The 71,019-nt window shown below is 43.8% G+C and overlaps 4 protein-coding genes across 4 annotated transcripts; all 4 read left to right on the top strand.

Moving 5' to 3' along the window:
* Positions 1-7,276: 7,276 nt before the first annotated feature.
* Positions 7,277-9,412, top strand: LOC146759715 (myosin-binding protein C, cardiac-type-like). Its single transcript, XM_085509855.1, has 2 exons — positions 7,277-7,523; positions 9,165-9,412. Exons 1-2 carry the CDS (start codon positions 7,364-7,366, stop codon positions 9,410-9,412), a joined length of 408 nt encoding a protein of 135 aa, XP_085365981.1. The 5' UTR covers positions 7,277-7,363.
* Positions 9,413-13,926: 4,514 nt separating this feature from the next.
* Positions 13,927-20,543, top strand: LOC146759714 (obscurin-like protein 1). The gene is made up of 6 exons (XM_085509854.1): positions 13,927-14,201; positions 16,353-16,618; positions 16,942-17,054; positions 18,093-18,135; positions 19,624-19,785; positions 20,407-20,543. Exons 1-6 carry the CDS (start codon positions 14,038-14,040, stop codon positions 20,541-20,543), a joined length of 885 nt encoding a protein of 294 aa, XP_085365980.1. The 5' UTR covers positions 13,927-14,037.
* A 7,238-nt stretch (positions 20,544-27,781) lies between these two features.
* Positions 27,782-32,230, top strand: LOC146759713 (uncharacterized). The gene is made up of 5 exons (XM_085509623.1): positions 27,782-28,045; positions 28,541-28,602; positions 28,832-28,903; positions 30,117-30,312; positions 31,963-32,230. Exons 1-5 carry the CDS (start codon positions 27,853-27,855, stop codon positions 32,151-32,153), a joined length of 714 nt encoding a protein of 237 aa, XP_085365749.1. The 5' UTR covers positions 27,782-27,852; the 3' UTR covers positions 32,154-32,230.
* A 2,380-nt stretch (positions 32,231-34,610) lies between these two features.
* LOC146759712 (kinesin-like protein KIF20B) lies at positions 34,611-39,031 on the top strand. The gene is made up of 5 exons (XM_085509853.1): positions 34,611-34,643; positions 35,295-35,456; positions 36,394-36,564; positions 37,197-37,316; positions 38,825-39,031. Exons 1-5 carry the CDS (start codon positions 34,611-34,613, stop codon positions 39,029-39,031), a joined length of 693 nt encoding a protein of 230 aa, XP_085365979.1.
* The last annotated feature ends 31,988 nt before the right edge of the window (positions 39,032-71,019 follow it).

Here is a 71,019-nt window from a genome sequence, read left to right as displayed (position 1 = left end):
GAAATGTTCCATCGAGATTCTTTTGCAGAATTAGAAGGAGGATTTCATCAGAAGATTTCATCACTAAAGTCTAAATAAGATTGCTTTGCAAGTTCCAAACTATGGCTAACAGCTAATGGAAGTCCACAGGCCAGCAGCAACAACTTTTATATTATGTTCTTAATATTCTAATTGTTGATATGACGTTCATATCAAGAGCAGAAGGGAAATTACTCTTAGAGCTCAAGTCATCTTTCACAGCCTGTGTCAACAAGAGCAGCACCTCATAGCCTTTGGTTTCAAGACCCGGACCACAAGCTAGCTAATGATTTTACACAGAATTCCAGAGTTCAAGTCACTGTTTACATTAGGGCTGAAATTGTACTGAAAGCCTTCAAGTTCATCACACTTAATTATCACTGGCACCACACATAACTCCACGTTACATATGTGATCACACGCAACCTGGCAACTTCAGACAATTCCCAAAGCACTCCACTTGCACTTGGCTACTAAAGTACAGAAAAAGGAATTAACATCAGAAATAGCTGCAGTCAAAACCATCTAAGAATCCAAGTCTCCAGGAAACAAGGAAAGCAAATCCTCTCCAGGACTGTGTTCTAAAAGGAAACAGATCAGAAAGGTGAGTTCTTCCCCCCTTTGACCACCCACTCATGTAACGTCCATGTCATTTCTAAGTATGCTGCCCAGACCAAGACTGAGGATGCTTCAGAAGACCTTCCCTGCTAAGCCAAACAGAACAAGTAAGGTACCAAAATATGTAGATCCAAACGAGGAAAGGTGCTCTAAGAAGGTAAGCATCACAAGAGACCAACAGGAATACTTACACAATCCAAACAATGCACAGTTTCTGTTCCACAAGCTGCCAAGAGGAATGTGTGCAGTACTCACAGCGCACCATGTACACTGCTTACTGCAGTCATACTGCTTCGTAGTACCAGCCCAACTTACTAAAACATTTTAATGAGCAGTCCGAACTGTCTGGATCAGCACGGTTCACTTGGAAGGGACCTTCACAGATAAACCTGAAGAGGTGAGGCGACTGCACTATCTAAACCTTAAAGCATATAGGACCTTAAAGCATAAGCTTAAAGCACAGAAGCATGACCAGCAGGTCGAGGGAGGTGGTGCTGCCCCTCCACACTCCTCTCATTGAAACCCCATCTGGAGCACTGCACGCAGTTCTGGAGCCCTAACACAAGAAGGACTTGGAGATGTTCAGGCAGGTCCAGAGGAGGGCCATGAAGGTGATCAGAGAGGGCTGAAAGCACCTCTACTATGTGCACAGGCTGAGAGAGATGGGGCTCTTCAGCCTGGAGGAGACTCCAAGGAGACCTTAGAGTGGCCTTCCAGTATCTGAAGAGGGCCTATAGGGAAGGCTGGGGAGGGACTTTTCATAAGGGCAGGTAGTAACAGAATGAGGGGAAATGGCTTTACATGGGAAGAAGGTAGATTAGGATTGGATATTAGAAAGAAATGCTTTACTGTGGATGTGGTGAGACACTGGAGCAGGTTGCCCAGCAAGGCTCCAATATGATTGCTTTGCAAGTTCCAAACTATGGCTAACAGCTAATGGAAGTCCTCAGTCCAGCAGCACAAACTTTTATATTATCTTCTTAATATTCTAATTGTGGATTTGACGTTCCTATCAAGAGCAGAAGGGAAATTACTCTTAGAGCTCAAGTCATCTTTCACAGCCTGTGTCAACAAGAGCAGCACCTCACAGCCTTTGGTTTGAAGACCTGGACCACAAGCTAGCTAATGATTTTACACAGAATTCCAGAGTTCAAGTCATTGTTTATGTTAGGGCTGCAATTCTACTGAAAGCCTTCAAGTTCATCACACTTCATTATCAATGGCACCACAGATACCTCACAAAGAAGCATTATGACATCACAAAGGGGCATTATGACGTCAGAAAGGGCATTATGACATCACAAAGGGCATTATGAATCACAAAGGAGCATTATGACATCACAAAGGAGCATTGTGACGTCTCAAAGGGCGTTATGACGTCACAAAGGGTGTTATGATGTCACAAAGGGCGTTATGACATCACAAAGTAGCATTATGACATCACAAAGAAGCATTATGACATCACAAAGGGGAATTATGACATCAAAAAGGGTCATTATGACGTCAGAAAGGGGCATTATGACGTCACAAATGGGTGTTATGACATCACAAAGGGGCATCATGATGTCACAAAGGGGCATTATGACGGCACAAAGGGGTATTGTGACATCACAGAAGAGCATTAAGACATCACAAAGGGGCATTAAGACGTCACAAAGGGCATTATGACGTCACAAAGAGGAATTATCACGTCACAAAGGGGCATTATGACATCACAAAGGAGCCTTATGACGTCTCAAATGGCATTATGACATCACAAATGGCATTATGACGTCACAAAGGGGCATTAAGACATCACAATGGGTCATTATGACGTCAGAAAGGGGCATTATGACATCAGAAAGGTGCATTATGATATCACAAAGGGGTGTTATGATGTCACAAAGGGGCATTATGACGTCACAAAGGGGCACTGGGAAAGGATCTCTGTGTGGAGATTGCTTCTACTAGAGGTAGTTCTATAAGACTGTTATATAGAGCTGTGCAGGGGCTGTAAATCTGTCTGCAGAGGGTGATGATCAGTTCCAAGTGTCTGCAGTCAATGCTCATGGACAGAGCCCATCCAACCTGGCCTTGAATGCCTGCAGGCCTTGAATGGGGCATCCACAACCTCCTTGGGCAACCTGTTCCAGTGCGTCACCACCCTCTGAGCAAAAAACATCTACCTAAGATCCAACCTATACCTCCCCAGTCTCAGTTTTAAACCATTCCCCCTTGTCCTATCATTATCCACCCTCATAAACAGCCATTCCCCCTCCGGTTTATATGCTCCCTTCAAGTACTCAAAGGCCACAATGAGGTCTCCCCACAGCCTTCCATTCTCCAGGCTAAACAAGCCCAGATCCCTCCACCTTTCCTCATAGGAGAGCTGCTCCAGCCCTTTGATCATCACAGTGGCCCTCCTCTGGACCCCCCCCAACAGCTCCACATCCTTCCCAGGCCTGGACACAGTGCTGCAAATATGGCCTCACAAGAGCTGAGCAGGAGGGGACAATCACCTCCCTCTCCTGCTGGCCACCCCTTTTTCAGTGCAGCCCAGAACACACATGGATCTATCTTTTCCATACGGATATTCCCATCTGTGTACATATATATACCACACCTACACCCCCACAATCTGCTACAACTCCATAGAATTTTTAAGGTTGGAAAAGACCTGGATGATCTTATGATCTTATGATCTCAGATCTTATGATCTGGATGATCTTATGATCATCCAGTCCAACCATCACCAATACTTCCCAGTTAAATCACATCCCTCAACACAACACCCAAACTTTTTGTGAACTTCCCAGGGTTGGTGACTCTACATGAGAGAAAAGGGCACTCAGATAAGGGATTCTGCATTTGCTATTAGCAGAGGTGGGATGAGACCGAGCACTGCCCCAGCTCCTGGGATAACGCAGAAGGGCTGAGACCTTCCAGCTGCTTCCACCCAGGGTCACACAGCAAAGCCGACCCTGCAGGAGTCTGCATCATTCTTTGCATGGCATTGCTAAGAGGAAGATCCCCCCCCTACCCTTGGCTCTACACTCCAGCTGCTGTCTGCCATCTGTAAAGCCACCACAGCTCTCCTACTGGAGTTCCCATCTGCACAGTGACAGCTTGGTTTCTTCTTACTGTCAAAGCAGCCACAGCCTCAGTGCTTCTCAAATCTCCCCTTTTCAGCTGATTTCCTCTTTCTAGTGGCTGGGCAATTCCTCCCTCTCACAGTCATCCCTCTGCCCCACTCTGTGCCCACAGACCCACAGAGGGCACACAGAGCCAGCCCTGTCCCAGCTGCTGCTGCTTCACATCTGACAGTCTCAGGAGCTGAGATCCAGGCCGAGACAGCAATGCCCAGACATGGTTTGTAGGACGTTTGTGATAGGAAATAGGGAGGCTTGTGATTAAACCTGCCCCCTAAGGAGGAAGGCAATGCTGCCTGCAGCCCCAGCAGGCATTACAAAACATCCCCATTTACAGGAGGGTTTTAAATAGCACAATTCAGGAACTACAACTGCACAAATTCCCGCATGCCCTGGAATAAGTTTGGGAATGGACAAGGTTCTACCACCTGTGCAATGCCATAGAAATAACAACCATCCACCTGTAAACCTCCATCCTCTCCCCTGCTGCACAAAGGGAAGCTCAACAGCAGTGCACAAATGTCCCAGCAATGTCTGAGCACTGCTCTGTGCATCCCAACCTGCTCATCCCATCCACTCCTGGCTGGGCAGCAGGATTGGGGTGGCACATTGCAATGGGCACAGAGGAACGTGGAAGCCCCACACATGTGAGGAAGGGGCTGGCTGTGCTCCACACTCACGTTATCAGACGTGATTTGCCCTTCTGTGGGGAGCCTCTGCTCTTTCCCAGCTCATCCTCCAGCGTCTGGGACTCCAGGATCTCATTCAGGCTGTTGTTGGCTGCGGGGCAGCTCCATGAAGAGCCGCCCCTCCACCGACCGGCACACAACAGCCGCTCCCGCGCACTGCGGCTCAGCCAATCGGAGCCGGCGGAGCTGCCGCTGCCCGATGGGACCCCCCCCCCCACATATTGACCCCCCAGACGAGGAAGAGGAGGAGGAGAGCGACGAGGAGCTGCCGCAGGAGCTGACGTTGGGGCGGGGGGGCAACGCGGGGGGGGGGTCGGCAGTGGGGGGTGGGGGAGGGGGTGGGGCAGCATTACCCCCGGACCCCGTGGACCCCCCCCCCCCAGCCAAAGTGCTGCTCTCCGACCCCCGCGGGCTCTTTGTGCAGCCGCTGCCCTCCAGTTATAGGACCCCCCCCCCCCCCTATATTGCGCTTTGCTCACCCCCAGCCCCCAACTCCGGAACCCCCCCCCCACTCACCACATCGCCCCCTCCCCCCCCGGGTGGGGTTATGGGGGGTGGGGGTGGGGTCGACGATGTGCCGTAAGCCGCGCCGGGATCGTGTGACAAACCCCCCCCCCCCCATCAAGATGAATCGGGAGCTGTCGGGGGGGGGCTCAGCCGTGGGGATAAAGCGGGGGGGTTAATGACGGGGGGGGGCGGTGCTATAGGGAACGCAACTAATCTAAGCCCCCCCCCCCCACATTAACACCCCATTGTCTGTGGGGGTGGTGGGGGTGGAGCACACAATAACCCCCACAAAGGCCAAACAGCCCCAACTCCCCCCTCAAAGCTGCTGCCTTACGCTGTGCTCCCCCTGCATGAAGGGGCCCCCCCATCGATTGAGCCCCCCCCAATCCCATCTATAGTTGAGAGCTGTGCTTTTTGTAAACCCCCCCTTTTAAAGCCCCCCCCCCCCAATGTTGTGCACGTTGTGCTGCCCCCCATGAGCCCCTGACCCCCCCCTTAAAAGATGGGGTGTGGGGGGGTGGTCTCGGACCCCCCCTCCTTTAAACGATGGGGTGGGGGGGAGATTGTCACTGCCCCCCCCCCACCAAAATGGACACCCCCCTTTTAAGGGATGGGGGGGGGGTGAAGGTGGTCTCGGCCCCCTTCCATTAAAACGGACCCCCCACCCCTTTAAAGGATGGGTGGGGATCGGTTACGGGCCCCCCCCGGCGCTGTGTGTGTATGTGCCCCCCTTGTTTTGCTCCCCCCCGTGTCGGAGTGTGCTGGAAAAGGATCTCTGTGTGGAGATTGCTTCTACTAGAGGTAGTTCTATAAGACTGTTATATAGAGCTGTGCAGGGGCTGTAAATCTGTCTGCAGAGGCTGACGATCAGTTCCAAGTGTCTGCAGTCAATGCGCATGGACAGAGCCCGTCTCTGGAATTCCCAGGGAGCGTGCACCTTGGTAAGCACAAAAACCCCATGAGCAGCTGTGTTAGTTCCCTAAAGATGTTTCCTTTGACTTTAAGGATAGTAGTGCATTAACACACCAAAGGCTTTCCTTTATTCCTAGTTCTCCTATCTCCTATCAACTTCCAGCTACCACTGAAGTGATACAAGTTCTGTTTCTGTGACAGAGACATGAATATCCTTATCTTTTGATATCTCACATGTGCAAGAGGCAGAACTTTCTGTAACAGATCTTAAGCACAGAAGTGCTTCTTCCGGCACTCATTCAAAGGGAGAAGTAGAAATGTACCTATGATTTAATCTTCCATTTCTAATTGAGATACCAGACTTGCATCTAAAGAGCATTAAGACATACATGTTGTTCTTCCTCAGACCCAGTCCTGGCTGTGAAATCCCCCCTAACAACTGGTGAAGCTGTAACTGGAGGGGATGCCATGTTTACTATTGACCTTACAACAATGTGTTGCAGCACTTGGTACCTCAGTGGTAAAGTCTTACAGGAAAGCGAGACCTGCATCATCAAGAGAACCCAAACTACTCCCAGCCTAATCATAAAGAACGTCACCAAGAACGATGATGGAGCAGAAGTGAAATTTGTTGCCCAAATGTTGATGTCAGCAGCAAGATGGGAGTGAGAGGTATTTGCTTTGATCCTTCTCCTTTCCTCTTACAGTCAAAGCATAGTTGCTGTGATCTGATGATTAGAACTGGGGCTGCAGGCATTCACTGACTGTACCAAATACCTGAAATTGCATCCCATGGACTGACGTGAGTCCTGCTAATGACCTAAACATGATAGCACTGAGTGTAGGGTAAGCCAATCTACCCAGCTGCTTGGTATCTGAAACAGATTGCTTCATGCCCATGCCAGCTGATGAATGTCTGCAGTTCACAGCTATTGGCCAGTGCATTCAGTCAGCAGGTTTACCACTGCATCACCATAGAGCAGTACTTTCAGCTCCAGGTTCAGACAGCCTTTCTGATTGCACTGGAATAGTTTAGAAGTAGGGGAGCAATCATTCCAATAATATCTCTATCAATCAGCTTTGCATGACAAAATATTACAAATAAACATTCATTATGGGAGGACTTGTTTGTCATTGGGTGGAAACCTCTGCAGAAGCATGTTTAGAGCATTATTAATCAGTAGAAGGAGATGTTTGGTTGATTTTTACTTAGTAAATCCAGCAAGAAGACCAAATGAAATATCTTGAATTGCTCAGCACTGACACAATGATGAGTGCAGGAACAGAAGGTGATACTTTTTCAGAGATCTTGCAGCAAACATTGACCACGTTAGCCTGATATCAATTGAAATAACGAGGCCTTTGCTCCTGACAGGTGCTGCAGTGAGATTTACCAAGAAGAGCAAAGATGTAGAAAAGATCTCCGCTCGGCTGTGTGAGGAAGCCAAACTGCAGGCTGAGCTTTCAGACACAGGTGCTACTGTGGAGTGGATGAAGGATGGGAAGGAGCTCAAGGCCAGTGAAAAATATGAACTGCAAATTGTGGGGAAGAAACACACCCTGAAAATTCACAACGACTCAATGGATGATGCTGCAAGTTATCAGTGCATCTGTGAGGGGGATAAAATGCTCTATCAGCTTTCACTGAAAGGTATGTGACAGTCTGGGCTGTCCTCTTCCTGCCCAGGGCCAGCAGACTGCATTCACCTGACTCCCCGACAGTCCAGCTGTTGTCAGACAGCATCTGAGGTGTTTTCAATGGCTGTTTTGACTTGAACTGGCCAATCTGCTTTGTAGAGCCATTTGATTTCTGTGTTCTGTGCTGTGATTCGTCCCTAAGATATAGAGGAAATGAAGGGAAAGATAGGAAAAAGAGCATCCCAGCCTTCCTGCTGTTCTGTCAGGGTGGCCACAAGAGATGATGTCAACAGCTCTTTTTGTAGCAGTGATCCCAAATGTAGAAGAGACCCGTGAAGAGTCACAGGGACTAAATTGATGGAGAGCAGAACTTCCTGCCAAGGCTTGTCAGCTAGTCTTAATTTTGCTTTTCTTCTCTCTCTTTGTCATGTTAGCATATTTCATACTGGCAGGTCTGCCCACAGAATTAACTGGCACAGGCTGCCCAGGGAGGTGGTGGGATCCCTGGAGGTGTTCAGGAGCTGTCGAGATGTGGCCCTGATGGACGTTATAAGGGGGCATGGTGGGGTGGGTTGGGGTTGGAATCAAAGGAGGACCCCCATGTATTTCATCAGGAAGCACTACTGGTAATAAGACCTTTGGAGCAAATCCTGGTAGGGCCACGCTCAGCTGGTCCAGTCCGGAGGCTGTTTCTCCTTACTGCAGTATCTGCAGTGAAAACCAGCAGCTGCTTTTGTGTGGCTGGGCTCACATCCAGCAGTGGTGACGGGACTACAATGATAAGAGACAGTTCCTGAAAAAATGAATGAAATTTGACTGTATGATAGGATGGAGTTAAATGTATTGACAGGATCTCAGTCATCCCAGTGTCCATCAGCTGGCTCTCGAGCTCCTAAATACAGGCATTCTGTAGAACGTTGTTGAATTTGTATTATACATGCATGTTCTTGGAACTGCAGAACAAATGCATGCATAATCCAGACTTTGATTTTAGCAGCTCTGACTGCGCTGTCTCAACAGACCCAACTCAGTTGTGTGCGCTGTTTTGAAATGATATGTTAACAAGAAGTTGGAAAACAAGCTCAATTACCCTCAGTAAAATAGGACCGTGGACTTAGGCTTAAACTTTTGGCTAAGACAGTGGTGAGATTTTGAATCTTTGACGTCAATTATTCCACTGTGTGTTAATAGGGGCCAGTTTTATCATCTAACTTTTGCACTCCAATTAATTTCCATAAAGGAATTCTGTTTTTCTTTTCAGTCCTAAGTGATATCTCTATCTTTTAGGCTCGATTTGTTTGCCAGGGGGTTACAGTGCAGTAATAGATACCCCCTCCATTGATTTCCTTCTAGTTTGCTTGTTCCAATTCTTTCCTCAGTTTTCCTATTTTAGACATTTTCTTGAAGCCTTGGGCTTCTTCCTTTGGCTCTGTCCCCTGTACAGTGTATGTCCTTCAACTTGTGGAGATAAGGTAATCTGGTACGTGGTTTATAAAAGCTGCCAATTTGCCAGCTTCTGAATTAGAATCTAGCAATTAGAACTAGGATTAAACGTGCACGTTTGATCTTATGATAAATGAATGCCTCATGGTCACCAATGTCCCCGCAGTTCTTTACCATCATATGTATTTTTTGTCTTCATATTTTGTTTCAGCACTGGCAAACTTCGTAATCAAAGAGACAACTGGAGGAGTAATCAGGGCCGTTGCTGGAAAACAAGCTGAATTTGTTTCTGAGACCTCTGAAGCCAATGTCATGGTGAAGTGGTACAAAAATGGCAAAGAAATCACGACCAGTAAGAAATTCACAATGGAAGATAAAGGGAAACTGCATAAGTTTGTGGCTTCAGCTGTAACGAAAGAAGACGAGGGAACATTTGCAAAACTGGAGATGACACTCTGATTTTTGATTGGAAAGTCTCAGGTAAGTTTGTGAGGCAAACATGGGATCACAATCCATGTAAAGCACTTCAGACTTAATTCATTTTATTTGTCCAGCCCTGTGGGTTTCCAGTATTTAGGACAAAGATTGCATAGCTCTATTGAAGCAATTCTGACCTTACTGTTGTCCCTATGCAAATCCACAGGATGAGCAAATAATGTAACTTTGTTGTGATGAATTCAGGACAGCCTTAGCTCCAACTGACGCTGGAGTCATGACTTGAGCCCTCACATCTGGGCTTCATTCTTCTAGTTCATGAATTGCCTCAGCGCTTACATCATCTTTAAACCACTGACTGAAATGATCCTAAGTTCTTATCATTGGAATCCTGTATCCTCTTTGGACAAATTAAACCCCATATTTGGAGAGTTCAGTGTCTCCTGCTGTACCCGAAGGATGTTGTGATCTCTGAGGTGTCTCCCTGAGGTGCTGTAAGCACAGCCATTAGCTCATAGTACAAGTAAAGCACTGTCAGGTCAAGCCTGGAGGAGTAATGCTTGTCACTGACATGTTCCTGTTCAGGGTGGAGCTGGAGGGTAAAATAACACAAGAAATTGTCATTGAAATTCAATATCTGTGAAATTCAGCTGGCTGCATTCACAGAACCTGGCGTTAAGATCTGTTTTCTGGTTTCTATCTTGAGCCTATTTTCCATAACCCAGTCCTCATTTATGAACTGAAGCTCTACTGAAAGCCTTTCGCTGTGTATGCTCATGCTGCAGTGCAGCGCTTGTGACCTTTAACAGCACATTCACGTTCCTCTGATCACAGGATCCTTAAGGTTGATTAAGACCCTCTAGTCTGACTGCTCACCCATCACCACCGTGATGCTCACCATCAGCTTAGCTAAAAACTCAGCAGAGATGATAGATCAAGCACAACACTGGATTTGGAATGGCTAGAGATTCCTAAGATATTGAAGGATTCTTGCAGGTGGTGTTGGCTCAGGTATTCACCCTGCATCCCACCTCCTGTTCTGTTTGGTTGAGAATCATGCATTCTGCAATTTCACTTTGTAATTCAAAGACCCTGGCTTTATCTGTTGAAAAACTGATCTAAAACAAGCCAAGAAGACTCCTTTGGAACTGGTTGATGCAGAACAAAGGCATCCCCAAAGGACAAATTGCACTGTTTGATGAACATTATTGGATGAGAGCTAAGCTAAGATTTAAAAAGTTCTGGGACTGTCTCTGAGCATCAAATACAGAGGAAGCCTGCATGATTCCCTGAGAATGGATACCTCCTACTTTGGTGTAGGGTTAAGGGAACAGTAGCAGTAACTCCTATCACAAAATGTCACATGGCTCAGACAAAATGCCATCAAGAGGGCTTAATTAGGAGCACCAAATGGTCACAAGATGGTCTTAGGGCAGGGAAGTAATCTATGTATGTGATATTGGTTGGTGCTATTAGTTCTTAACAGCTTGACTCTAGAGGGACTGTTGTTCTTTGGTCACCTAGTTTTAAAAGAATAGATGTCTCCTGTCTATTACAATTTTTAAGGCATTATTTGTTCACTGATGCCATAAATGTGCCTGGCATAGCAATTGGCCTTGTTATATTCAGTGACTGAAAGCAACAGTTGTTGCTCTAAGAACTGCAATACTAAGCTAGGTCTGCCTGTAGCTGACAGCCATCAGCTTGCTCCTCAGGCAGGTTCTGTCTGGATGGAATGAAGGGCATGAAATACTGATGTGCTCATCAAACGCTGCTTGTTAGCTTAGAGACAAGGTGTTGAATAGGTTTGTTCATGTTTTACAAACACGTTACTTAGCTGCCTTCATTTTAGCTTCAGAAGAACATGTGCAGAATACAGAATTGATTAAAAGAAATAAGAACTGTCTGCATAGAACTTACTCTTTCCTTACACAGGAGAATCAAACAGGCATTTGTATGTGTACCTCCAGAGGTGAAACTCGATCACCCAAATGTAATGAGCAGAGACATTACAATCAGTTCTAACTGTATCTTAATGCTGTGCTGAATAAGCCTGAGTCAGGATGTAAACCACTTTCTCTTTTTTTCTTCAGATGAAGCCATTAATTTTGTCAACAAGCCCAAAACAACTCCAGAAATATCAGTCAGTCCTTCTGAAGGCCTGGAGCTGGTGTATGAGGTGTCAGCTGCAAGCGGAGCTGTCGTATGGAAGAAAGATCAAACAGAGGTGAAGCAGGACCAGAGGACAACCATCATCTCCCTGGGGACGCACCTCAAGCTCATGGTCAAATATGTGACCCTGAAAGACCAAGGGAGCTACAGCTGTGAAACAAAAGATGACAAAGCAACATTCCAAGTGAGAGTCAGAGGTGAGAAAATGCTTGGAATCCCAGAGATAAAGGAATGCTTCATTTGGTGTGTCTTGCATTTGGACGATCAACTGACAGCCTCTCTGGTGCAAAACACTTTGGCTTTAGGACTTTCTTTGTCATCTATTGTCATAGCTACACTTTTCTACATGTGCTTTTCCATCCAGGAATGAATTACTGCAACAAACCATAGGCAAGGAGGGTAACTTGTGCACCTCTTGTAGTCAGCTGGTGTCTGCAGGGTTACAGTGCAAGAGAACACCAGGCATGCAAAGAGTGAGAAAAGGGGAGGTGCTGGAAGGGAACTGGTTACAAAATTTGAATGACACAATTAGGTGGAAAATGCCACTAATCAGACTCATAAATGGCCTGGGTTGCAAAGGCCCACAGTGCTCATCCAGTTCCAACCCCCTTCTTCCTATGTGCAGGGTTGCCAAGCAGCAGCCCAGGCTGCCCAGAACCACATCCAGCCTGGCCTTGAATGCCTGCAGGGATGGAGCATCCACAGTCTCCTTGGGCAACCTGTTCTAGAGGGCCGTTCCCTTCTGATTTACTGGAAATGTAGAGAGACATGAGAAGAAAAAAAGAGAAGGGAGGAGGTTCAGCAGTGCATGCAGGTGTTCTAAATCTCATGTCCAAATCTGCTATCAGACTGCGAAATATTTAGCTTTGTGATATGATGTGATATGATATGATATGATATGATATGATATGATATGATATGATATGAAATGATACGCGTATCATTTCCCAAGGCAAAATAGAAGGGAAAGAATTTTCCTGTCTTAATGAGGCATCACAATGCTCCCTGTGAAGGGCAAGTTTAGTGAAAACGGGGAACTGGAGTAAGGTCTGCAGCAGACTACGGCAAAACGGTGTGACTGTTGTGATGTCCCTGCAGAGAAAGAAGATGTGTTTACAAACAAGGACAAGGTACAAAAGGAGGTGAAGGCTGTATTGACTCAAAATGCCAAGCTGAGCTGCGAGGTGGCCCAGGAGAAGATGGAGGTGAAGTGGTACAAGGAGGGGAAACTGATCACCTGGAGCAAGAAGTTCAAGGTGGAGTCAGAGGGCAAACAGCGTCGGCTGGTGGTGAGCCAGGTGGAGAAGAAAGATGCAGGGGAGTACAGCTGCGAGGCTGCTGGCCAGAAACTCACCTTCAAGATTCATGTCACAGGTAAGACAGGTGTTGTCTGAAATACAGCAGAGAACAGTAAAGTAAAATCTAGTTTCTATTATACAGTGATCCAGTTGCAGTAGTCTGTGCTGAGGTTTTTTCCCTAGACTTGATTGCCTGGGTTTGTAGAAAGTATTTGGTTTTAGTATGGCACAAAGACCTGTTTCAGTCTGTCTGTAGAATAATAACTACTGATATATGTACAGTGGAAGAAATATTCAAGATATTATTCAAATCTCTCCTGTGCCTGAGATCCCAAACTGTAATTCTTGTTCACCGAAACATTTGACTAAGATAAGTATGTGCAGTGAGGCTGGAGTGCATGTTCTACGTGCAGCCTTTCATGGCAGGAGAAGCAGGAACTTCTCCTAGTTGTACACTGCCTTTTTACTATGCCTTTATGTTGGAGGCTGCATCTGGATAGGTGAGTCTGCTACTCACAGTAAGAGACCTGGTAGAGATGACTATTCCCAGAGCTCAAAGTAAGATAGATATCTGCAAATCACACACAAAGAACAAAGGACTGCGTTGGTGAGCATATTTCCTTTGTGCCTTTGACAGTCACAGTTGTGGCAGTGGTAGAGGCCATGAGGAGTCTGTTCAGGAAGCCAGGAGTACTGTTCTGGGTCATGAAAAGGCAGCCAGTGGTTTGACTATCACATGTTTATGTGTTTTGATGTTTCACAGTGGGTCTTAAGTAAAAGGAACTCAGGTTTTGGTTGCCTGCAGGTCAGATGTTCTTTTGGGTTCAATATGTTTGCATAGTGACTTGCAACCATGGGACTGGTGTTCAAGGACCCTCTTGGTTCCTTCAGTTCCTAGGTTCTTTCTTGCCTAGATTTGACACTTTGTTTCAACAGAAGAGCTGATATTCTCTAGTGAAGGCTATTAGTTTGGGCACAAGTGGTAACCTAAACCTGTTCCAACCTGTACATACAAACCTGCAAGTTGGTCTCATTTCAGTCCTTCTGTTTTTCTTTTTTTCCCTCAGAGCCAAAACCTGTGTTTATAAACCAGGAGAAGGTGCAGAAAGAGGTGAGTGCTGCCCTGGCAGCAAGTGCCTCCCTCAGCTGTGAAGTAGCACAGGATCCAACCGGAGTAAAATGGTTCAAGGATGGAAGACTGCTTGCCTCCTCCAGAAAGTTCAGAATGGAATCTGTGGGCAAAACACGGCGTCTGGTTGTGGAGCAGCTGGAGAAGAAAGATGCTGGAGAATACATCTGCGAGGCTGCTGGCCAGAAGATGACCTTCAAGTTGGAAACAACTGGTGAGCATTCGCTTTGGGAGCACTAAGCAGCTGTTTATGTGGCTTAGAGGAAGACTGGCTGTCTTCTACCCTGTGGGCACGGAACAGCCACAATTCCCCCTGGAACAACATCAATGACCCACACCACAAGTTGAATTCTCCTTTTTAATGTAGTGGTAGCGACGTGAAAATCTGGCTGTGGAATACTTTTGACTAAGGAAATTCTACCTTAATTTCTAGATGCACTGAATTACCCTCTAGAGTGTCTTTCTGAATACATAAGCAACCACAGCTGACTATGATCCTGATTTATATCTAGATTCAGGCTGACTGTTTCAGTTAGGTTAGATGAATAGCTCCAGAGAAGATAGGGAAATACAGCAGTTCACTGATACCACGTGTCGGAAGAATGCAGCTCAGTGCTGTGCAGTTTGCTGCTTCATTCCCTCTTAAAAGTTGCACCCAAGGCTAGAAAAGACCACTGAGATAGCTGAGTCCAACCCCTGCCCACCCTCACTGGACTTACTAACCACGTCCCCAGTGCCACATACCCGTGGCTCTTGAGCACCTCCAGTGACTGCGGTATATCAGCGTGGTTGCTTCAGTTGTGTGAGTTTTCAGCCACTGGCTGTTGTTCTAGCGAGGCAAAAAACCCAAAATGATGGAACAGTGTCTATACAGGAAGCAACTGGCTGTCCTGATGGCTGCCAACAGTTTTGCACAAGGTGTGTCATGCAAGCTTGCACGAGTCTGGTTTAAAAACTTGCTGTTCTGATGGAAAGAGAGGATGTTGGTACAGGATAACTGCGGGATTTGTGCTCTCCCGACATCCAGTTGCAATCCCAGCTTATTGTTGCTATAGAAAACACCTTCTCTGTAGACAAACTGAGTTAGTTCCATTAAGTGGCTGAAGCCCTAAGTGATCCAAGGTGAAGCATGATCCAAACTGGAATTTAACTAATTGTAGTAGGGAATCCAAGCCTTAATGAGATGAGTTATTTAAAATATGAGTCCTCCATCTAAAACAGCATTGAACTCTTACCCTGGTTTCTGATAGAAGTGAGAGTTTAACTGCAGAAGTCTGAAGTTATGCTCCATATTTCTCATCACTCAAGAGAATATTTGAATATATGAATTCCTTTGGCTATGTTAGAGCTCACAATGAGGTCAGCTGATGTTCTTTAAATGCTCGGAGTCTAGCAATGTGGGCAAGTGGACTGCTATTTGCTGTTGAGCTTTAGGCTAAGAAGCCTGATTTTAGAGGACCGTGGACTTCCCCTTTCCCTTCCCCTCTCCTCCCCTTCTCCCTGGACTGATCCCGCATGGTTTGAGAATGATTTCAGAGCAAGGTAAATGAGGAATAGCCATGTGAAAACCTGTTGTTTTAGTGCACTATAAAAGACACTTTGTCAAAAGACAAGTGTGTGTTCCAAGCTTAAGATTGCAGGAGATCCTAGAAACAACTCAGCTGTTCAAACCTGTAGTCTGGCTGAATATTTTATTGTCAGTTATGGTCAGGAGGAGATGCTTGAGTAAGACAAATAAAAGGTCATGGGTAAGTTGGTCCTTCTTGTGATATACTTCTAGGCTTTCATCAGGGAAAAGCTTAATTAGTCCAAATAATTATAGCAGAAACACCACACCAAGAACATGAGAGTGAAATTTCAAATTTCTTGATGTGATGGTAAACTTTACCTGGTTCTGCCATTCCCCAAATGTTTGTTTCATTATGACAAGAAGAACTTTGCAAAAGTAATTTATTTTTTTTTTTTTCAGTCTTGTGTGCAACACAAAAAGGGGTAAAATCTAGGAGGCCACCTGAAATGTTTTTTCTATCTGGAAGGATCCATTTAAGAGCACCCATGGACCTGGTTATGAACAAGTTTTCTTCTTTTCAAAGGCTGTTGCTTAATTAGCAGCTACTGTATTTGCGAGAGGAAGAGGGAAGTAACTTCTTTTGGAAGTCCTGATGCTATTCAAGCATTCAAGGCCAGGCTGGATGGGGCTTTGTGCCCCTTGTGTAGAGGGAAGCATCCCTGCCTACAGCAGGGGGGTTTGGAACTGGGTGATCTCAAAGGTCCCTTCCAACCTAAACCTTTCTCTGATTCCTTTGATGATTCTATTTCTCAGCTGCTGGTGTGAGATCTCCAACCTGTCCCCGTTGTCTTTCAGTGCGCAGATGAAGCTGGTGAAAGGTCTGCAGCCCCTGGAATTCCCTGAGAAGGGAACTGTCACCTTTTCGGTGGAGGTGTCCCATGAGGATGTGGAAGGGACTTGGCAGAAGGACGGCGTGCGGCTGAAGCCTGCACCAAATATCACGATAGGTGTCCAGGGGAAGAAACATTCCTTGACACTTTCTTCTGTGACCCTTGAAGATGCAGGACTCATTTCCTTTAAAGCAGAAGGCATGAATTCATCGGGGAGGCTCACTGTGACAGGTATTGGTTGGTGCAAGGTGTGATTATCTGCTCCTGTCCCAGATTACTTGAACAGCAGAACCAGCTTTCCTTCCAGTTACAAAGAATGTTTTGCACTGGGCCATGACCACCAGAGTATCCCTCAAATATCAAGAGGATTGCTGGAACGTTATTGTCCCTAGCACAAGTAATGATAATGTGCTCAAAACAATAGTTTTTTTTGTTGTTAATTACAAGTTCTAGTAAGCATGGAGAGTAGGCCCTGCCTTTCATTATTCATTATGCCAGATGCTCCTAGAGACCTCATTCCCAACTAAATCCACATCCTTCTTTCTCCTTCTCAGAATTGCCTGTGAAAATCAGCAAACCATTGGCAGACATTAGCATCACTCAGAAGGACAAGGTCACATTTGAGTGTGAGCTGTCCAGGCCCAACATGGACGTCAAGTGGTTCAAGGTATGGCATGTAATGGTATTTTCCTTTCTGACTTCTCTGGAAATGAATGAGAGCCTTTAATTTCACTTCCAAGGGATGCGAGTCTGAGCTTTTGCTTGATAGCTTTTGCATTGCTCTCTTTTCTTTGTGCTCTTTTACTTGCCCAGATCAGCACTCTTTGTTATTATGTCCTGAGTTCATTTATCAAGTTGAAATGGAAGTTTGTTTTGGGTTTCTTGTGAACTCCTGCGGTCTTGCTGCACAAAATATTGTTGGTTGGAGTACAGTCTTGAGCTTCAACTCTAACACAGAAATTCTCAGACAGGATTTTGTAGCCTTGTTGTGAACTGGGTTTTAGGGTGAAATCTGAGTTTTCTTTGCACCTGACAGTGTGAGAATTTGCTCTGGCACTTTGTGTACCTCCCCGGTGCTCAGCTGTTCCTTCCCTTACTTGGGGATAACGTCATTTATTCAAGGTGATGTCCAAACGAGCTTGTTAACAGTCCTCCGCAGTGCTTTAAGCTGTCATAGGTCAGCCAGAATTTATGCAAGTTCTATAGCCATTCCTACATGTTGAAAACACTGCACTGTGCTTAAGCTTCAGCATATGTGCCAGTAAGCACAGTTCCATTAATTCTAGGGGAGTGGGTGAATTAAGCATAGATCTGAAGGCTCCCTTTGCTCAGTGCAGAGATGGAAGGACTCATGGAGATCTGACTTGATATTTTCCCTTCTAGGATTGGAAGGAGCTCCGTCAAAGTAAAAGAAGTGGGCATTACTTCCCAGGGAAATAAGGGAAGTCTTATTATTCACTAGTGAGAATATGAAAATCAGGGAACATGCACATGCCAAGCAGATGAAGACAAGACATCAGCTACCCTAAAGGTTCATGGTATGTTTAACTGAAAGAGCAAATAAATCCTATTGTGGTATTTTGCACCACAGGAAGAAATGCTTCATGGGCAGTTTGGGCACTTCTTGGTTAGTCCTTTTGGATACCTTTCTCTTTCTTCTTTATGCTCAAGACAGATTTTCCCTCCATGTGTTGCATTGGTTAAGCCCCAGTTTGTAGCTTATCAGCGGGCTCTGAAGCATCAGAATGGTTACTGAACACACAGGTCTGCTGTGCCCTGGTAGATGCCACCTTCCCAAGGGACATCTGAAAGGATGCTTTTTTCTGATTTCCTACTAGCTGCTGTCCTCATGTGGCCACTTGGGTTCAGTGTTAGCATGAACATGAACATGTGTCCTGTCCCATGACTTTGGTGAACTCTCATTTTCTCTCTCAGTCTGCAACCAGGTTGGGTTGCTGTTTCAGTACTGGCTGTTTTATGCAGGAACTCTGCTCCTGAGGTTAATCTAAGTTGTATCCAGGCCCTTCAGAAGGAAAGGGAAATAGCAGCACAGAAATATGGTCTGATTCTGACATAAATAAGTGCAGACCTAGAGAGTTAAAAGGGATTGTGTGATGTTCAAGAGACTTTGAAGCAAAGATGTCCCCTAGGTAAGATTTGTGGCTGACATTCCCCATACATTGTGGGCACACAAGCTAAGGAGAGACTAGTGACGAGCATGCAGAGAAGCCAATGATTCAGACAGGTTTGTAGTGACATGACATTGTAGAGTTCTGTCTATTTCTCCTTGGCATAGTTTGGAAAATAAAGATGAGGTGATGGTGGTAACCAATATGGCTTCCTCAAAGTCAAGCCATGCCTGACAAACTTGGTGGCCTTTCATGATGGAGTAACAGCATCAGTGGATAATGGGAGAGCAACTGACATCATCTACATGGACCTGTGCAGAGCATTTGATCCCATCCTGCATGCCATCCTGGTCACCAAACTGGAGAATAATGGTTTTGATGGATGGACCAGTTGCAAGATAAGGAACTGTCTGGATGGTCACACTCAGAGAGCTGCAGTCAATAGCTCAGTGTCCAGGTGGAGGGTGGTGTTGGGACCAGTGTTATTTAACATTTTTGTAGGCAACATGGCCAGTGGAATCAAATGCAGCCTCAGCAAGTTTGCAGATGACACCAAGCTGAGCAGTGCTGTTGATGTGCTAGAGGGAAGGGATGCTACCCAGAGGAACCTGGACAGGCTGGAGAGGTGGGCCCTTGGCAGCCTCATGAACTTGAGTGTGGCCAAGTACAAGGCCCTGCACCTGGGTCAGGGCAATCCCAAGCACAGGCACAGGCTTAGAGGAGAATGATTTGAGAGAAGCCTTGACCCTGAGGAGAAGAGATGGTCTGGAGGGAGGTGTCCCTGCCTATAGCAGGGGGATTGGAACTAAATGACCTTAAAGATTCAGTCAGTTCTATTGTTTTTCTACCCTTAATTTTGCTTGAAAGGTTTTAGAATAAATGAGATTCTGGTTTCCATGAAAACTGTTTGCAGGGAGCTCCATTGTAGCTAGTAAGTCTATCTTTAAGTTCAAGGGCAATAATGCATTGACTGTTGAAGAGAGAAATGACTCAGGAATGGATAATGGTTTAGAATAAAACATAATCCTACTTATTTTCTATGCAAATATGTGTAAGGAAAAGATGCTGCACTCAGTTCTGGAAATATATATCTCTACTGTTTCACAGCTCGAGATATCAAGATTGTTAAAGCACTGGAAGATGTGGAAGTGAATGAATATGGGAGTGCATCTTTTGTCTGTGAGATTTCACACGATGAGATTCAGAGCCAGTGGTACAAAGATGACATCAAGCTGAAGGCTGATGACAACATTAGAATGCGGCAAGATGGTAGGTTGTAAGCGGGGGATCTTTCTCCTGAGTGGGGGGTGGGTTGGAGATCAAGCATATAAGACATCTGAAATGAAGTAAAGAAGGTTCAGAAGGGAGTTCCCCTTTTGTTTTGGGACTGAGGTTAGGGTGGAACAAGTGACATGGTGGGATGCTTAGTGTGGGAAGTGTGATGCTATCCCACCATCCCACACTGCCGGGAGCAGGTAGGAAATGAGTGCAGTTATTTCCAAAGTGGGGGTGAACAGGGCAGTCAGTTCACCTCTCCAAAGAGGTTTTGTCTGACAGTGAGTGTGATCCTTCTGTATCAGGTACTTTGAAGGTGACGGCGGCCACATTTGGTCAGTCCTTGTAGAAGCCATGTTTAGATTACACTTTGGTAGGGATGTGGATGTGGGGGAATGGGTGGTTTCATTGACATGAGAGAACAGGCAGTGATGCTGTGAAACCAGATGGATGATGCTCAGCCTGGCCATGTGCCTCAGAGCTCTTTGCTCAAGGAAGCCAAGTGTAGTTGTAGGTTTGCTCTCAAGAGCACAGTTTGGTAGGGATGAGTTGGTGGTTGGACTAGATGACCTTAGTCTTTTCCAGCCTTAGTGACTCTGTGGTTCTCTGCTTCAGGAAAGAGCTACTCGCTGACTTACACACGTGTCGAAGTCAAGGATGCAGCAGAAATAAAATCTGTAGCAGAAAAGGCAGAGTCTCGTGCCCATCTTACAGTTAAAGGTAATTATGCTTCTGATGATGATTTTGATTAAATTATCTTATGTTATAAACGAGCTAACATCCTTTACTTTAATGTCAAGGAAGTTAAACACCACCAGGACCTTTCACAGAAATAAAAACTCCTACCTACCTACCTTTCTGCCCACAAAATATCCAGCTTCTCTTTTGGAATTTACTTTTGCTAAGTAAAACAGATTATTTTCTTAGGAGGTTGATTTTCTACGTTTAGACTTCAGATTTGTGTTTGAACGTTGAGGGATAAAAAACATAGCTTGACTTTTTATTCATTTTCTCTTGCTGTTTGAAAAGAACACAGGGTTTGGTTTTTTTTTTTAATATATACAATGTTAAGGTATATATATGATGTTAAGTGTGATAAAGAAAAGGGAGACATTTGAGTTAGCACACTACTCAAGAGCTCAGTCCCCAGCTTTGCCACTGTTACCATTATAAGGGCAAGAACTTCCTGGAAAATGAATTTCTCTTAAGTAGAGTCATTACATTTGAGCTTATAATTTTATTTCTGAACTAGACAAGTTTAAGTTTGGTAGCACCTAAATTTGATGCAGTTTGTCATTGATTTCATCTGAAAGAAACTTGCAGGCTTTTTATCTGCTGTTGTCCCCAGCCTAAGAGTCTCCATTCACATCCTAAAGTACTTGTTATATTTTCAACTCACTCTTATTTGAATAAAAGCCTCAACAAATGGGAGCAATTTACTTAGCACAGAACAAGAGCTGGACCTTGCATTTGGTAGATAATATACAGTATTACTTTATAGAAATGTAGTCAATGGCATTCCCTATAGACAATCGTTTGTTTTATCTTTAGAGTGGTTCAAAGAACCATTGTGAACATGACATTAATTGGAATGGAATAGACGCAAGAGACTTTCCTCTTCTTCCAATTGTCCTCATCCTTTCTTCTCTTCCACCCCTGCTTTGCAGATTACCATATAGAAATCACCAGGAAGTTGGAGGACAAGACAGCTTTGGAACATCATTCTGTCATCCTGTCCTGTGACTTCAGGCCTTCTCCAAAGGTTGTGAAATGGTTCAAAGGCCACACACTCATCAAGCCCTCTGAGAAGTACAAGATCAAGAGGGATAAGCATTCAGCAGAGCTCAAGATTCTGAAGCTGAAGCCCGATGATGCTGGTGTGTACAAGTGCAAGGCAGGAATTGCAGAGACTGAGGCCACGCTGACAGCTGAAGGTATGAGCAGGGAGGGTGGCCTCTTCCATGTCCTATTTCACCTCAGATTTCTCTTCTTGGGGTTGATTTCTGCCGTTCTCTCCTGCTAACTTTATAAATGTATAGTCTTCACTGAGAAGATTACACAAAGATCATCTAGTCCAACCATTCTACCACATCCCAGTATGATTTATAGTAACAGTGGTAACAGTTCACCTTGTTTCCTCACAGCCCGCAATGTAGAAGTAACGAAGCACCTGCAGGATGTAGAAATTGAAGAAGAGAGCTCTGCTGTCTTCTCCTGCGAGCTGTCCCATGATGACGAGGACGTGGAATGGTTCCTGAATGGTTCCTTTACACCAACACTTACAATGACATCAAGAACATTGGCAATTGCTGCACACTGACAATGAAGCAGGTTAAGCCTGAGGATGCTGGCACAGTGACAGTGAAGTCAGACAAGGTATCAGAAAGCGCACCTGAAGGTGATAGGTGGGTCTGATCACACCCCTCCTGGATGTAAGAGATGCTAAGGAGCTCCAGTTCATTGTATTGTGCAGCAGTCCTGCTTCTAAAGCTCACCTCTCTGGGGCTCAGATAGCCACCAAAGTCATGATGGGCTTTCTTCCAGTGATTTATGAAATTAAGGATTTATGACTGCAGGGAGAGATCATTCAGTGTGTGTTTTGCCTCTGGGATGACTAATGACCAGGCTGTGAGCAACCTGATCTAGCTGTGAATGTCCCTTTTTATTGCAGGGGAGCTGGGCTAGATGGCCTTAAGGGTCTCTTCCAATTCTAAGGATACTGTGATTCTAATCTGCTCTCCCCAGCAATTAAGCTCTTTTACTCTATGCGCTCAGAGTTTGAAGGATTTCCTCTTTCTCCTTTCTTTTGCATTTGGTGGAAGTTTTTTCCCCAGTATAAACATCTGATGTGTGAAATAGAAGACAGATAAGAGGAGTCAATAATACAGGAAAATCAAAAGTGTTCCTCTTAATCCTGTGGCCTGCTGTATGAGCTCTGCTCCATGTGAGGGCAATGCCAGCTCTCCAGCTTTAGAAGAGCTGCATCCCAATTACTTCATATGATATCAGTCCCACCCAAGGCAATGCAGGCTGTCCCTCCTGTTCCCTGTATTCTCCTACTGATTAGTTCAGAATTTCATAAAGCGTATTCAGTCAACAGACATGAAACCGCTTTAGGTTCTATATTGGTGTCATCAGTGCTGGTGAAGATTTATTTATCCCTCTTTAAAAATCTGAAAGCAACTGGAAATGTCTGATCTTCTGTATCACGTTGTTCTGTTTTGCCTGTTTAATTGCAGAGAAGCCTGCTGTCTTCATGAAGTCCTTGGATGATGTTTTTGTTGAGGAGCGGGGTGTGATTAAATTGGAATGCGAAGTCTCTATAAAGAGAAGGTCAAACCAGTGTGGAAAAAGGACGGTGTTGTGCTCCCTTCTGGCAACAAGTATGAGCTGGTACAGTCTGGGAAGACCCTATGTCCCCTTATCCATGACCTCGAGATGTCAGATGCAGGTTTCTATACCTGTGATATTGGCACTGATGTTGCCAAGTCAAAGGTCCGCGTTCAGGGTAAGTACTGTGGAAAGTAAAGGAGTGCTGAAAGCACATTCAGTGTGGTCACTATGTCTTACACCTATTCCCCCACGAGCCTTAATAGTTTCTACAATAGAAGTGTATTACTACAATTTAGCACAGTGATGTCTGGAAAATTCCCATTGCTTTTGATGTAAATGTATCTCATTTTGCCATGAAAATCACCAAAGACGTCAAGAATGTCCTGGAAATGTTTCCTTTCAAACCATCCCTAAAATGGAGAAATGGTTTGAACACCAATAGGGGTAGGATGGTAACAAATTAGCTAATAGAAACAGTTAATTTCTTGTCATAGGCAAAATCCTTTTTCTCATGCAGCATCCTAGAGTTGTCCTCTCTGTTAGGTTTTTCCCTCTGTAGCTCATTGAATCTTCATTCTGCTCCATGGACTGAGCTGCTCTAATTGTAGTTCTTCCAGAGCAAAGACAAGAGATTCACGTCTCTTTTTTTTTATAGCTTTCTGGTAATTCTGAGTGGAGAATGTCTTAGAGAATACATCAGTAAGGAATGCAGCCATGTTCTGCAAATCCTGAGTTAAAACACCAGTACTGCTACTCATGTCAGTCACAAATGCCTTTTCTCCATATAAACCTCATACTAACCTATCTCTTATCTTCCAGAGCTGAATAGTGGCATTACCAAACGGCTGAAAAACACTGAAATCCAGGAGGGAGAAGATTGTACTTTTGAATGCATTCCGTCCCATGAAAGCATTGATGAGTTCAACTGGACACTGACTGGAAGCAGAGTGGAAAGTGGTGGGCGATTTAAAGCTTCTAACGTGAGTCGGAAATATACTCTCATTATCAAAAGTGTGACTCCTACTGACGCTGGGGAAGTCGTTTTTACTGCCCGTGGTCTAACCTCCAAAGCCTCTCTGTCTGTGAAAGGTAATGAGATGGGAGAGATTCTGGGGTCTGATTCCTTCAACTGTCTTCTGATAAGATTGTCGTGAGAGCTAACTCATAATATGGTTAAAGTGAATAGCAACCTTCTACTTGAACCTCGAAGCACTGAGAATTTCTCTTAAAAATAAGTAAAAGGAGGAAACATTTTACACAAATGTGAGAACTACCCAAAGCACTGGGGTAGTGTTGGCAATGGTCATCTCACTACAGCTTGTTCCATTAAAAGTAAATCAGGAATGATCTGTTGAGGGAACTGTGGGAGCAAATGTCCTCTAAGTATAAGCTGAAGGGATGGCCTTCACATCATCTAGCTGTACAACAAATTCCTATCTAGAACATGTGCATCTGAGAGCATCATCCGAGGCTCCCAGTGTGATGAGTGGAGAGAAGAAAGAGGCAGTTTTCAGACATGGTTCATCATCCTCAATTGGGTAGATTTAAGAGAGAATAAATGCTGCCTGGAATTCTATTGTCTGTACTTTGCAGATTACTGCTGGCTGTAGGATGGCATCTGTTGCAAGTGCCTCTCTAACTTATCTCCAGCATGTAGATGCATGTATTTTGAGAGAGGCATCCTACCCTAAGTGTATGTTACTCAAAAAGCATGTTTTCTTTCAGAAAAACCTACTGAGGTAACAAAACAGCTGGAGGATAAGACAGCAGCAGCAGGGCAGGACATCAGCCTGAGCCGTGAGCTGTCGAAACCAGATGTGAACATCAGGTGGTACAAGGATGGCAAAGCAATCAGAAAAAGCCAGAAGTACAACTTGCAGCAGGAGGGAACTGGGGCCATTCTGGTCATCCATGACTCTACTGCCAAGGACAGTGGGGAGTACCCCTGTGAGTCAGAGGACTCCATAACAAAAGCCAGGGTCACTGTGCAAGGTGAGTTGAAAAGCACACTGGGGATGGCATGTAGAGAAGTCGAGGTAAATATCTGCAGCCTGTGGGTGATGTTTTTCTCTTCTGTTTCTTTGAGCAGGATCAATTCTTAGTTTTCAGAAAATATGATGGATTAAAATCTTTTCCTTAAAATAATCTGGAAACTGAATGATTCTCCAGTGTGATGTGGATCTGGGCAGCCTGGTCTGGTGGTTGGTGACCCCTTGGAGGGGGTTTGAAACTAGATGATCTTTGAGGTCCTTTTCTACTCAGGCCACTCTATGATTCTGTGATCATTCTATGATTCTATGATCTTGGGTGTTAGTGAGCCAAGAAAAGATGGCAATCTGAATTAGTCTATATTGAATATGTGTAATCCAAACTATATGCGGTTTATCAGATGAGATCCTACCAGCGCATGTATAATGGTATTGAACTTTCCAGATATCTACTGGAATTATCAAACCTATGTAAATGGGTGGACTCTGTGGTCTTCTTAGACTCTTTGCATCTCTATGTGATATTCTGAAATGAGGGCAAAGGAGATTCAGGACACCTCTGTATGCTTGGGACTTGTTGGGGTAACAAATCCCTTTGTCCTACACCCTCATCCTTTTTTTTTTCCTTCCAGAAAAACCTAATTACTTTATCAAGGAACTTTCAGATGTGAAAATTGAAGAAAGTGGAAGTGCACTTTTTACATGTCAGAGCGAGAAAGCCGCATCCTTCGTCATATGGAGGAAAGGCATTGCTGAGCTCAGGCCTGGCAGGAAATACAAGAGGGCACAGAAAGGACGAGACCTGCAGCTGTGCATAAAAAATCTGGAGAAAAGTGACAGTGACGTGTACACCTGTGACATTGGTGATGCCCAGTCCAGAGCCAAGCTGGTTGTACAAGGTATGTGTGAGAGCCATATGACTGCGCATCCTGTTTCTCCACTACCAAGACATTATCCTGGTAGAATTTGTACATTTATGGCAGGTCTTTGGGGCTGCAGCTGTCTGGCCTGAATAGCGGTTCACAAGCCATGCACAGAGCAAGCTGCACAGAAAGGGAAAGAGCTACCGACTAGAGCAGAGCCATTGAGAACTTTATGTATCATTTAAAAACCAAAAATGCTGATGTACGGTGAGGCTGGTGACCCAGAAATCAGTGTGAACTTTCTATCTCTGACCTTTCTGAGTTACAAATAGTCCTCCAGAGTTCTAGGCAAAAATTCCCTGATGCTGCATTCTGGGTAGTTGTCACGGTTTAAACAAAAATCTACCTGTGTCCGTGACAGGGGAGCCACAGGCAAGCGAGGTGCTAGAAGGAGCTGAACCTCTGTCCCAACTACTTCAGAAGCAGCTCAAACCCCCTCGTACATGGCTAAGATCTCCTTCTCAGTTGGAGTGTAGCACTCCTCAGACCCTTTATATGCTCGACTCCAAAGTCCCGGGGGTTGGCCTTGGGTTTCTCCTAAAGCTCTTTGCCACAAACTCCAAGTGGGACCTTTCTCTCCAGCAGCAGTGTAGAGGATGTTCTTTACATCCTGTCCTGTCCGTACTGGCCCCAAGGCCACGGCACGGGCTATCTCTTGTTTTCTCTGCTCAAAAGCCTGCTGCTGCTCAGGACCCCATGAGAAATTATTCTTCTTCCGTGTTACCTGATAGAGGGGGCTCACTATGTGGCTGTAGTTTGGGACATGCATTCTCCAAAAGCCCACTACTCCCAGAAAAGATTGGGTCTCTGTCTTGTTGGTGGGAGGAGACATAGCAGTGATTTTTTCAATCACATCTGCTGGGATGTGTCGATGCCCATCTTGCCATTTTACACCTAAGAACTGGATTTCCTGGGCAGACCCCTTCACCTTGCTGCGCTTAATGGCAAAACCAGCTTGCAAAAGAATTTGGATTATCTGTTTTCTTTTCTTGAAAATCTCTGCTGCTGTATGGCCCCACACGACAATATCATCAATATACTGCAAGTGTTCGGGAGCAGTAAAATTATTCATGCTTTATATGATGTTATGATGTGGAATACTGATAGCAAAATTACAAAATTATTAAACCATGACACCCTGGTATTTTTCTTTTTTTTTTCTTAAATATTTTCCTTTTTTTTTTCTTAAATATTTTTTTTTTTACTATTTAAATGTTATGGGCACATCTTATAGAAACACAAGGCTGTTTTCAAAGAAGTGCATGCTGTGTTGCTGTATGATGAGCAAGATACATGTATTCTTCATCTAGCAGGAATAGTTGCTGAGCCTTAAGAACAGTTTCAGAGAGCTTTGGGAATTTGGGCATTTTCCTTGTTTCTGCAACACAAAATGAAAATTTACGCTGTATACAAAGAAAAGGGGAGTCCGAACTTGTATGTTAAATTTGAAGGAGATCAATCTGGGGTAATATTTAAAAAAAAAAAAAAAAAAAAAAAAAAAAAGGGAGTGTGGTCATCAAATACTATAAAATATATTAGCTGTTACTAGAATGCCACTTATCTTCCCCCCATATGAATCACTGTCATGTTGTATGTGAATTTGTGAGGTGGGTTTTGAAGCTGAAATTAAAAACTTCTTGTATAGCTGTCTTCATAGTGGCTATCCAGACTATGTGTAGAAATAACAGCTATTATGTAGTCAGCTATTCACCAGTTTTAACTGATTATAAATTACGTTTCAGGGTGGAGAACATAGCATAGTGCCTGACACCTGTGTTGATCCTGAGGGCATTCTTGATTCTGTGCATTATGATGTCATGGATATTAAAGAGCAAACTGAGGCAGCACATAGTTCCATTGTATCCCTGGGGGACCTGAAGGAAGATACTGGCTGGTTTGAAAAGCAGCTGGAGAAAACTAACTTTGAACTGATGGAGACCAAAGAAGAGCTACCAGAGAAAAACACCAAACTACTTAAAACTGAAGAAGAGCTGATGCAGAAGAACAAAGGTGAGTTATGCGATGTGAAAGGTAGAAGACAGAAGTAGTTCATTAATCTAAAAGAGAAATAACCAGTTTGAGTAGGAATTAGAGGAGATGTTCTACCTTTGGAACCATAGCCTGTAGATAAGTGATAGTTTGTTCCTTGTGTATATTCAGGTTCAGCAATTCCACGGTTTTTGGTTATTTCTTTTCTTTTTTCCCCCCTCTCCTTTAAACTGCAACTAGCAGTTTTACGCTTTCGTAAGTATGGGGTTAAATGTCTATATCTTGATTTTTACTTTTATATTGTAATCTCTACTCCTCTTTATGTCTTGTTGATGCAATGTTTTCGTTCCAAGAAATATAGAAAACTTTTGAATCACTCCCAATAAGTGAAGACCAAATGCAAATTAATTAATCTGTTCAAAAGCTACCTAAACGTTAGAATATCTGGAAACATTGATTACTTAATAAACTATCTATTGGCTACTTATGTAATACAACCTTTTCTGTGTGTTACAGACTTTGAAATGCAGGTGATTAAATTGGATGAGTCTGTTGAGCAACTTAAAGAAGCAACTGAGGTAACTTTATCAAGAAGATGTTGTGTAAAATTGTTTTAATTAATTAATTAATTAATACCAACTTGTGGTAGCTTAAAATGCTATTCCAGTAGGCTCAATTAATAGATTTCTTACTGAGCTTAGCTTAACTGAATTTGCCTTTAATGCATTGTGTAATTCAGCTACTTAACACTACATTAGAAACTGATGACTGAATTTTTTTTATTTTTTATTTTCAATCTCAATCGAGGTGCAGAAAGATGACATTATTACAGAGCTACAAGACTTAAAATCTCATTTAGAGGAAAAAGTAAAAGATTATGTGAGTTTTACACATCTCCGTATCCTTATACAAAAAAAGAAAAACACTAATTCTATGCTTGTAATCAATACATTTTTGGAAAACTGATTTTCTGTATGTAGCTGGTACTCGCTTAAAATTGTAAACAATTCAAATTTATCTGAAGGTAGTTAACACAAACAACAAAAATATCAGTGTGTTCCACTAACTCCTGCCTCACACTCCTACATCAGAGGAAGAGCAACAGTAAAAGTATGTTGAGTAGAGTTGGAAGTACGAGTATGAATGGTCAGGATATCTCCACGTTCTATGCAGTCCATAAAACTTTATCCTGACTAATGTACTGCGAGCTACTGAATATGTGAAGACTAGCTTGATTAAGTATGTGTGCATACCACTTCTGGTGGTTTTTGTTCATTTTTTGATGTTTGGTAGCCTGAAGTAGCTCTGAAAACATTTATAGTTAATTCTGTCACTCAGATCTCTAACCTTGTAAGCTTAGCAACTTGACCCTTCTTAATCTTTGACTGTCTGCATCACTGCAACTTAGTATTTCCATGGTATTAAAGCTGACTGTGATGAGTAGTCATGTCCTCACCTATTACTTCTTCCAAGAACAAGGCTCCAACTCTATCTGTGAGATTGTGTGGCCTGAACACTTCTGAGGCTTTTCTTTTCATAAGTTACTAAAGATGAATAATCAGTCCTTGGCAGTGCCAGCATGGCTTAACAATCGTCATCTTGTAAGTAAGGAAGCTTCACTTGTGGTCAAGGACACAATCTAAAATATGCGTGACAGAGCTGACTAAGCTTTAAGGTTGGATTATATCTGTCACGATGAAAGTGATTTTAGCAGCTTAGCTGAAGTGTGATGTGATGAACTTGTATGAGAGCTGACCATTTGCTCTTTGACCATGTTTGTAATTTTGTTGACTTCTTGGAAACAGGAAATTCTTTGATAAACCGGTAAACTCTTGATTGTGTGCAAGTCTTTTACTCTGTAACCTGCTAGGCTCTTGCTTTCCCTTGTATACTCTACCGAGTATTGTACTTGTCATTATCTGAAGGTGTACTTGTTCTGTCTGCTATTGAGATTTGTAACTGATGTCTGTAGAGTCACCGGGTAAATATTTTAGCTGTATGGCTTTGTGTAAATATTTGCCTACAGAAGATTACTGAGACTTAAGTGCTCCTTTTGTTAAGCTTCAATGTAACTGATCTTATATCAATACAGGAAAAGACTACCTACCATTTAACTACCATTAAAGCAGAACCGGCAGAAGAGAACACTAATAAAGGAACTGAAAGCAGCCAATTTTCAGTGCTTTCAGTTAAAGCACTGAAACAAGAGAAAACTGAGTTGGAAGTGGGAAGAAAGCACAGTACTGACGAGGATAAGCCTACTGTGGAAGAGCCACCTCCAAAGAAAGGTACAGTTTCTTCCATCGTTGAACAGGGTGTCTTCCAAAACAATAAATTGCTTCCTATTCCGGATAGGAAGCAAAAGGCTGTGAAGCGCGTACCTTATGGTATAAGGAGAAAAGCCACTGTGTTCAACTGTAAATAGAAGTAACTGTTTTCTTCTATTTGTGAGTATTAATAGCATCCAATTTCAAAAACTGCTTAATATATATTCTTTAGCTATGTTAAATATACACAGTAGAACAATGAGCACAGGTATGTTGTGCTGGTTCTTTTGTAGAATTAGTTATATAAGTAGCACGAGCAAAAGTGTTTTAGGAGATGCTAGGTTATCTCAGCTTCAAGTTCAGGGTATTTACACCATTCTCTGAGCTTTTAGGTCTTGTTTCCTATGCTCTGTAATAATGCTTTTTCCCTACTTCCTGTGTAAGGAGCTTCTAGACTGAACATTACACATCTTCTCCCTAGTCTTATTTATCTTGCTTTAGTGCTTGCTTGTTGTTTTCAGCATAAAGTGTTTAGATTACTTATAAATCATATTCCCCTCACTAGCGTTGCTGGGAGCAGCAGTCAAAACCCAAAACCTGGTTTGGGGTGGAATATGCCACTGCTGTTTCTTCAGTATGACTTTTAAATCAGTTGAGGGCTGTATATAAAACTCCTTAGATGAGTTAAGACGCTGTTTCCATGCAGTACATGTGAATCTGTATGTAATGCAGGCTGCACGTGGGTGCTATAAAATTCTGCATTGTAGTAATAAAAGGACTGTACAAGAATCACCATTGAATATATTGTTGTGGTGACCCAATGCCTAGTAAGTCTTGACTTATATTTATTTTTTTTAATACTTAAAGTATGCATATTATGGAATGGACATAACTGGATTCTAAAGCAATGATGAAATACAGCAGAAGTCGCTTTTGATAGAAAGAAAATGCATGTGATTTTAGCTAATTGCTCACCAGTTAAAGAAAAAAACAGCCCCAAGCTAATGGAATATTTATGGAAACTTGAATCTGCAAATTTGTACAACTTTATGAGTGAACTTTATATGCAAAAGAGTAAGTGTGGACAGAAGTAGGAATCCTCATATTTTGTTTAGAGATCAACTGAATAAGAGAGACAGATATCAACACTTAAGTGATCAACTTGTCCAGGGTTTTATCTTTCTTTTGAAAGTAAGAGGACTGTGAGTTGGAATGAAATTTCTTAGAAAACTGTTTATCTACCATTTAGATGTAGATGGAGTGATTCCTGGCTGCCTTATAGGGATTGCTGAAGCACGGAAGATAGAAAGAATATAGCTGTGAATTATCTATCTCGTTCCCATGTTTCTTAAATCTAATTAGATTTTCTACTGGTGTGGAGTGGAAGGTTTGAGTAGTGCCATGGTAAAAGTGTTCTTCCAGACTGAAAACCTTTTGCTGTTAATTCTGTATAGAAATCTGAGGCACCTGATTACGTGTCCAGAGGACTTTAATTCCTTCACTAGTATCAAATACTATGTGATGTGAGGGCATGGCTTGCATATTATGACAGTTTTTCACTTAGAAGTTGCTACTTGGTGTTGTGAACTGCTATGTAATAATGATTTTAATCAATCTGAGCTACATTCCTTTTCCCTTTTTTGTTTGTTTGTTTGTTTGTTTGTTTTACAGTAGTTGTAAATGAGAGAAAGAAAAAGAACACTGTAGAGCAAAAGAAAATTGAACACATGAAACAAAAGTGCTCCACGTACCGAAAGGAAGTACTAGCACTGAGGGAAAGAACTGAAATCTTGGAACGTCATTTAACTGTGCTTGAAGAACAATGCGGAAGAGAAAAAAAGAAGATTTCAGTAAGCAGGTAACAAGCCTGCGTATTGAGCTTTCTTTTTCTGAAGAAACAGCTGATGTCCTCCGTGAACAAATTCTGCAGGGTCAAGCTGACTATCGGGAAATTGCTTCTGAACTGGATGAACAGAAATCTATAAATATGACACTAGAAGACAAAAATGCACAACTAACTAACAACATAGAAGTTGCCAAAGAATGTATAATTGACCAAGTGTCACAAGTAAAAGAAATGCGGACCAAATTAGATGAATTATACAAATGTCACTTAGAGTTTCACGTCATCAGTACTGACTTTGTCAGTGTAAAGGATTCCTCAGACTCTGAAAAAGATGAGCCAGGGACATCTCAAATTAGTTCTGCATGCATTCAGTCACAGACTTCTTCCATCTCAGATCTTGTGCAGGACCTCTCCTTTTACTATAGTCTTGAAAGGATTTGGGAAGTATGCAGAAGTATTGTTGATGTTTCCTCACAAAAAAGTCAGCACATCAAAGCACTGCTTCAAGACAATGAAAACCTAAAGGCGGGACTGAATAATGCTGAAAATCATAATCGTCAACTTGTAATGAAGCTATGTGAGATTACAACTCACACTAGTCAGGAAGATGATCTTGTGAATCAGTTACATGAGCAAATAGAAAAGAAAACTCAGGACTTTGAAGAAAAGACTGCAGAAGATCAGAGAGTGATTGCACAATTTCAGGAGGAAGTTGCCAACTGTGAGGTAAAAATAAGAGAGCTCGAGTATCTCCTGGAGGCTTCCAAGACAATGGAAGACAATGTGTCAAAACTCAATGAATTACTTAAAGAAAAAGAATCTATTATTGTTAATCTAGAGACAGTTACAGCAACTCTGCAGGAGAAGTCTGCAAATGCAGACAAAAAGGTTGAAGAGTTAAGTAGCAAAGAAGCAAATCTGATTCAAGAAGTTATGCAGCTGAAAAACAGCTTGGAGCAGGTGAAACATTCTCTTCGGGAAAAGGAAAAGAGTGAAATGGAGAAAGTGCAACATATAGAATCGTAAGTAACCACTGAGTTAACTTAGAGCCCTTTGAGAATGAACTAGAGTTAAAAATAGTTAATGGGAACATCCCTTCTACTTAATGCATTTGCATGCTTATCAATGGCCAAACTACTACTTTAGGATGCTTTGGTATGCTACTTGAGTTCCAAGGGAAAACAGGAGTGTGCAAGGAAATAAAGAATAATATGGGAATTTCCGGTGGTTTTGTTGTACATCCCTCAGACTAGCATCTGAATAATTTATTGCTTCAGAATCTGATTATGAGAAGCAAGCTGAAATTCAAAAGTAATTGTTTAAATCTTGTCACTGGTCTGGATAGATTTAAGAGTCTATTTACAAATAGAAACCAACAGGCAGGGCATGGATTAAGCTGTAATTGCTGTTTCCATGAGATGTGTAACAGTAATGTTCTTTGTCTCTTTATTTTTAACATAAGGCTAGAAAATATTCTTTCTGAGAGTTCTGCCCTTGTACTGAATTTGAAAAAAGATTTGCAGAGGAAAGAAGAAGAGTATGCAGATCTAAAAGACAAACATTCTGATGCCGAGAAACAAATTCAGGAAGTACAAAGCGAGGTTTGTAGTCAACTGAGCTATTTTTTTCTGTAAGATTATGCTTGGCTTTCTGCTGTTAAAACTTCTCAAACTTTAACTATGAAGCTGGAAATTTCACTCTAGTGTGGCTAGCAGCAAGTCTTAGGTAAAGTTGCCATTGAAGCTCTAGAGGGGACCAGAAGTTAAAACATGGTTTCACATAGATAATGAACAGAGGAAAGTAAAGTTGGTTGGTAGTCTGGAATAAGGTTTGTGAAGAGAATAGCTGATCTGCCTCTGGAGGGGACTTGTTATTATCTCTACGTTACTGGTGACTTGCCATTGGTATCCGTGGTAACTCCAAAGCCTAAAACCTAAGTCTTGTGAAAAAACGCTGATAACTGGGAAGAAGAATGCTATTTACTTGAAGAGAAATAGACTAATTTACAGAGGCTCTTTAATATAAGTATGTATATTTTTTTTTCTTCAGTTTCAGCTTCAGTGATGTTAATAGTTAAAATTTAATTATTAAACAAGAAGATATCTTAAAACCCATTTTGCAGGATCTTAGTCTGGAAGTTTATTGGGTGCGCTTGGGGTGGAAAATTGAAGCTTAAAAATAATTCATGTCTTCCTTGGTAACCTTGCACTTGCTGTCATTTTCCTACTCAGCACTTGTTTGTGAATTCCTCTTTATTTAACAAAGAAGTATTTGGCCAGGTTGGATTACAGAAGTCTTTTAATTACTAGCGCAACGACACATCATCAGTAGGGTAAAACTAACCTGTCTCACGACGGTCTAATCCCAGCTCACGTTCCCTATTAGTGGGTGAACAATCCAACGCTTGGTGAATTCTGCTTCACAATGATAGGAAGAGCCGACATCGAAGGATCAAAAAGCGACGTCGCTATGAATGCTTGGCTGCCACAAGCCAGTTATCCCTGTGGTAACTTTTCTGACACCTCCCGCTTCAAACCCGGAAAGTCGGAAGGATCGTGAGGCCCCGCTTTCACGGTCTGTATTCGTACTGAAAATCAAGATCAAGTGAGCTGTTAAGCGAGCTGTGCTTACATTACAGGTGTCCACGATGCGTTCTGTGGAGGAATCCCTCAGGAACAAGATGGATGAACTTGAAAGGATTAATAACCAGTTTAAGGATGAGCTGGATTTTAAAGACTCTACTATCCAACAACTGAAACGGGTATTTTACTTGCTCTTAATTTTTATTAAATGAATGATGCAGGTTTTCCAAGCAACAGGAAAAAGGTCAAAAAAAAAAAAAATTGGAGCAAAATGAAAGTGGCCAACTGAAATTAGTGGTAGACCATGAAAGATATTCAAATAATTAGTCACTACAGAGCACTGGCAGATTGCTTTAAATACAATAAACTGCATAGTAAATACATATATAATACATGCATATAACCTGATCTTGTTGAGTGACATCACGATATGTTAATTGAAATGTCTTACCATAAACTCTTTTTATCAGCTTGAGTCCTTATTTATGCTATATGAAAAACTTATTAATTCTAGGCTGTCTTAAAGATTCTGCTTGTTTCTACTGTGTATGCTTTTCTTTCAACATGAAATATAGGAGCTGGAAGAAAAGGACCATAATATTCAAAAGTGGCGTGAGGAGAGAGATCAGTTAGTAGAAGCTTTGGAAGAACAGCTCAAAACTTTGGCTCCTAATGCCATACAAAAAGAGACAGAAATAGCAGAACTGAGACAATCTGCCTTAAAGGATTCAAGCAAGGTCAGCTCTCCTTTCCTCCTACCTGCTTAGCTACCCATAAATTCTGTAAAACTCCTGTACCTGCTCTTTTTATTCTGGGTGTGGTTCTGTTCTTGAACACTGTCGTATTGACATCATGTGCAACTAACCAAAAAAAGCACCAGATTTTATTTTTGTTCTTCAGAAACAGAATTTCTGTTAATTACTAAAATTTCAAATTTTTCAGTAGTTCAGATAAACAGATGTCAGTTTGATGCTTATGATCCTACAATCAGACTGGACATCTGTAGCTTTTTCCGATAATTCACAGCATTTCCGGATCCCAAGCTAGGCTCAATACTCAGATAGTAGTTCTGTCTCAGGTTTCTTACTTTCTTTGCTTTCTCTGAGGTAGTATCTACAATGGCATGAAAAGACAGAAGGGGACGTGGAGAGAAATTAAGGGAAGCATCAAAAAGCAGAGGGGGGATGATCTCTGGAAGTTGCATTTCTTATTTCAACATCCAGCTTTTAATCAGGATAGCCAATCTAAGCCGTAGCATAGAATTTCAGAAGCTAAACAGAAGACTAATGAGTTGTGCTCTTTTGAGAATGTTTGGATTCACTTTCTCTGAGAAGAAAGATGTTCTCATAGCAAAACTTCCCCTACAACTGCTGACTTTCTCACAGTACCGAGGATTTGGGAACAAATAAAAGCTCGGGTTATTATATCTTAAGGGAGATGAAGGCTGAAGCACATAAGTAAAATAGAAGAATCAAAATATATTGTATTACAACTTCCCAGGCAATTCTGTGACTACTGCACTTGTAACAGTGACCATACAAATCCGTGAAATGTTACTGTTCTTGAATAGTTACGTGTTCTAAAAACTGATGCTACTAAGTAATTGCAATACTGCTTGTGTGTGTTAATTCCTTTTGCCAATCCCACAACTCAGCAGTTTTTACTGTTTATTAGGATAATGCAACTGTGATAGAAGAGTTAAGAAAAGAACTGGCTGACAAAGATGACTTTATAAAGGAATTAAAACAACGCATTAACCACAGTAGCCCTCAGTCTTTACCAAAAATACCTTTACTTGAAGAAAGACAAAGTAGAAGGAATGACTCTAGTAGAAGGAATGAAAAGGTATGATTATATTTATAGAAAGTAAGTACTTAACATCTTGTTAACCCCTTTTTTTCTTCTGTTTTCCTAGGAGATACTGGAGCTGGAATCATTTTTCTTAGCATATAGTCCTTTAACTACATATTCAGTGATGAGTACTTGTTGGTTCTTTTTGTCTTCCACTCAAACATGAGCTCTCATCTTCTCAAAAATATTTTATTTACTAGAACACCATCTCTCTGTGTACATTATGGAACTTTTCCATGCAGTTTTCCATGTATTCGTATGTGGATGTGAAGATTAGGCAGAGGTTTAGCCTTTGGTGTTCTAACATAGCAGCTGTGAGCGTGCAGAGTATGGGGGGAATGGATGACAAAACGACCAGCGTTACAGATTTTGTCCCTAAATAATGACTTGCTTTCTCTCTTTTGGAGGCAGAATACTGCCTGAGACTGTTAGTGAGACCCAGTAGGGTGTATCTGAAGATCACACAATGAATAGATGTTACTACCTTCCCACACTTGTGCTGTGTTTCAGCTTACGTGTTCATGTGGCGTCTGAGCTTGAGGTTTTACACTGTAACTTTAGAAAACTCGAGATATTTTGGAGGTCTAATGCATAGCCTAATCTTTACTCCTTTTAAATATTTACAGCCTAGGAAACAACAAAGCAAAACTAAAACTGGAGAAAGTATTCCATTAAGATGCAAAGCTGAAGACAATTATTTGTCATGTCGATGTACTAGGAGCCTCACTTCATTAAATGAATCTGAGGTTAGTATGAAACTTCAGATCTGAAAATGTTGTGATTGTATTGCTTTTGATAAGGAATGAGTAGGAAAAGATCTCATGTTCTCTAAACAATTCCCAAGTTTTAATTTATTTATCCCTTTCAAGGTGATCAGATCACCTGTTTTTATAGCCTTTGATAGGAATAAAAGCTGTTGAAACAATTGTGTGATGAATTTTTGTCAGGTGCTGTTGAAAACTCTCCTCATGTTAATGCTTATGAAGTGGCTCATGATTCGATAAGTTACTTGGAAAAAATTCATGGAGCCACTGAAACGGGCACAGCAAATTGAACTTATTTTCTTCCTCTACAGGATTTCTGGACATTGTTTTGTTAGCAGATGATGTTAATCATTCCTATATAAGTTTTTAATTGCTAACTTTCATAAAATGGCAGTTACATATATTTTAAAAACAAAGTATTTATTAACCAGCTTAATTCTTGGAAATACAGTGGGTGGTGATACTCCATTCAGATTCTTAGCAGAGCCTGATAAAGTGGCTCTGACTACTTTTTGTCTTTCTACAATCTTTGGTAACTTTTTGAGAGGAAGAAGACTCCCCTCAGGGGGTTGGAACAGTGTAAGTAGTAAAAGCTGCTAGTCTGTGTTTGGGACACTGGAGTTTGCTAGTTACTAGCAGCAGTAGAAGCAGCCATCTACCATTTTCTGATGCCCCCAGCAGCCTGTCTTCCATGTGTTCAACCAGCATCTGAACTCATTTTTGATATGCTAGCTGAATTCCTGCCATAGAGAAGGAGGAGTCCAGGTGATCTCAGTTCTGACTTTGTTGTTCCTGTTGAGAAAAACAGGATTGGGTGGATTGTGGACAGTAAGTGCTGCTGGGGAAATGCATACTGACATTTCCCTGTCACTTAGCTGTGCATTTGCTGCCATTTGACCATGAGCAGGTACATGATAGCCTTCAGCTTAAGTACGGTGTCATTGCTTGAATGTCTGTATTCTCTCCAGGGAAAAGATAGCAATGGAGTTCTTTAATGACTTGTACTGGGCTTGCACCTTGCCAGCTGGACCTTACTTATGTAAATAACATCTCTAGTGTAGAAGAGGAAGGGCAAATTCTATAAGATTAAGCTGGAAGTTAATCGAACACTTGAATCAAATGCTCCTGTTCCTGCCCAGTTCTGACGCAGCAGAGTTGAGATGAAGAAAATCGTGTCAGTTCTACCACCATTCTCTATTAAAAAAAACTGTAGTTGTCTGTGCCCTTGAGAAAAAATGACTTGTAAAGTATCAGGCTCAGTTTAACATGGGGAACTTTTTTTGTGATCATAGATTGGAAATAATTTTAAATGTAACAAGTTCTAGGAAAGAAGGGTAAAACTCTGCTGTAACTGAAATAGACTCCTTCTGTTACAAGTGTTCTTACAGCAGGAAAATTGAATGCTTACATATCCTTTTCCAGATGCTTTATAGCTTTTTAATCTCATGGCTACCTTAACACTTGCACTTAAAATTCTTCTGTGCTATCAGGAGCATTTGGAAACTGTCCTCGACTCTTCTGGAGTGTCCACAGAAAATGGCAAAACTAGTCGGTTCCCAAAACCGGAGCTGGAAATCCCACTGACACCTCTGCAACCTGATAAGATGGAGATAAAGCAGCACGGCAGCATGATACCTTTAGGAGTGAAAATGCCTAAGGCAAAAAAGATAAGAAGTGATGACATGGATGAGGTATGACCTAGACCCAACAGAAAACAAAATATCTGATGCCTTTTTACCATTCTCATTTAAGCATTAAAAAAATGCTATTTCTACCTCAGTAAAGTAGTTGAAGAATTTAATCAATGAACTGCTTTAATGAACAAAACTAATAGCCAAGCTCAGTGATAATGGTTTAAGAGAAGGGAATTTCTCTTAACTCCATTGTGTATTTTCTTTGAAACCTGTAGACATAAATCAGCTTTTTAGACATCATGAGATGTCTAATACTGATATCTTAATGTCCTGTTTTTATAATTGAATGCTTATTTATTATTTGATTTACAGTGGAATAGTTACCACTAGCAGATACTTCCCTACTATTAGCAAAAGTGTTTAAAGTGTTCACTTTTGTGACATCAATTGTTCTTTCCAAAAGAATCATGGCTGAAACGTGTCTTATTTTCCCAGGATTTGGTGAAAAGTGAGAACACGAAAAATACAAAATCTGTCATGGCTTTTAATTCCCCCTTTTGCAAGTGACGAGAAAATGGTTGGTTTTTGTTCTAGTTTTGAAGCTAGCTTGGGACTTCCTGTAATTGTTAATTAATTATTAATTAATTGATCCTGTAACACGAAAGAAGCAGTGTCTTATCCTTATGTGTATACCTGAATGGGAATCTTACATGCTTATGAGCTCTTCCTATTAAATTCCATAAGCTAACCAAAGGGCAAGTCAGTCTGTCCCCAGAGCGTGTAATGGCTGTACTGTGTAATGATTTGGAGGGAAGGATATTGCACACTGAATAGTTGGGAAGAGAAGCTTTAGTGTATTATCGTGTGCTTTTGTAAGTGAAGCCCTTGTATTAAACTAAGGTTCATATCATTAATATGCATGGCAGTTATTAAAAACAGATGTTCACATGTGATAGCAGTATCCTTGGCATGGTCAGAGTATGAGTAGTAGATTTTTCCCATCTGTTGTCTTCTGTTTTGTATGTTTGTTTATTTTATGTAATTAGAACAGCTTATGTAAGAAACAACTCCACCGCTTGGGAGCTACTTTTAAAGAAACTACTGCCTTATTAAGAAACTTTAAGAAACGTATGCCTTGAAATAGCTGAGATTTTGACAACTCCCTAAAGGGTATAAAATTGTCTACATTACTTGCCGTTGTGGTATCATCAGCATAATGAACAGAGGTGTCAGTAGTAAAGCTCAAAATGTCAACTTAAAATAACGTTGAACTAAAATGAAGTTTAAACAATGCTCTTGTTTCACATGTTCACATCTCTGTTGAACAGAAATACGGAAAAGACTACTTCCTGAGAAAGCGAGTACATGCTTCAAGACTGACTAAAAAGAAGGATGAAACACTGCAAAAAGTTGGAGATTTTATTCAAAGCTCTCCTTCTATTATACACCATAAAGGTTGGTGTAGAATAAGTTTTATTCCATGTTTTCTAGACATTGTAGAATGGCTTGTTTCTGCTGTAGGCTATTAATGTATGTGTTCTTAGAGAACTTGTCTGCCATGTTAAGTTGTCCTTTGATTTATGAAGTAAATGCATTTATTCGTCTCTTCAGAGATTCATTATTACATTTGTGAAAACCTACAAGTATACAGAGAAAGTTGGTTCTGTCTTGTGCTTCTGTCAGCACGAAAGTTAGGCCTGTTGTTTAACTCCTGCTGAAGTTTCTGACTTCCAGCGACTTCTGAGCCATGATTGTCTTTCATGCTCCATTTTAATGTGTGCTTTAAGCTGCCGTACCTGAACCTATAAACAGTTTCAGCTATAGAAGCAATAAAGAACCTCGATGAACAAATACAATTTATGAGTATTTTCACTTAAATTTTAGGTGTCATTTATAAACCAAGTTTGTTACGAAGCTTTTTTTGCATTCAGTGATTTAAAGACTCACAAAACCAGTAAGTTGACTGGTTTATGTATCAAAACAAATTTCTTCTAGCCAAGAAGCTGATGTCAGCAGTAAGTTCTCCTAAATCAAACGAACCTGAAAGTCTCGAAGAAGGAGAGACCAAGCCAAAACGATCCAAAAGGAAGCTGTATTCCACTGCCGTTTCTGGCCCTCTAGATATACCTGCTTCTTCGGTAAGCGATTATAATGTAGTCTTGGCTTAAAATAAACTACTAAGGAGTCCAAACAGACTGGAGGTTTCATCTATTTGCAGGGGGAGGTTGAAAGTACTGAGGTATTTCTTTATTCTACCAAGTCATTCTTGTTGGTCTTCCTGCTGTTCTGTTTTATTTTGTCCTCAAAGATCTCTGTGTTTGGCTGGCTTACAGTTTACTAAGTAGGTGATGTAGCAATCACGGAGATGTCTTCTAATTTGGAATCATAGATAATTTCAGTGTGTTGGAGTGGAATTATTCTACTACACGCTTTTCTAGAGCACAACTTAGACAGCTTTTTAGGTATGCTTAAACTATGATCTCCTGTCTAAGCCAACTTGCAAAGGATCTGATGTGCCAGTTTCATGACTCTGTCGGCAGCTATTGTGCTAAAAACATTCTTGCTCTGTTGGAACTGCATCTTTTAATTATATTAGAGTCCTTTTTCTGTTCAGCATAGTGATCATTTGCCCATACTGTAATATCCGTCTGAATTTTTTGATGATTTGACGAATGATAGGGGCAGAAACCAAAATGTTATATTTTTTTTGTTAGAGGATGAAGAAGATGAGAATTTCTTCTCTCACTGTAGTTCTGAGAACATGGAACTGAACCGAGAACTGAAATTCTGGTCAAGTCATAGCTACAGGGATTGAGGCTAAAAATGTTTTCTGAACGCTTCATGTTTCACAAAACAAGTATTATAATACTCTTTTGAAAACAAGTATTTCAAAATGAAAGCTGCCTTCAGGCTTTCCTCAGATGTGTGTGCTTTTTTAAGATAAACAGGATTTTGTACATTCTCCATATTTGTTCCTTGTGATTAAGCTGCATTAAAATGATCTCGGTATCCCATAGTTTTCTGAATAAAATATAATAAGCAAATTCCATTCTGAAATCCATTTAGGGGAAGAAATATGTTTGCGTGGGTCAAGAAGAGCTTGTCAGTCTTGTGTGAAAAGATGAGTAACTTTTGAAATGTTTTCTTCAGGAATCTTAGGAACAAAAGAAGGAAAGTGATCATCTGATCATCAAGCGACGGCTGAGATCCAGAACAGCTAAAAAACCTTGAAGAAGCGTGTTTGTTCCCCTTTCTCAGGACATACTTTCATCGTATTATTAAAACTGGTTGTTAATAAACAGTAACAGTTACTCCGTTGTGTTCTTAAATTTGTATATAGGTGTTTGTTGCAGAACGGCGGGAGAAAAGCAGACGACCACACCTGTCATTGACATATGATCAGTGAATCTCATTTATTCCTTGGCTGCGTGTACCTTTATAATACGGATAATTAGCTCATACATATTGCAAAAGTGGAGCTCATCATTGGTTCCCAATTACATACCATCCCCGAGTATCTTAACAGCTTGTTGTTATCATCCTGAAAGATACTCCCTTGCTGAGTTCCCAGAACCATGGCTAGTTTCTCACCATCACAGGGCATCCTGATGTTCTCACTGTCCTTGCAGGTGTTATGGCTGCTTGATTAACCGCACCGTGTTTACGACCCTTCTCAGCTAACTAGCTGTAAAAAACACTCTCTACAGGACCCCACAGATTACCTTCAGAATTCAACAGTTAGTTCTGTTTCCTTTCTGAGTGCATAACAACCTGAGCAAATGAATTGAATGACATGGCTTGTTAGTCTGGTACAAACTCTGCTGTACACTGGAACTTGGTCCATTTGTAAGCAGGACTTCGTCCATCTCTGCAGGACAGCAGAAAACCCTTTGTGCTAATCATGATGCCAAGAAGCAGAATGCAGCAAATGGCAGATGATTCAACTGCTTCAGGTGTTCATTTCCTTAAAACTGCGAATAGTTTTGGACTGAGAGTTTGTAAGCAGAACGGAGCTCTTAAAGCTGTCAGAGATTATTTCTGCACTGTTCAATTCTATCTGCATAACATACACAGGATCTCAGAACTGCGTTGCTTAAACTGGTGGAACGTGTTGAAGTGAACTGGGATGAGCAAGTTTTAGAACTTAGTCAGAGTGCTATAAAAAATGGATAATCTCATGAGTATTAAGGTACAGGCTTGCTATTTCTGCACTGAATTTGTTTTTATTTTACATGGCTGTGATCTGAAAGTTGCTTGAAACGCAGGCACCTAGGCACTGTTGTGTAACTGAATTTCACACATGATAGGTCCTGAAATATCCTGGAATCTAAAACTCTGACTTGTTTTAAGTCTGCTGCTTGAGTCTAATCAGGGTCATAGTGTCTGTGTGCAGTGTTTCTTTCCCTGTAATGCTCCACATCATTTCATTTTGGGAATATTGAAGGAAATGGACTATGTGCCATAACTGTTGTTAGAACAAAGTATGTCTGGTGTGATCTTATGCATAGGTTCTGTAACTGCTCTTCACAGCTCAGGTGTTTGACCTTCCTTTTGGTGAAGTGATGAAATACCGCTGGTTTCTATTTGTGCTTCTAGGCACATTGAAGCTCTTAGGAATACAACAATTGTCTCCAGTTCTTTTCAATGATATCAGTAACAGCTCGAGTGCTGCTGCCCACTAGGTAGACCCAAAGAAGCGAGCTACAGTGAAACAACACACGAGCTGGACCTGCACGAGGATCACATTCAAGACAGTGGCTCTGTTGCTTGAAGCCTATTTGCTTCTTCCTGCCGCCACTCTATTACCAAGTATCAACAACCTCTTTCATGATTCAACTTGCAAAACGTTTGACACTAACCCTTGTGTTTCTATGCCTTCCTAGGTGATTCGAGCCCTTGTCAACCCCAAAGATCCAAACCAAGTAGTGATGTGCAGTGTGTTTCCATCAATGGAGAGTTCTTATTAAGCATGAATCGCTGCAATTTGGATGACAGCCTTCCACATGGTAACAGTGATGGACACAAGGGGCTCATCCACGTTCATGCTCTCATATCTCCTGGCTCTGCTGAAGATGCTGACCTGAGCCTGCCAGACACAGCAGTCACCTGCCTGGATTGTGACCCAGCGCCTTTGCAGTGCTGCCCATCCCAAGCACAGCCCGAGTGCCCCAGCAGCAGCACCACCATGCAGGAGCAGGTCAGCATCAGTGAGGTGAAGCTGAGCATCTTAGATGGGGACTTAGAGTCAGGCTGCCAGTCCCAGGCACCAGGCAGCAGCACCAGCTCTGAGCCACTCTCATCTTGACAAGAGGAGTCCCATCTTCACCCTTGACCTCTCAAGCCCTCCTGTCTTTTATTGAATAAAGTCACTCTCATGCTCAGTCATCACCTTGACTGCATTCCGAGTCTTCATTCACAGGGATTGGGATGAATGCAACAAACAGCAAGGCAGCTCAGCTTGCAACACTCTGGCTGTGGGGTTCGTGCAGGCAGAGCTCTGGGTTCCCATTTTGCCTGGCTTTGGGATGTCTGCAGCAAGATCTCTACCATTTTGTATGGGAGCAAATAATCTCTAGCATCCAGGTTGCTGCTCATGGTAATCCCAGTCTTCCTGGCTGTCGCTCTGTGATACCTTTCAAAGCCTTTTGATACTCTTTGATGCCTTGGCTGCTCCCTAACACCTCTGTCCTCCTGCCATGTTGACTCACGTCTCCCACTTTTAAGCTGGCTTTGCAGATCATCTCCAGCCCTGTCATCATCACGCTGCAGCAGGAGGTGCTCACCTGGCCCAGTGTCTGGCAGTACTGCTTGTTCTGCAGATGAGCAGCTGCCTCCTCATCTCTTCAGCTACAGTAGTTTTTCTCAGGGCAGTTAGATGCAGTCATGCTCCTCTGGATTTGGTGTGTTAAATCCATGCTGCATGGCAGCAGTCAGTGCAATACAAAGGTGTTCTGTGTGCCACAGCATTTCTCCAGGGGCTGCCAAAGGTAGAAGCACAACACAGCACCATCCTTCTGACAGTAATGTCTGTGAGTGTTAGACATGTGAGCACTGCATCATCCCCAGCGTGTCAGTGCTTTTCCACACCAACCTGACTCTCACACTCTGCACTGAATGTAACTCTGCTCTTGTGGAGACAAATGCTTTCTGTCACATCCTCCATCCCTGCAACCATTTGCCGGTAGGCAGCTCTTGCAGAAGAATCAAGCAGCAGAACCTTTTGCTCACCCTACAGCATGCAAATGCTATGAAAGCAGAAATAACCTGGCATGCTCTGGGTCTGCAAGGCTGCACAGATGGGAGAGGTAGATTGTGTTTTTGCAGTGGAAGTTTCCAGTATTTTCAGTACATAGTGTAGGCCCTAACTGAATGTATAACCCTCTTGTAAAACAGCTGTATAAGTAGTTTTTGCACCAAGAAAGTTGCTGAACAGAGTTAAGTTCAGACTGGGGGCATTCTGACATGGGTAGAATTGAGACAAGCACAAGATAAATACACAGGGTGGGTAGAGCCCAGCACAGGACGGAATGAATGTACTGACTGTTGGAAACATTGCCCTTCTCTGTCCGCAGAAAAGTACAAGGCAAACCTAAAAACAAGAGGTTGGTAATTGACCTTATATGGAAATGAATCCTAGCAACAGTCTCGAGGAGTCTGTGAGCCTGAGATGCTCAACCAATGAGAGCCATGAGAGCATCACCTGCATTGGGTTTAGGACATAGAACAGAATTGATTTCACTGACTGGTGTGCAGTTTCTCCCTTTCCAACAGGGGATGTGCGCGCAGTATTGCAATAATGAATAAGCACTGCTGCTATCGCTGCCATCTTTGCCTAACTAGAAATCTTTGACTTTGAGAGTTTCTCACACAAGGGGAGAGGGTAAGAAAGTAAAGAGGCACAGAAAACTAAGGAAAACTGCTATTCTTTATCTTATCTATAAAAATTGATACAATTGATGCTGTCGTGCATTTTTTTAAAATTTATTTATTTTTAATTTTTTGCCAATGTCAGTTAGATTGTTTTAAAATATCTACACACCAAAATCTGACTACCAAGCAAATGTAATGGAAATGAAATGAAGGTGAGTTAGCGGAAAGCACAAGGTCATATTATATTAGGCTCTAGCAAATTTACAGGCAGTCACTGCATGAAGAGGTAGATCTGAGTTGCACATTATATGATTCCCACAAAGATTAATGAAATCTGAAGCTTTCAATTTTTTTTTTTTTATTATTCTTTTTTCATTTCATTTTTAAACAACTGAACCAGACCCCAACCCTCACAGGAGCTGTAAAGATAACAGCATTAACCTGCAATGTAACTCTAATCCTAACCCTTACCCTGATTCTAAAATCGTCTCTAACTCCAAATGTAACAACAAAAATGATGCTAGAAGTTTGTAGCAAAAGGAACCTTAACCCTGATCATAATCCAAAAAAAAAAAAATCATTATGGTAACAATAATCTTTACCTTAAGAGTAATATTAATCAGAGCCCAGATGATGCCTGCATCCAATCAGAAGCATGCTTTGTATTATTTAAGAGTTGTATTTTTTCCAATGAACTCTCTCTATTATCACGTTTATAAAGTAACAGAGTCTGTTCTTTTTCTCCTGACACTGTGCCTTACTCCTGACATCCCCTGAAGATGACCCAGATAGGGCACCATCAAGGTAATGCTAATAGTAATGACAACCCTAAGGGTATCTCTAGCCTCAGTGTTAATGGGACGCTAACAACAATCCCAACAGCCTTAAACATTCTGGTGGTGTGAAAGAGGTGCTGCCTTGCACATGCTGGGCAGTCCCATTGTCTGTTAAATGCAGGCGGCAGCGTAGAAACATGATGCCCGTGGTCAGAATGCCCTGTGGCAGATCCTGGCACCGGAGAACTGACCGGAGAACCATGAGAGAACTGACAACAAATCACTCGACATCAGAACCGACCCAGTGGTTATTTACAAGCCTTGGGTGACCCAGACAGGATCTCAGAGTGGTGAATGTAGGTACAGAAGTTGTTACTACTCTGTTTTCTTCTAAAAGCTGCTCAGCTGCTTTGCGTTTCAGACCATCCCTGGCTTCACTGTGTGCATCTGTCCAATTGATACCAGGTGTTTTTTCATCTCAGAAGTTGGGGGGGGCGGGGGAGAGGGGAAACAGACATCAATTCAATTACTCATTTATTTATTGACAGAGATTCATGTTTGCTACGTTTGGAGAAGATTTATTTGTTTGCTGTGGTTTGATTTTTTCTTTTTTTCTTTTCCCACTCCTCCTCCCCTCCCCCCCCCCCTTTTTTTTTTAATCCATCTTTGTGTTCTTCCCCTATAATCAAAAGAGAACGGATCCCCAGGGTCTGTCCCGCAGACGTTTTTTCTGTGGTCTCTGCTGCCACCTGCTGGCCAATACACGGAACTGCCACTCTTGGGCGTTTGGTGCCGCAGGAAGCACAACGCAGATCTGAGTTCTGACCGGTCTACGCAGCAAATCCGCCAATCTTTATTGTGATAAGCCCTCCACATGGCATTGCGCACGCACTCGAACACGCAGCAGGCATAGATTTCTCCTAACTCCTTGAGGAGCAGGCAAGCAGAACAACTGAGCGCACCACTGCTTGTGATTGGGCCACCCCCATCATAGAGATGTGTGTTAGATCTTTTACCCACCCCTGGACTGGCCTAGTTGTTTAACGATAACCTCTGAAATCTGAATTACTGGATCTACCACCTGTAGTGTATAATAGGTAGCCAATAAATGCTTTTCAACTGTGATGTATCTTTATTCTGCTCCATGCCAAACCTGTGACCAAAACCTCATAGGGGTTCACAAAGAACTCTGGCTCTGCCAGAGCCCCCATCCAGACCCTTCTTGAGTTACATTCACATCTAGTTTAGCTGAAAAGGTTGGACTATAAATACTCAGTTCTTGGGCCTGTTTAACAGATATTTTTTCCTGATTATGCTGTCCATTGATCTTTTTAAACTGAACTCCTGCTCTAATCTGGTCTTTAAACATTTGTTGTCTCAAGACCCTAATGGGTCCAGACTGGATTACCTTAGGGGCTGGACGCCTAAGTCATGGCAGCAGATGGTTCTCTGACCTTTCCACCACCATTCAGAGCCTGCATCTGGCCATAGGCACTCTTGTCTCCCCATCAATTGGGCAGCCTGTTGTATTACAGCACCTGAGGGCCACTGAGGGGTTCAGTATGGATAACATAGACCCATCCTGATGTAAAGGTGATGGCTGTAGGATGAGATCCCTCGTTCCTGATGAAAAATTTATTGACTGGGCTCTCAAAATCATCTTCATAGATTGCCTCTTTCATGCCTAATTCTCTAATATAATTTTGTTAGTCCTCCATAGAGGACCACAGGCTGATATTTAATGGTATGTCATTCTTATTTGGCAATGTTATATGACACACAGCCATAAATCATTCACTGTTCAAATGGCTATCCTCATTATGTTGGACAGAGCATACAGTCTTTGCCTGAGGGCAGGGTGAGTAGTAATGAATGTCAGTTTTGAAATTTCCAGTCCATACACCACAGCGCTTTCTGCCTCCATGTCCCATAACCAGAGCAGCTATGCTGGCATGCTCTCTTGGTTTCTGTCTAAACCACTGTACTATATCCAACAGTTCAGCTGCTGTATTATGGGCAGCAGGGTTTGGGGGGTTGGACACTGGTCAGGGCACTCCCACCAGCCTATCCTGCATTTTTTTTTTTCATTTTTGGGTTACAATCAGTCAGATCTCAAATAGATGTAGTCCAAATGGAACCTCAAAATCTGACCTTTTAGTGCCTTCATTTACAGAGTCCATTTTATACAGATTCCCTTGTACAGGGTCCCCATGGTCTTCCAGAGAGATGTTTCTGATCTTCCATAGGAGAATGATTGAATTAGGTTTTTTCCCCATCAAAACTGCCACCTGTCTTTCCAGTTTTTCAACACTATCATTCAATAGCTGATTTGCATCAGCCTGAGCCTCTTCAGTTATGTTCAGACAGTTCAAGGCCATTAAAAGTGGCCATGCCACCATGAACACAGCTAACTGTCATTATCAAGTTGTAAGTATGTCTTTGCTAAGACCATGGAAATACTCAGTCAGGTGGGCCAGGGACTCATGGACCCTCCCTCCGTCCCACACAGGGCCCCATTTTTCAGTGACAGAAGCAATGCTGCATTTTGAGGATCCTAGGAATCCCAGGACATGCCCTGACAAAAGGTCATTCAAAGGGGTAGTCTTTCCCATCCAAACAACTCCATGATATTCACAGAATCACAGAATTGTAGGGGTTGGAAGGGACCTCCAGAGACCACTGAGTCCAGCCCCCTGCCAAAGCAGGTTCCCTACACCACGTCGCACAGCTCGGCATCCAGGCAGGTCTTGAATATCTCCAGAGAAGGAGATTCCACAACCACCCTGGGCAGCCTGATCCAGTGCTCTGTCGCTCTCACCGTAAAGAAGGTATTGCACACATTAGTGCAGAACTTACTATGGTGCAGTTTCTGTCTGTTTCCCCTTGTCCCGTCTCCACACATTGCTGAAAAGAGTCTGGCCTCAACACTTTGCCCCCCACACCTCAAATATTTATAGACCTGGATCCTGTCCCCTCTCAGCCTTCTTTTCTCAAGGCTAAACAGACCCAGTTCCCTCAGTTTCTCCTTATTGGGGAGATGCTCCAGGCCCTTCACCATCTTTGTGGCCCTCTGCTGGACTCTTTCTAAGAGATCCCTGTCTTTTTTTTACTGGGGAGCCCAGAACTGGACACAATATTCCAGATGAGGCCTCACCAGGGCAGAGTAGAGGGGGAGGATCACCTCCTTCGACCTGCTGGACACGCTCTTTTTAATACACCCCAGGATGCCATTGGCTTTTTTGGCTACAAGGGCACACTGCTGGCCCAGGTCCCTCTCAGCAGAGCTCCTCTCCAGCAGCTCATCCCCCAGCCTGTACTGGTGCATGCAATTATTTCTACCCAGGTGCAAGACTCTACACTTGCTTTTGTTAAACCTCATCCGGTTTCTTACTGCCCGGCTCTCCAGCCTGTCCAGGTCTCGCTGAATGGCAGCACAGCCTTCAGGTGTGTCAGCCAATCCTCCCAACTTCGTGTCATCAGCAAACTTGCTGAGGGTGGTCGTTGATGAAGATGTTGAACAAGACCGGACCCAGCACAGACCCCTGGGGGACGCCGCTAGTTACAGGCCCTCAGCCAGACACTGCACCGCCAACGACAACCCTCTGCACTCTGCCAGTCAGCCAATTCTCGACCCACTTCACTGTCCACTCACCTATCCCATACTTCCTCAACTTTGGTATAAGTATGTCATGGGAGACTGTATCAGTTATAGAGGTTATAGAGTTCAATTCCTGTAGTCAATTTGGCGGCCCAGGTGGGACCAGCTCTGTTCGCTGCAGGACCAGCTGAGAGGGAGACACTTTTGGCGCACCCTGAGATTTCTCTGAAGGACTCCCTTCCTCACCTGATCACTGCAGGGACAGACAAGGACCACCCATAGGTGGACCAGGTATGTGTATGGTAAGTGGAGCCCATATGTCTTGAGGAGACATCCTACACAGTTTACAGCCATACGTGCTGCTCCCAGGGAGGTGAGCTCATGGCTTTGGTTGCCAGCTGGGTAGGAAGACTCCCTGGGTGAGTTCCTATGAAAGGGAACTGTATGTCATATGAATGGAAACAAGAACAAATACTCTCTCCCAGGTGGTTGGCAATAGGAGGGACCTAGGTTGGTCTCTCCTATGGGTATGGGATATAGTGGATAGCCTGTCAAATGGTAGCCTGGGTTCTCCAAGTTGTAATCATGGGGCTTATAGGTTGTATGTTCAATATTATCATCTGCTTTAAGTGTTTGGTACCGTGTGTCAAGCTGACTCTGGGAAAAACATTAACGTTTGCAACTGGTCGACCAGAGTATGAGTGTTATTAAGATTCCAGCTAGAAAACGTTGTCAGCGTTGTGTAGTATGAATAAACCATGGTTTTTGATCTAAATGTCAGAGTGAGTGTGGTGTGAGTGAGACACAGAACAGCTGCAGGGTGAGTGCCGAGTCCCGACCCGTGTTTCCTTCCTCGTGTGAGGGAAATGGCCAGACACGGACAAAGTGAAAGACTGTGTTGTCTATCCACTCATAAGTACTTTCTGCTTGTATGTAAGAAGATGGGAGTTTGTGCTCTGTAGATTAGTAAGATTGTCCTGAGGAGAGGTGTACATTCCACCCGACCAATGAGATTCAACCCATTTATGTAATACTATGTACTGCTTGTGAGGAAGTGTGTGAGGGAGGTGGTTCAGTCAGTGCTGTTTCTGTGGCACAGTGTTTATAACTGAAGAATACAGACTGTATTAAGGGAGTTTATGTGAACTGAAGAACAGTATTGTTTGACAAACTGTTTTGATGGTACAAGAAAGTGTAATTGTTAATGATATATGGAAGTGTACTTGAGGGAATGTGGAAGTGTATGTGAGCATAGAAATAGAGGAAGCATTTACAGAGGAAAAAGGATTAAAGTGAGTTTACCTGCATTGACATGAGAGCAACACCCTGCACCGCTGCCCTGTGAGCTGAGCAGAGCAGAGTGGAGACACAGTCCCCGTGTATCAGGTAGTGTTATTCTGCTTACCAAAAGAATGAGTTCACTACAGAAGAGGCAAATCTTCCCCTCTGCTCCATCTGTGGCATACTCTGGAGTTCAAGGCATTGCAAAGCTATGGCACATCTACTTTCTTTCAATGATGACACCTTAGTGTGCTCTGGGCTCTCATTTCAATTGCATCTATAGAAGTCTAGGGTCATGCCAGCTGACAGGAAGCTGGCAAATGTTGTCTCATTGTAAGGAAGAGCAAGAAAGATGACATGGGCAATTATGGACCTGTCAGTCCAGAGCCTGGTAAAATTATGGAGAAAATGATGGTGGGAGTTATGGAAAAACAGCTGAAGGACAATTCTGTCATTGGTCGCAGCCAACACAAGTTTGTGAGGCAAAGGTCCTGTTTAATTTAAGCTCATTCTGTGACACAGTTATCCGTTTAGTTGACCAAGGGAAGCCAGTTGATGTAATCCTTGAGAATTTCAGTGGAGATTTTGACACTGTTTCTCACAACAACCTTCTGGACAGAATGTTCTGCATATGGCTAGACAGAAACACAGTGTGGTGGGTGAGCAGTTGGCCAGTAGGTCAGTCCCAAAGGATTATAGTCAATGGGTTTCATCAGGCTGGTAGATGGTCACTGTCGGGGTCCCCAGGGTTCCATTTGGGGGCCACTTTCCTTTCATGTTTATGCAGATGAATTGCATGCAGGACTAGAAGACGTTCTGAGCAAGTTTGCTGATAAGACCAGATGAGGAGGTGCTGTTGCCTCCACTGAGGGTGGAGAGGACTTGCAGAGAGATGTGGACAAGTCAGAGAAGTGGGTACCAGTTGGTACTAAGCACCAAGTGCATAAAGTATAACAAGAACAAGTGCCTGATTGTGCACCTGGGTAGGGGCAATGCTGGACATACACACTGACTGGATATTGGACACTGGAGAGTGGTCTCACTGAAAAGGATTGGGGGTCCTGGTCTGCATCAAATTGAATGTGAGTCAGCAGTGTGCCAAGGCAGCCAGGAAAGACAACAGTCCCCTGGAGGGCATGAAGCAACTTATTGCCAGCTGGGTGAGGGAAAGGATCATCCCTCTCTGCTCTGCATTGCTACTGCCTCACTAGCAGCACTAGGTGCACTTCTGGGCACCGCAGAACATAAAGGACATTAAACTCTGGGAGAATGTGCAAAGGAGGGCACTGGAACTCAGAGATTTGAAGTTCAGAGTTTCACAGGGATTGACTGCTTGTTCAGACTGGGCTCTTCTCACATCCCTTCTCAGATCCTGCAATGAAACATAGGTCTCATATGGGACATGAACCTCACAGCGTCCTTGCACCACATGTAGAGCCTGGGATCTTCTGTCCCCATGTCTTTCATTTAACATCATACAGACCTCCAACCCATTGCCCCAGGAAATGCCAGGAGCCAACATGAGATACAGGATCTCTCTACCACTGGTCTTGCAATCAGGGCTTGACCTGTCTGCTTCGTAAGGCAAAGGAGAGGTTTCTTAGCATGCCAGTGCCTTTGCCTGCCTGTAGTCATGGCTTCCAGTTATCTTCTCTAACAAGTCCCTTGGGAAGCTTGCTTGGTAATGTTCCTCAGTGGGCCCATTAATACTCCAAGAAACTTCACTGTTACTTCTGACTTTGTCTTGTTGAGCACTTTGTGCAAACTTCTCTCTGCACTGGAGGCTGATGAACTCAGCATCAAATGCGCCCTGGGACAATTATAACCTAAAGAATCTCCTGTACCTTATGCCATCTTGTTATCTTCTTCACGTTATCAGAACTTGTTCAGCAAAAAGGAGGGATATCTGGAGAGAGCTTAAAGAGAAAGAATCCATTAAAAATTTATTGTCTCTTTATTTATAGCTGGGTTTAAAGCAGCACTGTGCAACTGATACCAATCCAGGTTGTCCCAATGAGTTCTGTACTGTTACTGCGTTGACAAAGATCCTTCTCAACCTCCCCACACAATTTCTGCTCACAATGGACCTATTGGACTTGCATCACTTTTCTTCACATCACTCTTCTCCTCTGCATTCATCCGCTCAGTGTTAAAACTGCTTTGCACCAACTCCCACTGGCTTTCCTCAGAGAACCATCTGCACATGGAAAAGGAAAGATTTCTCTTTTTTATCTGGCCAGCAAACGGAAGGAAAGGTGATGCAATTGAATGAACAGTAAAACAGCGATCAACTGCATGCCATGTTCAAGCTGCATCTATTGAAGTTTGTCTTTCATATGGAATACTTTTAAAAGAAATGATTTATACTGAGGTAGGATAGGATAGATTGAATCACAGTGAAGGAGTTGACAACAGAGGCCATCAGACTCTGGGAGATGGAGCAAATTCCAGTAATCTCCCTGGGATAGATCAGCCAGGTAGTTGAGAGGTATCAACTTAAAACTGAACAGGACATGTGAGTATTTCACACATTGAGAATGTTTAACACATTCTCATTTATTTATATCTTTGTCTTCAACTCATATTTTTAACTTTTACTGACATTAATGAACATCTTTTAGACATTGTGCTTTAAAAAAATTAAAAAGAAAGACAATAAGAAAAAGAAGTAAAAGAAGGAAAAGAAAAAAGAAGATAAAGAAAAATTAAAAAAAGTAAAAGAAACAGAAAAAAAAAGAAAAAGAGAAAGGAAGAGGAAAAGGAAAAAGAAAGAGAAAGAGAAAAAGAAAAGGAAAAAGAAAAAGAAAAAGAAAGGGAAAAATAGAAAGAGAGAAAGAAAGAGAAATAGAAAAGATAGGAAGGGATAGATAGAATTACTGTGAAGGATTTGACAACACAGTCAATCAGACTTTGGAGAGACAGTGCAAATTCAAGAAATCTCCTTGAAAGTCAGAAACCTGACAGATAATTGGGAGGTATCTGACTGAACAAGGATGGGGAAATATGGCAGGCAGTGGGAGGAGCGTGAGTCCAAATGGCCTGCTGAAAACATGCCCTTAACCACGGCCATTTATTCAGGACAGCTCCAGACACCTGAAAAATGAGGGACATCAAATAGGCAGCAGGGAAGAGCAGCGGTGGACGCTGGGCTTTAGTCGCAGGGCAATAGCAATGGCACCACTGATGGTGTCTCTGTACCCAAAGGCATTTGAAATATAGGGAAAAAAAAAAAAGAAAAAATAGACACAAAATCCCTACAAATTCTCATATTTACAACTAAAAATGGATCAAGACTCATGAGAATTTCTCATGATGAGAAGAGTTAAAACATTTTCATTGAATTCTTTGTCTTCAATTCTTTGTTTCAGTTTTATTGACATGTATGTTCATCTTTTAAGCTTACAGCCTCAAAACAAACAAACAAACAAATAAATAAATAAAATTAGATCCATTTGTCCTTGTGTACATCGGAGCTGAACCAGAGGAATCCCAATGATACTGTGTGTCCATGAGGAGTTGAATCCCATTTCAGCCCCAGGGTTTCCAATTAGGGATGTGACGCCTGCACTGCCTCAGTGAAATCACTGCCCTGCACAGGGGAAGTTCACCTCTCTCTGTCCTTGCCTGTATGCCCATTTTGTTTCATCACAAGATCTCAGGTATCAGGTCTGGAATCAGTCACTGACCACTGTACATTTGGTATTTAATTCATCAGATTTCAAAGTACAATCATGATGTGGCTGTTTTCCAGGATCTGATGGCAAAGAGGACACAGGGACATCTCAGGGGAGACGGGTGGGAAGGATAAAGTATGACATCCTCTGCTGCTGAGCTGGGCCGGGCTCCTGGGACACAGGGAGCTCATACAAGTGGGCAGTGCTGCAGAGAGACAGCTGTGCCCAGGAGCAGCTCTTGTGCACAGCACAGCCTACAGGTGACAGAAGGAGAGGAGAGAAAGGGGAGAGAGCTTACAGGATGTGCACGGTGTGAGCAGACTGTGGACACACAGCAAGAGCATTCCACGCAGACCATGAAAAGGTAAGTCTCACTGCAGACCATGCAGCTTCTTTTCATAGAGGGTTAAACAAACCAGGGACATCCCGTAGAAGATCTGGCTGCAGGCACTGCATGTTTCTTTACTGTGGAAAAAGCCTTCTGCTCCACCCGAGGGCTTCCATGCTGCAGTGTCAGAGCACAGCCCTGAGTGTCTGCACTCAGCCTGCCCGGGGAGCTGCCCAGGGCGCTGCAGGGAGATGTGTCGGGGGAAGGAGCCCCCCGGCAGGGCTTGTGCTGCCACAGCTGCTGCCTGGGGCAGGGGATCACAGCTCCACTGCACTACTGAATGTTTGTGAAGGCCCTTTGCAAGAGGAGAGCCAAGGAAGGGATTTTCCATATCTTAATCTGAGGGAAGGCAGATAGGACTGGAGGTGGAAATCTAATAGAGGCTGTAAAATTTAAAACACAGCTATGTTACTCCCAAATATTTCTTCAATCAATTGCTTGTTTTGTGAACAGCCACACAGGTTGTGCTTTCAGCCTCTCGTTTCTAAAAGGAAAGAATCAGTTCATGTTTTTCTTGTTTTCTGCAGACTTCAATAGTGCACTTATCCTGCAAACAGGCATATTTGACTAAAACATATTGAAGTGCAAAGAGGCTGGGGTTGTGGGCACTAAGAACAGTTGGAGTGAAGATATGAGACATGTAAACAGTTACCAAGAGGAAAATATTCAGGAGTCTGGGATATGATTATGAAATGAGAAAAAGTAAGAGCTCCTTAATCTTCTAATTCTTTAGGGATGGTGAAGCTCATGAATATAAATTCAAGTTATGGAGTTAAATGAAAATTACCCAAAGGTAAATGAAAACATTTCACAGTACAGCAGGAGGAGTGTCTCTGAGAATGGTCTGGACTTGTCATTATCTTCTGCACTCTGAACAGGACTCCAAGCCCAACAACAGCAGATGCCCAACAGCAGCTCCATCAGCGAGTTCCTCCTGCTGTCGTTGGCAGACACACGGCAGCTGCAGCTCCTGCACTTCTGGCTCTTCCTGGGCATCTACCTGGCTGCCCTCCTGGGCAACGGCCTCATCAGCACAGCCGTAGCCTGCGACCGCCGCCTGCACACCCCCATGTACTTCTTCCTCCTCAACCTGGCCCTCCTCGACCTGGGCTGCATCTCCACCACTCTCCCCAAAGCCATGGCCAACGCCCTCTGGGACAACAGGGCCATCTCCTACACAGGATGTGCTGCACAGCTCTTTTTCTTCTCCTTCTTCCTCTCAGCAGAGTATTCCCTTCTCACCATCATGTCCTATGACCGCTACGTTGCCATCTGCAAGCCCCTGCACTACGGGACCTTGATGGACAGCAGAGCTTGTGCCACCATGGCAGCAGCTGCCTGGGGCACTGGGGTTCTCAATTCCCTGCTGCACACTGCCAGTACGTTTTCACTGCCTCTCTGCCAAGGCAATGTTGTGAACCAGTTTTTCTGTGAAATCCCACAGATCCTCAAGCTCTCCTGCTCAGAATCAAATCTCATGGAAGTTGTGTTCCTCAATTTTAGTATCGGTTTAGTTTTTGGGTGCTTTGTTTTCATATTTGTGTCCTATGTGCAAATCTTCATTACTGTGCTGCGGATGCCCTCTGAGCAGGGAAGGCACAAAGCCTTCTCCACGTGCCTCCCTCACCTGGCTGTGGTCTCCCTACTTACCATCACTGGGTTTTATGCCTACCTGAAGCTACCCTCTGTCTCCTCTCCATCCATGGACCTGATGGTGGCAGTTCTGTACTCAGCTGTGCCACCAGCAGTAAACCCCCTCATCTACAGCATGAGGAACAGGGAGGTCAAGGATGCTGTGAGGAAAGTGATTACCAGATGTTTTTCAAATGCAGTGAATTGCCTGTCTTTTGGAATTTATGACTTGTAATGCAGCTTTTTACAGAATCACTCTCTCTCTCATTGTTTGTTTGTTTCATGCCACTTAGTATGTGTAATTTATTCTGCTTATTATTATGTTTTTAAATACTGTAATGTTTTTCACTAAAACTTCATTATTAAAACCAATTCTTATTCAGCATTTACCTTTGTATTGTAGCCCAGATACACTGTGCATAATGAACCAGGCTCTCTGTGAACCTTAAAAGAATAAAGGACGTGCAGTTACTCTGTCTGTCCTCCTTCTTGTGAGACATTTCTGGAGCTGTTGGGGTCGGATGTTCTCAGAAACCCACAATCTAGCAGGAAGCGCACAGCTATTCATCAAATTGTGTTTTGACTTCAGCCTGCAACAGTTTCCAGCTGGTCCCTTGCCCACTGTTCCCCATAACGCTGACAATGGAGTTTCAAAATATTCTTTTCTTATCTGATCTGACATCCTGCTTACCCAAGCCCCTCTGCAATAGTTGAGCCTTAGATTGTCCCCTTGTTCAAACTCAATCCCCCTTTTCTTAGACTTTGCAAATACTTTTGCTTGATTACTACATTCCGGGAAAGGGAAGATTTCAAATAACTTCCGCTCTCCACTTTCTGTCTTAGCTTGTGCTTTTTCTATTCTTCACAGCTATTCCCACTGGTTTTACACTGCCGTAATGCACACCTCATTTCAACGTACATTAAAACAAGCAAGATGTCTGCAGTAATACAAAGCAACAAAGAGCTGCTTCAGCCATGCAAACTGTGGTAGCCAAGCAGTAGGTTTTTCCCACAATTTGGTAAATCCAAATAAAGTATCATCTATCGATACTTGATGAAGTAGTTTAGTATGTTCCCATATTGCCTGTAGACCAGATTCTCTCTTTTGTTGTTTTAAGAGATGTAGTTAATCCAGTCCACATTGTTGTTAATTGTCACCCACCAGAACAGTGATTCAAACCCTGCAGCAATTGGATTTCTTGCCTTAAATTTATCAGAGAAACCTCTGAGCATTCCCATCGAATCTATATCTATATACAGCATCATCAAATGAGAACCCTAAGCTCCTTTTGTTCCTTCTGGGGGTGTGTGACATCCCCTTTGTGAATGCCAGGGTGAATGGTAGAGCTCGTTGAGCAAGCACACAGGTACCTCCCCAGTAAGATGGGAGAGTGGACTGTAAGATCTTCCCACAGGCCGCAACAGCACCAGAGATCTGCTCTACAGATTCCCAATCTCAAATAGTTTCCTGCTGAATCTTCCATGACATTCAAGGTCTCACTGCATAGGGAGATATTCCCTGTAGTCCTGGTAGCTCTTACACCCTGTCTTGAGAGGCAAACTGTATGGTTACCCGTGGCCATGGGGAATGCAGGAGGGGTTTTGGCATCCACCTCAGGCATTGGAGAGAGCAGTAAAGATAGCGATTTACAGGCTCTGTTTCCCTAAGCGGCTTTCTCCTGATACAGGGCAATCATGCACCACATCCCTTGGGGTTCCTGAGTCCACCCTAGTGGAAGGGGTACTACCTGAGCTACAGGTCATCCTGATGAATGATGAAGCATAGCAATCGCTATGGTTGGTATTCTGGATGGTATATTTAATCAGTTCTACCCAGGCATTCATATCCCCATACTCTGTCTCAGCTTCAAACATTTGACTGAGATCCTTTATTTCTGCAACTATTACAACTGCAGGGTTTTTAGGAAGATTATCCACTCTCTTTTCCCTATCCTGGACATTCTGAGTATGGTCAGGGAATGAATCCCATACGGCTATGCTGAAATGTATTGGTCAGAGCTAGCATATAATGAAACCATCCTTTTCCTTGGGAGTTCAGAGAAATCCATTTGCTATTGTTGCCCAGCGTAAATTCCCTTTCCTATTTGTACTACAGAAACCTTGGGGCTGGTTCTAGGATTATTCTGCAAACAAACCTCACATTGCTGTGCTACCTATTCAGTGGTGGTGTATAACTTCCAAGCCATAATCTGATGGCTCAGCTATTTATAAAGAGCCTCTGTTCCCCTGTATGTTTTCCTGTGCTCAGCCATGAATATTGCGCATAATAGGGACTATTAGTTTGTTTTGAACCCTTACCCACCCTCCTTCTCCTACCTGCCCTCCTAAGACCTCTATCAATTTTTGGTATCTTGTTTTTTAATCTCATTTTAAATTTTTACTGTCTGGAAACAAAGCCTGCATTTCCATGTCCTCCATTTCTGTATGCTCTCCGAACCACCTATCTCTTCCCCACCCCACCCCCATAAATTAATTTCAACAGATATGGAGGGAGAAAACTGAAAGACTGTAACTATCCATGCCAGACAGACCCTCTCAAAATAATAACCAGACACCTAGCATGGGTGTTAGCAGATGCTGTAAAGACCATAGGCAAGCGCCACCAAAGCTGAGGTGGCTTGAAGCGAGCAGTAAGGATCCATGGGTTCATGTCTGACAAAGGAGCAGATGGCAAATCCAGAGGAGCAGACGGCAGAGTGCCAAATGGTGGCAGATGAGCAGAAGGTGGATTGCCAAATGGTGTAAGACCCCATCACTTGTGCACGGAACCCACTCTATATTGTACTGGTCAGGACAACAGGGGGAGATGTCTGGGGGAGATGAGCTGTGCAAAAGGAGGTGAGCTTGAACACAGAGCTGCATCTCCCATGGGAATGGTTCCATGGCAGGCTGGGAGCAGGGTGTGGTGGGCGGCACATTGCTGAGTGGCTGCTGACAGAGTACTGCACTGAGATGGGGGCACCTGATGTCTCCTTTCTTGTCAGGAAGAACTAAAAACTCATTGGGGAATGCATTCTGTCCATCTGGCGTAATAGGAAAGTGCAGCATTGTCACATCCACAGGCGGCAGGACACCAGCATCCACAGTTTCTTTCTGACTGACAGCTGAGAATTTGACAGCCTCTACGACCTCATCACCCACCACCGGGAGACGCTGCTGTCATACAACAAACTTGAGATGAGGCTGACAGAGCCGGTGCCTCAGTCCAACCCTTGCAGCAACACAGTCTGGGTGCCATGGGATGGTACAAGAGGGACCATGCCAATCCCCCTGATGATTTTGTAAGCGGTGTATAGGGATATGCTACCAATGGATATAAATCCCCCACAATTCTGTTGATAACCCTTGAATCTTGTAGTATCTGGTAGTTCCTGTACATTTTTCTAATCATGAGGATGGGTGAGTTGTATTTTTGACTCACTCCACCAACATCCAGAGTTTCTGAAAATGATCAATTATTGGCTGGATTTCTTTCCTGTCTTTGAATATGAGGAAGAACTGTTTAATCCAAACTGGCTGAGCTCCCTGCTTTATTCTGAATGCCATTGGTGCTGCAGCCTTAGCCCTTCCTTGAGTTTGCACAACAAACACCCCAGGGTGAACATGATCACTTACTTCATCTGAAATCCCAGTCCCTGCAGGGGTAGTGATCAGTGCAAAACTAAGCAGTTCTATTAACTGTTCTTCTTTTACTTCAGACTCCAGTTTTCCTTTAGACTTTATTTCAACTTCCATTTTTTCTAGTAATTCTTGCCCTAGCAAAGGCTTTGGTGAATGTGGCATCTACAAACCTTTGTGTATTCCTACCTGTTTACCTAGAATAAATTGTAAAGTCTTAAGAAAGCAAGACTTTTCACTTTGGGGCAATAGTTTCTGCTGCTGTTAAAAAGCCATTTATACATAGTAAGAAGCACCCATATCCACCAGGAAATAAACCACCTTATCCTGCTTCCCTAGCTACAATTTCACCAGTGAATCTGCTAGGGGAAACTTTGAAATCAGAGAAGGTTCCCTCTCACTTAGCTTGGTAGGATTTCTCCACCAGTGTCCCACTGCAGTTTGCACACTGCTTTCGTTCCAGTTGGGCAGAGAAATCTTGGGGTGAGCCGAAAGTGTTCCCCCTCTCAGCTGGTCCAGCAGCCGAACAGAGCAGGTCCCATCTGGGTCACCAAACTGACTTGTGGAATCAAACTCTGAAACCCAGAGTTAGGTTATAAAGCAGGGATGTGTTTATTCAGAGCAGGGTACAAAGGGGAATCACTCCTCCTGTCTTGCACACAAGCATGCAGAATCATTACATATTTCAAAACCAAGCTCATACATATTCAACAAATCTACAGGAACTCATCTACATATTCATAGGCAGTAGATGCATGTTTTTGCTACATGTTCTGCAGTTGCTCCATGCTCTGGACAGCTCCCGCTGTCACTCCACCCCTCATAATGAGCTCTGCAGTCACTCCTGCTACAGGTCCTGTACCTGTTCCAGGTATTGTGATAAGGAAATGAAACAAATTCCTCCAAAGGGAGGTGAACTGTGCCAGGAGGTTCAGCCCTGTGGTCACTCCAACCCCTCCAAAGAGCCCAATGGCTGCTCCAATTCAGTCACAGGTCCTGTGGTGATTGCAGCTTTGGCAATGAGCTCTGCAGTTGTTCCAGTTCCTGCAATACCCCGACAGCCGCTTCAGCTCCTACAGTGAACCCTGTGGCTGTTAAAACCCCTGCAACAAGTCCTGGACTTGCAAACAGCTTTGCATACGTATTATTATCTGTGCATATATGTTTGGTAATTCATATGTTGTATATATGAGAAAATATTCTAAATATATTATGTATATATAAATACATTTGTCATAATTATTATCATTTTCTTTTTCTCTTTATCTCAACCCATAAACTTTAAACCACAGCACTGCCCTGAGTCCCTTACAGATCTCCTTGGGACTCTTCAATCTGACCTAGTCACGCAGTAAAGAGCACCAAAACATCTCGAAGCATTCTCAGGGAGCAGCTCCTGAAATATATTCCTTACACCAGAATTGGAAGAGGCCTCCAGTTCTCTGGTCCTTCTCTGAAGGGGCCCTGTTGTTATGGCAGTACCAGGAAGGAGACCAGCTCTGACACAGCCGTTCGTATTGCTGGCTACTGACTGCTGTGCTGGAGTGCTGCTGTAGAGACAACTGGACTGTTTTGAGATACATAGGACCTTCAGGCCTGCACAAATGAGAGGACTTCAGAGCATTGTGGTAGTGTAAATAGAGCAGGATTTAAAAGAGCACTATGTTCTGCTGTCTGCGGCTGTACCTCCCTAAGACCCAAACAAGGTAGCAAGAGAGAAGGGCTAAGGAATAGCAAATTTTGAAAGCTTTTTAGGTATCTTTTAACCTATTCAGGAGATCTGTTTACATGAGCTCTTGAAGTGAGAAAAAAGAAAGTGGGTAGGAAAGAAGTAAAATAATTTGCAAATTTTTTTTCCTACAGATTGCCGTACCATTCACAATCAAACAATGATGTATCAATAAAACATAAAGAACCATCACTGGGAACTATGTGAGGAAGATGTGCACATTATTGAAGCTGGAATAGTGCTTATTGCAACACCTTCCAAAGAGCCTGCTTGATCTCTCTGTTCCTCATGCTGTAGATAATAGGGTTCAGTGTTGAAGGCACTACAGAGTACAAAAGTGCCACCACCAGGTCCATGGATGGGGAGGAGATGGAGGGGGGCTTCAGGTAGGAAAAAATGCCAGTGCTGACAAATAAGGAGACCACAGCCAGGTGAGGGAGGCACGTGGAGAAGGCTTTGTGCCGTCCCTGCTCAGAGGGCATCCTCAGCACAGCAAGGAAGATCTGCACATAGGACACCACTATGAAAACAAAGCATCCAAAGACTAAACTGGCACTAAAAATGAGAAACACAACTTCCATGAGATCTGATTCTGAGCAGGAGAGCTTGAGGATCTGTGGGATTTCACAGAAAAACTGGTTCACAACATTGCCTTGGCAGAGAGGCAGTGAAAACGTACTGGCAGTGTGCAGCAGGGAATTGAGAACCCCAGTGCCCCAGGCAGCTGCTGCCATGGTGGCACAAGCTCTGCTGTCCATCAAGGTCCCGTAGTGCAGGGGCTTGCAGATGGCAACGTAGCGGTCATAGGACATGATGGTGAGAAGGGAATACTCTGCTGAGAGGAAGAAGGAGAAGAAAAAGAGCTGTGCAGCACATCCTGTGTAGGAGATGGCCCTGTTGTCCCAGAGGGCGTTGGCCATGGCTTTGGGGAGAGTGGTGGAGATGCAGCCCAGGTCGAGGAGAGCCAGGCTGAGGAGGAAGAAGTACATGGGGGTGTGCAGGCGGCGGTCGCAGGCTACGGCTGTGCTGATGAGGCCGTTGCCCAGGAGGGCAGCCAGGTAGATGCCCAGGAAGAGCCAGAAGTGCAGGAGCTGCAGCTGCCGTGTGTCTGCCAAAGGCAGCAGGAGGAACTCGCTGATGGAGCTGCTGTTGGGCATCTGCTGTTGTTGGGCTTGGAGTCCTGCTCAGAGTGCAGAAGATAATGACAAGTCCAGACCATTCTCAGACACACTCTTCCTGCTATACTATGAAATGTTTTTATTCTCTTACAGCTGTGTACATTTAGCACCATTACTTGCATTATTTTCATGTATTTCAGCATTCCTTAAGCAGAAGCAGCATATGGAGCTCTAACCTTCCTTTTATTTTCTTATGCCTTCTCCCTGGATATTTTCATCTGTTTCATGTCTCATATCTTTACCCCAAGTGCTCTTAGAGCCCTTTACCCCAGCTTCTGTGGCATTCAGTTTCAGTTAGAAAATGCTGCCTGTTTGTAGGATAAGTGAATTATTCACGCCTACAGAAAATGATGATAATTCCATCCTTCGAGAAAGGGGAGACTGAAAGCACATCATGTGTGACTGTTCACAAAACAAGCAATTGATTGACGAAAAATTCTCAGAACTCTTATTGCCCCTTTTAGATTTCTGACTCCAAACCTCTTTGCCTCAGAACAGGAAATGGAAATCCCCTGCCTTGGCTCTCCTCTTGCAAAGTGCCCTCACAAACATCCTGTTGTGCAGTGGAGCTGTGATCCCCTGCCCCAGGCAGCAGCTGTGGCAGCACGAGCCCTGCCGGGGGGCTCCTTCCCCCCACCAGTCTCCCCGCAGCGCCCTGGGCAGCTCCCCGGGCAGGCTGAGTGCTGAGCCTGGCAGGCGGCAGAGTCCCATACCCGGCACACAGCCCCTGGGGCACAGCAGGGACCCTGCTCTGCAGGACAGCCCTGGGCACCCGTCTCAGCTGGAGCAGAAAGCTTTTTCCACAGTAAAGAAACATGCAGTGCCTGCAGTCAGATCTCCTATAGGATGTCCCAAATTAAGTTGACCCTCTATGAAAAGCAGCTCACGGTCTGCAGTGAGACTTACCTTGTCATGGTCTGTGAGCAAAGCTCCTGCAGCAAGCTCACAGCCCACTCACACCACACACATCCTGGAAGCTCTCTCCCCTTTCTCTTCTCTTCTTCTGTCACCTGCAGGCTGTGCTGTGCACGAAAGCTGCTCCTGGGCACAGCTGTCTCTCTGCAGCTCTGCCCTCATTTATGAGCTCCCTGTGTCCCAGGAGCCTGTCCCAGCTCAGCAACAGATTATGTCATTTTTATCCTTTCCACTCATTTCCCCTGACATGTCCCTGGGTCCTCATGGCCAATAGCTACTAAAAGACAACAGCATCATGACTGTGCTTTGAAATTCGCTCAATTAACCACCACATGTCCAGTGGTCAGTGACTGATTGGAGACATATGGGGAGTGCTCCCAGAGTTCATTTGATGAAACAATAAGGGCACCCAGACAAGGAAGGCAAGGTTTGGACTTGCCCTGTGCAGGGCAGTGATCCAGCTGAGGCAGTGCAGGAGTCTCATCCCTTGACAGATATCCTGGAGCTGAAATGGGATTCAGCTCCCTACACACCCACAGGAGCTGGGATTCCTCTGGTTCAGTTCAGAAGTGCACAAGGAGTTGCCTGCATGTGAGCTCCTGCTCTGAGTCCTTGGTCCTTCAGCGGGGAGGCAGCTGCTCACACACAGACACTGGGTGATGCCCAAGGTGCCTGGGCTGCTCCTGATGTGTGCCAGTGCTTGTAAACGATGTGGGAAGTCCCTGAGATAGACAGCTCCTTCCTGGGCATCAGCTGAGGGCCAGAGAGGGGATAGCACTGGCTGTCTAATGAATTCACATACAGCTTCAAAAGCAGCACAGGGCCTTCTGGAAAGCCATGCCCATGGTGTGTCCGTGCTGCTACGTCAGCTCCAAGACCAACGATCTGTCTAATGTTTGTGTGCCACCTTCTGCACACTGATACCATAGATGAGCTATCCAGTCAGGCTATGTCCAGTGATGCTTTTCAATTAGGATGTTTACTTCTGTGGTTTTGCACTAATGCAAACACCAACACACAAGAAGCTAGAAATCTTGGTAGAGCTGCAGGCCTGAGCTCCTGTTTGGACCATGGGGACACAGTTTAATGGCTTCCACAACTGCACTGTAGCACAAGGGGGATACCAAATGTTTAGGATGGATGGGCGAGGAGATAAAGAAGGGTGAATGCCGTCTGTGAGAGTGCACTGAGCTCTGCCTGGGGATGGAAGAGCAGGCAGGTCAGAGCTTATGGAAATGGCAAACAGAGGAGACCATCAGTGTCTTTTCCTGTCTTCCTGATCAGGGACAGTCAATGGAAGGTGCCCTCTGCAGACAGATGGGAATCTTATGTTGTCTGTCCCTTGTCCCATTTGGGAGCCTTTGTCACTCCATTATCTGCTGCAGGGACAGCACAGCAGGGCATGTGGCATCCAGCAGATCCCTGGAGAGCACAGATGGCAGCTTCTTGAACAAGCAGTGGAGGAACCAAAGAGGAGAGGTGCTCTGCTGGATCTCATACTCACCGGCATGGAAGGACTTGTGGGAACTGTGAAGGTCAAAGGGGCATCAGGCCATGTGCAAGATGCAAATGTATCTCTTTTTATTTATTTTGAGGCTGTAAGCTTAATAGTTGATCATAAATGTCAATAAAACTGAAACAAATAATTGAAAACAAAGATGGAAATCAATGAAAATGTGTTAACCCTTCTCAACATGAAAAATTCTCATGAGTCTTGTTCCATTTTAAGTTGTAAATATGAATCTTTGAGGTGATTTGATGTCTTTTTTTTTCTTTTACTGAAACTACAATGTTTTCCAGAACTGTGTTCGCTGGACACAAATGTCTTCAGATTCAGAGACACAGACAGTGGTGCCAGTGCCAATGCCCTGTGACTATAGCCCGGTGCCCAGCACTACTCTTCCCTGCTGCCTCTTTGATGTGCCTCATCCTCCAAGTTTTTTCAGCTCTCCTAAAGAAATGGGTTGGAGGTCTGTATGATGTTAAATGAAAGACGTGGGGACAGAAGATCCCAGGCTCTACATGTGGTGCAAGGACGCTGTGAGGTTCATGTCCCATATGAGACCTATGTTTCATTGCAGGATGTGAGAAGGGATGTGAGAAGGGCCCAGTGTGAACAAGCAGTCAATCCCTGTGAAACTCTGAACTTCAGATCTCTCAGTTCCAGTGCCCTCCTTTGCACATTCTCCCAGAGTTTGATGTCCTTTATGTTCTGCGGTGCCCAGAAGTGCACCTAGTGCTGCTAGTGAGGCAGTAGCAATGCAGAGCAGAGAGGGATGATCCTTTCCCTCACCCAGCTGGCAATAAGTTGCTTCATGCACTCCAGGGGACTGTTGTGTTTCCTGGCTGCCTTGGCACACTGCTGACTCACATTCAGTGTGATGCTGACCAGCACCCCAGTCCATTCCAGTCAGACTCCTCTCCAGTGTCCCATATCCAGTCAGTGTGTATGTCCAGCGTTGCCCCTACCCAGGTGTATAATCAGGCACTTGTTCTTGTTATACTTTATGCACTTGGTGCTTAGTACCAATTGGTACCCACTTCTCTGACTTGTCCACATATCTCTGTGCAAGTTCTCTCCACCCTCAGTGGAGGCAACAGCACCTCCTCATCTGGTCTCATCAGCAAACTTGCTCAGAACGTCTTCTAGTCCGGCATTCAAGTCATCTGCATAAACATGAAAGGAAAGTGGCCCCAAAATGGAACCCTGGGGACCCCGACAGTGACCATCTACCAGCCTGATGAAACCCATTGACTATAATCCTTTGGGACTGACCTACTGTCCAACTGCTCACCCACCACATTGTGTTTCTGTCTAGCCATATGCAGAACATTCTGTCCAGAAGGTTGTTGTGAGAAACAGTGTCAAAATCTCCATTGAAATCCTCAAGGATTACATCAACTGGCTTCCCTTGGTCAACTAAACGGATAACTGTGTCACAGAATGAGCTTAAATTAAACAGGACCTTTGCCTCACAAACTTGGGTTGGCTGCAACCAATGACAGAATTGTCCTTCAGCTGTTTTTCCATAACTCCCACCATCATTTTCTCCATAATTTTACCAGGCACTGGAGTGAGACTGACAGGTCCATAATTGCCCATGTCATCTTTCTTGTTCTTCCTTACAATGAGACAACATTTGCCAGCTTCCTGTCAGCTGGCATGACCCTAGACTTCTATAGATGCAATTGAAATGAGAGCCCAGAGCACACTAAGGTGTCATCATTGAAAGAAAGTAGATGTGCCATAGCTTTGCAATGCCTTGAGCTCCAGAGTATGCCACAGATGGAGCAGAGGGGAAGATTTGCCTCTTCTGTAGTGAACTCATTCTTTTGGTAAGCAGAATAACACTACCTGATACACGGGGACTGTGTCTCTGCTCTGCTCTGCTCAGCTCACAGGGCAGCGGTGCAGGGTGTTGCTCTCATGTCAGTGCAGGTAAACTTGCTTTAACCCTTTTTCCTCTGTAAATGCTTCCTCTGTTTGTATGCTCAGATACACTTTTACATTCCCTCAAGTACACTTTCATATATCATTAACAATTACACTTTCTTATACCATCAAAACAGTTTGTCAAACAATACTGTTCTTCAGTGCACATAAACTCCCTTTATACAGTCTGTATTCTTCAGCTATAAACACTGTGCCACAGAACCAGCACTGACTGAACAACCTCCCTCACACACTTCCTCACAAGCAGTACATAGTATTACATAAATGGGTTGACACTCGTTGGTGGTGGAATGTACACCTCTCCTCAGGACAATCTTACTAATCTACAGAGTACAAACTCCTGTCTTCTTACATACAAGCAGAAAGTACATATGACTGGACAGACCACACAGTCTTTCACTTTGTCCGTGTCCGGCCATTTCCCTCACAGGAGGAAGGAAACACAGGTCGGGACTCGGCACTCACCCTGCAGCTGTTCTGTGTCTCACTCACACCACACTCACTCTGACATTTAGATCAAAAACCATGGTTTATTCATACTACACAATGCTGACAACGTTTTCTAGCTGGAATCTTAACACTCATACTCTGGTCGACCAGTTGCAAACGTTAATGTTTTTCCCAGAGTCGGCTTGACACACGGTACCAAACACTTAAAGCAGATGATAATATTGAACATACAACCTATAAGCCCCATGATTACAACTTGGAGAACCCAGGCTACCATTTGACAGGCTATCCACTATATCCCATACCCGTAGGAGAGACCAACCTAGGTCCCTCCTATTGTCAACTACCTGGGAGAGAGTATTTGTTCTTGTTTCCATTCATATGACATACAGTTCCCTTTCATAGGAACTCACCCAAGGAGTCTTCCTACCCCAGCTGGCAAGCAAAGCCATGAGCTCACCTCCCTGGGAGCAGCACGTATGGCTGTAAACTGTGTAGGATGTCTCCTCAAGACATATGGGCTCCACTTACCATACACATACCTGGTCCACCTATGGGTGGTCCTTGTCTGTCCCTGCAGTGATCAGGTGAGGAAGGGAGTCCTTCAGAGAAATCTCAGGGTGCGCCAAAAGTGTCTCCCTCTCAGCTGGTCCTGCAGCGAACAGAGCTGGTCCCACCTGGGCCGCCAAATTGACTACAGGAATTGAACTCTATAACCTCTATAACTGATACAGTCTCCCATGACATACTTATACCAAAGTTGAGGAAGTATGGGATAGGTGAGTGGACAGTGAAGTGGGTCGAGAATTGGCTGACTGGCAGAGTGCAGAGGGTTGTTGTTGGCGGTGCAGTGTCTGGCTGGAGGGCTGTAATTAGCGGCGTCCCCCAGGGGTCTGTGCTGGGTCCGGTCTTGTTCAACATCTTCATCGACCACCCTCAGCAAGTTTGCTGATGACACGAAGTTGGGAGGATTGGCTGACACACCTGAAGGCTGTGCTGCCTTTCAGCGAGACCTGGACAGGCTGGAGAGCTGGGCAGTAAGAAACCAGATGAGGTTTAACAAAAGCAAGTGTAGAGTCTTGCACCTGGGTAGAAATAATTGCATGCACCAGTACAGGCTGGGGGATGAGCTGCTGGAGAGGAGCTCTGCTGAGAGGGACCTGGGCGTCCTGGTGGACGACGCATTGGCCATGAGGCAGCAGTGTGCCCTTGTAGCCAAAAAAGCCAATGGCATACTGGGGTGTATTAAAAAGAGCGTGTCCAGCAGGTCGAAGGAGGTGATCCTCCCCCTCTACTCTGCCCTGGTGAGGCCTCATCTGGAATACTGTGTCCAGTTCTGGGCTCCCCAGTACAAAAAGGACAGGGATCTCTTGGAAAGAGTCCAGCAGAGGGCCACAAAGATTGTGAAGGGCCTGGAGCATCTCCCCTATGAGGAGAGACTGAGGGAACTGGGTCTGTTTAGCCTTGAGAAAAGAAGGCTGAGAGGGGACTTGATCCAGGTTTATAAATACCTGAGGTGTGGGGGCCATAGTGGCAAGGCTGGTCTCTTTTCAGTAGTGCGTGGGGACAGGACTAGGGGTAATGGGATGAAAGTACGGCATAGGAAATTCCACACGAATGTGTACAAGAACTTCTTTGCAGTGAGGGTGACGGAGCACTGGAACAGGCTGCCCAGGGAGGTGGTGGAGTCTCCTTCTCTGGAGATATTCAAGACCCACTTGGATGCCTACCTGCGTGACATGGTGTAGGGAGCCTGCTTTGGCAGGGGGGTTGGACTTGATGATCTCTAGAGGTCCCTTCCAACCCCTACGATTGTGTGAGTCTGTGATTCTGTGAGTAATAGGCACCTGAGAGTGCAGCATTATTCAGCTGACCAAATGGATGAATACACCAAAAGAAGAGACAGATCTTTCTCTATACGTCTAGTGAAAATTCCAGAGCTTATGCCATTCCAAAGCTGTGACAAACACACATTCTGTCACTGATGGCACCTTTCTTTGTTTTGGGCTGTCATTTAAATGGCATTTCCGTGGGGTCTCCAGCACACCCTAAGCCAGCTGGCAAAAGCAGCTGAGAACCTTCAGGAAATCCATGTCCTGGTAGTGTCAGTGCTTGCTGGACAACTGTGAGCCCCACAATGGGTCTCGTTCCTGTGTGGCACCTTCTGAACAGCAGTACCATGTTGTAGATGCGAGACCAAGCCAAGCTAAATCTAGTCATGCTTCTTGAAGGAGATGCTTTCTGAAGAGTCTTTACACTAATGAGAAGACCACAAACATTCACTCAGTAACCTCGAAATCACTGGGCATTTTCAGGCCTACAGTCTTGTTTGTCTCGCAGAGACATGGTGGGATGGTTCCTACTTCTTAGCTGTAGCAAATGGCATAGAGAATCTTTTTGACGGATGGCCAAGGAAGATGAGGAACGGCTGCTGCCCTCTGTGAGAGTGCACTGAGCTCTGCCTGGG

This window comes from Coturnix japonica, chromosome 9, assembly GCF_054131305.1.
Source record: "Coturnix japonica strain WE chromosome 9, WE-NBRP24, whole genome shotgun sequence".
Lineage (NCBI taxonomy): Eukaryota > Metazoa > Chordata > Aves > Galliformes > Phasianidae > Coturnix > Coturnix japonica.
The sequence above is the reverse complement of the archived record's forward strand: the minus strand, read 5'-3'. Positions and strand labels throughout refer to the sequence as shown.

Coding starts and splice junctions, on each gene's coding strand:
- LOC146759713 (XM_085509623.1), top strand. CDS start 27,853: ATGGATATTAAAGAGCAAACTGAGGCAGCACATAGTTCCATTGTATCC. Junction 28,603..28,831: donor AACTTAAAGAAGCAACTGAG/GTAACTTTATCA, acceptor ATCTCAATCGAG/GTGCAGAAAGATGACATTAT. Junction 30,313..31,962: donor AGAGCCACCTCCAAAGAAAG/GTACAGTTTCTT, acceptor TTTGTTTTACAG/TAGTTGTAAATGAGAGAAAG.
- LOC146759714 (XM_085509854.1), top strand. CDS start 14,038: ATGGTTCAAGGATGGAAGACTGCTTGCCTCCTCCAGAAAGTTCAGAAT. Junction 16,619..16,941: donor GGGGAGGCTCACTGTGACAG/GTATTGGTTGGT, acceptor TCTCCTTCTCAG/AATTGCCTGTGAAAATCAGC. Junction 17,055..18,092: donor TGGACGTCAAGTGGTTCAAG/GTATGGCATGTA, acceptor GCATTGGTTAAG/CCCCAGTTTGTAGCTTATCA.
- LOC146759712 (XM_085509853.1), top strand. CDS start 34,611: ATGCTTGGCTGCCACAAGCCAGTTATCCCTGTG. Junction 35,457..36,393: donor CCTTAAAGGATTCAAGCAAG/GTCAGCTCTCCT, acceptor ACTGTTTATTAG/GATAATGCAACTGTGATAGA. Junction 36,565..37,196: donor CTAGTAGAAGGAATGAAAAG/GTATGATTATAT, acceptor AAATATTTACAG/CCTAGGAAACAACAAAGCAA.
- LOC146759715 (XM_085509855.1), top strand. CDS start 7,364: ATGAAGGATGGGAAGGAGCTCAAGGCCAGTGAAAAATATGAACTGCAA. Junction 7,524..9,164: donor CTATCAGCTTTCACTGAAAG/GTATGTGACAGT, acceptor ATTTTGTTTCAG/CACTGGCAAACTTCGTAATC.